Source organism: Erinaceus europaeus, chromosome 3 (genome assembly GCF_950295315.1).
Source record: "Erinaceus europaeus chromosome 3, mEriEur2.1, whole genome shotgun sequence".
NCBI lineage: Eukaryota > Metazoa > Chordata > Mammalia > Eulipotyphla > Erinaceidae > Erinaceus > Erinaceus europaeus.
The window spans coordinates 140,498,477-140,570,565 of record NC_080164.1 but is presented as its reverse complement, the minus strand read 5'-3'; the positions used below and the strand labels follow the sequence as shown (position 1 = coordinate 140,570,565).

Here is a 72,089-nt window from a genome sequence, read left to right as displayed (position 1 = left end):
AAATGGACCTTCTTTAGGACCCAGTGATTTCCTTCCTAGTGATATATCCTAAGGAGTGAAACACACCCGTCCAAAAAAATATTTGTACACCTGTGTTGATAGTAGCACAATTTGTAATAGCCAGAACCTAGATGCAACTCAGGTGTCCAACAACAGATGAGTGGCTGAGAAAGTTGCAGTATATATACACAATGGAATACTACCAAACAATTAAGATTAATGAAGCTACAATCTCTGGCCCATCTTGAATGGAACTAGAAGGGACTATGTTAAGTGAGATCAGCCAGAAAGAGAAAGATGAGTACAAATGATCCAACTCATAAACAGCCATTGAGAAAGAAGGAACAGAAAGGGAAATGCAAAGCAGAATCTGACTGAGTTTGGAGTATTGCACCAAAAAAAAAAAAAAAAAACCTCTGGGGGGGAGGGTAGATTTTCAGTTCCACTGTACAGGAGTGGGGAATGAACACAGACGTTTGGTGGTGGGATTGGTATTAATTTATACTCCTATTAATTATAGTATGTTTTAAATTTCTTTATTGGGGATGAATGTTTTACATTCAACAGTAAATACAATAGTTTGTACATGCATAATATTTCCCAGTTTTCCATATAACAATACAAACCCCACTGGGTCCTCTGTCATGCTCTTTGGACTCTACTCTCTCCCTCCACCCACCCAGAGTCTTTTATTTTGGTGCAATATGCCAATTCCACTTCAGGTTCTACTTGTGTTTGCTCTTCTGATCTTATGCCTGAGAGTGAGATCATCCCATATTCATCCTTCTGTTTCTGACTTATTTCACTTAACATGAATTTTTCAAGATCCATCTAACATTGGTCACCAATTTTAATAGCTGAGTAGTATTCCATTGTGTATATATATACCATAATTTGCTCAGCCACTCATCTGTTGTTGGACACCTGGGTTTATTCCTGGTTTTGGCTATTACAAATTGTGCTGCTAAGAACATATGTGTACACAGATCTTTTTGTATGGGTGTGTTGGATTCCTTAGAATATATCCTCAGGAGAGGAATTGCAGGATCATAGGACAGGTCCATTTCTAGCTTTCTGAGAGTTCTCCAGACTGTTCTCTACAGAGGTTATACCAATTGACATTCCCACTAGCAGTGCAGGAGGGTTCCTTTGACCCCACAACCTCTCCAGAATTTCTTGCAACCTTTTCTAATGTATGACATTCACACAGGAGTGAAGTGCTATCTCACTGTTGTCTTGATTTACATTTCTCTGACAATAAGAGACTTGATCTCTTGGTTTGGGAATTGGTTTATTTTGCTGTGCAGAAGATTTTTTTTTTTCCTCCAGGGTTATTGCTGGGCTCGGTGCCTGCACCATGAATCCACCACTGCTGGAGGCCATTATTTCCCCCTTTTGTTGCCCTTGTTGTAGCCTCATTGTGGTTATTATTATTGCCATTGTTGATGTCGTTCGTTGTTGGATAGGACAGAGAGAAATGGAGAGAGGAGGGGAAGATAGAGAAGGGGAGAGAAAGACAGACACCTGCAGACTTGCTTCACCGCCTGTGAAGCGACTCCCCTGCAGGTGGGGAGCCGGGGGCTCGAACCGGGATCCTTACACTGGCACTTGCGCTTTGTGCCACATGCGCTTAACCCACTGCGCCACCGCCCAACCCACTGTGCAGAAGATTTTTAATTTGATGTAGTCCCATAGGTTTAGGCTAGCCTTAGTCTTCTTTGAAATTGGATTTGTTTCATTGAAGATGTCTTTAAAATTTATGCAGAAAAGAGTTCTGCCAATATTTTCATCTAAGTATCTAGTAATTTCTGGTCTAACATTCAAGTCCTTGATCCCCTTGGAATTTACTTTTGTGTTTGATGAAATACAGTGGTTCAGTTTCATTCTTCTGCATGTTTCAACCCATTTTTTTCAACACCATGTGTTGAAGAGACTCTGCTTTCCCCATTTAATAGTCTGGGCACCTTTGTCAAAGATTAGATGTCCGTAGGTGTGGGGATTACTTCTAAGCTCTCATTTCTATTCTACTGGTCAGTGTGTCTATTTATGTTCCAGTACCAAGCAGTTTTGATGACAATGGACCTATAGTACAATCTGAGATCTGGGAGTGTGTTGCCTCCAGTTCTGTTCTTTCTTCTCAAGATTGTTTTGGCAATTCTAGGTCTTTTCTGGTTCCAGATAAACATTTGTAGCATTTGTTCTATTCTCCTAAAAATGTGGTTGATATCTTAATGGGGATAGCATTAAATTTTTAGATGGCTCTGGGTAGTATATTCATTTTGATGATGATAATTCTTCCAACCCATGAAGATGGAATATCTTTCCATTTCTTTGTGTCTTTGTCAATTTCCTTGAGTAGTGACTCATAATTTCAGTATACAAGTCTTTCACTTCTTTGGTTAGGTTTATTCCTAGATATTTTGTTGTTTTTGTTGCTGGATTTCAACTTCTTCTAACTTAGTGATTGCATTGAGGAATGCCACTGACTTTAGAATGTTAATTTTGTAGCAGGACGCCTTACTGTATTGCCTAATGATTTCCAAAAGCTTCTTGCTGGATTCCTTAGGTTTTCCTATGTATCATGTCATCTGCAAATAGGGAGAGTTTGACTTCTTCTCTTCCAATCTGTATCCCTTTAATTTCTTGCTCCTGCCTGAGGGCTATGGCAAGAACTTCCAACACTATGTTGAATAATAATGGTGATACTGGGCAGCCCTGTCTAGTGCCTGATCTGAGGGGAAATGCTTCCAGGTTTTCACCAGTGAGTATGATGTTGGTGGTAGGTTTGCTATATATAGTCTCCACTATCTTGAGAAAATTTCCATTTATTCCCATTTTTATAGCATTTTTTATCATAAAGGGATGTTGTATTTTGTCAAAGGCTTTCTCTGCAGCTACTGATATGATCATATAGGTTTTGATCTTGCTTTTATTGATGTGGTGGATCACATATATTAAACCAAAGTTACATCCCTGGGGTGAACCCTACTTGGTCATGATGAAAAATCTTTTTAATATACTGCTATATCCATCCGGTTGGCTAGAATTTTGTTCAATATTTTAACAACTGTTTTATTCAGAGATATTGGACTGTAGTTTTCTTTTTAGGGTTGTATCCCAGTCAACTTTTGATATCAAAGTGATGTTGGCTTCATAGAAGCTGGAAGGGAGTATTCCAGTGTCTTCAGTCTTCTGGAAGACTTTTAAAAGTAGAGGTATTAACTCTTCCTTGAAGGTTTTGTAGAAATCATTTGTAAAACCATCTAGTCCAGGATTTTTATTTTTGGGCAGGTTTTTGATAACTGTTTCAATTTCATTAGCTGTGATGGGTCGGTTCATGTTATCTAGTTCCTCTTTACTTAATTTTGGAAGTCCATAGGTATCTAGGAAATCGTCCATTTCTTCCAGGTTCTCTAGCTTGGTGGCATATAGTTGTTCATAGAAGTCTCACATGATATGTTGAATTTCTGCGGTGTCTGTTGTGATATCGTCTCTTTCATTTATGATCTGATTTATTTGAGTCTTCTCCTTTTTCATTTTGTGAGTCTGGCTAAAGATTTGTCAATTTTGCACACTCTTTCATAGAACCAACATTGATTTTGTTGATCTTTTCTATGGTTTTCTTATTCTCAATGTTGTTATATATTTCTGTCCTAACTTTATTTTTTTTTTCAGTCCTTCTTGTTGCTTTAGGGTTCCTTTGTTCTTATTCTTCTAGGTCTCAGATGTGCAATCAGGCTGTTTATTTGTGCTTTTTCATGTTTCCTAATGTGTGCTTGTATGGCTATGAATTTCCTTCTCTGTACAGATCTTAGCTGTGTCCCAAATATTTTGATAGCTTGTGTCTTCATTTTCATTGAAGTCTCGAAACATTTTGATTTCTTCCTTGATTTCCTCTTTGACCCAGCAGTTGTTAAATAGTGTACTGTTTAGTTTCCACATTTTGGTACTCTTACTTATCTTTAGTTTATTGTTAAGTGTTAGGTTAAATCCACTCTGGTCTGAGAAGATGCTTGGGATGATTTCATTGATGTTGAATTCGTTAATACTATTTTTGTGGCCTAACATATGGTCTATCCTTGAGAATGACCCATGTGGACTTTATTAAAACGTATATTCCAGTTTCTTGGGATAAATGACTCTGAAATTGTCCAATAGTTCTAGTTTATCTATCTCATCATCTAGTTCCCTCATATCTTTATTGATTTTCTGCCTAGATGATTGTCAAGTTGAGAGAGTGGGCTGTTGAAGGCCCTTATTATTACTGTGTTGCTGTTAATATATTGCTGTAGCTCTTTCAGTAGATGTTTGATGTATTTAGATGGCTTATCATTGGGTTCATAGATGTTAACAATTGTTAAGTCCTCTTGACTGACTGATCCAGTAAGCATTAAGTGGAGTCCATCCCTATCTTTGTAAATTTATTTATTTTATAGTCTTATCATGTTAGCTATGAACCCTGCCCTTTTTTGTGGGCCATTGGCTTGTATGATAGTTTTCCATCCTTTCACTTTCAGGCTATGTTTTCTTGTTGAATTAGGTGTGTTTCCTGTAGACAGCATATTGTTGGGTTGTGTTTCAAATCCATCTTCCTACTCTGTGCCTTTTAATAGGTGAATTCAGGCCATTGACATTTATTGATAACAGAGATTGAAGATATTTTAATGCCATTCCTGTAAATTTTTAGAGTGTTCTGATGTATGGCATATTTATGGTGGTCTGCCTATTTATAGGAGGCCTTTCAGAATTTCCTTCAGGGAAGGCTTCGTGATAGTTGATTCTTTCAGCTGTTGCTTGTCTAATAAGGTTTTTATGCCTCCATCTAGTCTGAGTGATAGTCTTGCAGGATACATTAGTCTTGGGTGAAAGCCTTTTTCATTGAGCACTCCATAGATATCTTGCCATTCTCTTCTGGCCTGTATTGTTTGTGTGGAGAAGTCTGCTGTTAACCTTATGGGTGATTCTGTTTTTCTCTTGCAGCCTTCATGATCCTTTCTTTATCCGTATAACTTTCCATTCTAAATATGATGTGTCTTGGTGTCTTTAAGTCTGGGTTAATTCTTTTTGGGACCCTCTGGGCTGTTTGAACTTTTATGTCTTTGATGTTGTCTAGACTAGAGAAATTCTTAGCTATTACATCCTAAAGAATGCTTTATTCCCCTCCCTCTCTTTCTCTCTCTGGTAAGCCAATAATGCATATATTATTTCTTTTTAAGTCATCCCATAGGTCTCTGTTGTTGTTTTCAGTATCTCTTAATATTTTTGAGATCTCTTACTTCTTCTTTAGTTGTCTGTAATTCATCCTCGATCTTGCTATTTCTGTCATCAGCCTCATTTATTCTATTCTCTCTCACGTCTACTGTTTTCTAGAGTTCATCTATTTTGTTACCCTGTTCTGATATTGGTTTAGCTTGTTCAGCTAGTTGTGTTCTTAGCTCAGCTATTTCAGCTTTCAGCTCTCTAATAACTTTGAGATAATTAGTGTTTTCTTCCAGAGTCTCATTTGTTGTTTCTGCATTTCTGATGACTTTTTTTCAAACTCTGTACGCATTTCTGTGATTATTTCCTTAACTAGTGTTTGGATGTTGACCTCACTATTTTGTGCTTTGCCCTTTGGGGGGCTTTTTTTGTCCTGGTTCATTTGTCCAATATTTCCTCTTGTTGGTTTAACCATTCTATATAGTATGTTATGAGGTCCCTCTCTTAGTACTTTTCAAATTACTGATCATTCTTGCCTAGATTGACTGGTGTCTAAATAAGCTAATTAAACTGTTCACAGTTATGGAAATAGAGTTGTTTCAATATTATTTTAATCCCTGAGTTGGAAGTTAAAAGGCTTAAGTGGCTTAAAAGCCTCTTTTGTTTTTTCTTCCCTGTAGGCTTTGGGGGATTTTAAACTATAAGTAGGCTTCTTAGCTTACTCACTGACTCCTGACCAAGTATAAAGAAGGGTATTTATAACCCAGATATAATCCAGTGGTTATGCAAAGAGACTCTCACAGCCCCAGCACTGGGCCATGGAGGTATAAATCTTCTCCTGAATTTCCTTTTTAGTTCTCTGTTCCCTGGTGTCAGCACACACACACCCCCACTGTTGTTCCAGATTCTGAGGTCAGTATCAATGGAGACTTACAGTTGCATTTGGTGAGTCTTAGGGGAGTACTCTCCTCCCTTCAGCAGTCTTTTTGTTGGAGAAACAGATTGGAGGTGGTTTCTCAACTGGTAAACTGCTGGACTGTTTACCAGCCACATAATCTCTCCCTAGGCTCCTCTCTATCTAGGAGCCACAAGTGTGTGCACTCACTGGTGGTTTGTTGTCTTCATGAAGTCATTCTAGTCCTGGTTTCTTGAAGTCTCAAGTGGTCTCCTTTGGTATTCCTAGTTGACTCTGGAGAGGAGAGAAACACAGCTGCTGCTGCTCCATTGCCCTGCCTCCGGAAGTCTTATAAATCACTCTTTAGTCAATGTGAGAGGGGAAAATAAATTGAATGTTTCAAGCATTTTAATCCACATACTTCAGTTCTGAGTATATATCCCTCAATCTTAGCACTTAAGGCTCAAATTAATAAAGTGATTGAATTCTAACATTGGGTTTACATTGATAACATATTTTTTAATAATAATTTTTTTGAAATATCAAATTGCCTATAATCTCAGACCAAGGAAACCAGAGGCAACCAGCCTTGTCAGTATCAAAGATGTAATTATTTATAAGTGGCATTAAATGACATAAATCCATGGAAAGATCTTGTATGGTACAGTAAATCCTAATTATGGAATTTTCAAAGTAAACCAAGTTCCCAAATAACTTTGTCATAATAATAATTATATTTATGTTTTATTCATCTCCACATCCAATTAGTGACTAATTCTTCTAATTTTAACTCCTTGATATAGCTCAAATTTCTGTCCCTTCTTAGTCCCACTGTTAGTATTCTACTTAAAATTCTCATCTTTTCTTTTCTACTACAATGACATCATAAACAGTCTCCATGCATTATGCTACCTTTAATCTATCCTGCCTGCTTCATTCAGGATAATCCTTACAAGAATTGTTCTAGTCACCTGCTGAACACCCTTTAATGACTTCCCTTTGGAATGAAATCTAATTCCTTTCATGATTTTATGGTCTGATATTTGAAGATCCCCTTTGGTCTGAAGGCTTTCTACTCCATCTCTTGTCCTTTATTTCTTGATAATGTAAAGAATATCTGTGCCTTCCACTTATGCCATTTATTCCACATTTTCATTTCTTTATATAGATTGTTCCTTTGCTGGGCCATCTATCCATCTTCCGTTCTTCTGATGATTTTTGTTCCTTCTTCAAGATGATTTCTACTCATTCTTTGAAACTCAATTTGGTCTTTATATTCTTTAGGGACTCATTCCAGGGTCTCCAAATTGAACTAAGTTTCCCCCTTTGTGCTTCTCCCACCATTATTGATCTCTGAGTTCTGTGAGGCAAGTGCATTATTCTTTCCCTTCAATTCCTGAAAGACTTCTCACTGTTCTGAAGGTGGCTACTGAAAGTTCTTATAATGAACTATACATTTTTGAGTAATTTTTATAATCTCTTTTCTGGAGTTCTCTGCAGAAGCTGTTCTCTAGTTTGGAATGACTTCTGCAATCTGCCACCCCTCTTGTTCCATCTTCCTTGACACACTCATTTCTTCTCTTTGTTAACTGGAGTTCATCTTCTGCTTTTACTCTAAATACTTTATTTTTCCTGGTAAAGTGTTCATGACCCTAACATTAAATGTACTCTTACTTATATTGCTTGAATATTGCTCTTACTATTTTCCTCATTTTATGAATCATTATATGTTTTTCCTAATAATTTGATTAATCCCTATCTTTCCTCAGGAGTATTTAACCCTTTGCTAGCCACAATAATTTGTTCTTTTTTATTTTTTTCTAATATCACTTTTCACAATAGCTAGTACTTAGAACACAGTTAATAGAGAACAATTTGAATGTTTGAAGGATTATTTTACTTTTATGGCACCAGTGCTGAATTTAGTACTTCCTGTAAAAGAAACTTTAAAATATGATTTCTTGAGCTGTCATTTTTGAGAGAAATTAAACCATTAGGAAATACATAAGGTCTTATATTTTAATTTTCCACTGAATTATTTCTATTAACTAAAAGGCACATTTAGTGTATTCATAGTTTGGAGCCTGTCGTTTAAATCTAATAGGTTTAGATTTCTACAGAGCTTGAAAGTATCTGTCTTCCTTTTCCTAATCAGGGACTCCTCTGTGAAGTCTTGGTTGGAGCTCTTCCACTCCCTGAGTTGTCACATCCCAAGTAAATCATGTTTTCCCAGATGGATGCTCTTTATTGTATACAAATTGATTTTATCATTTTCTCTGAGTATATTAAGTTGCTTGTTTACATGCCTGTCTTTTATGCTGGAACATGAGCTTTTGGGAGAAAACAACTTTGTCATTTTAATCTTCATAATCCTCAACATCTACCATGGTGACTTACACTTGTAGAATTTCAGTTCATATTTGTTCATTGAGTAAATGAATCAATTAATGAGTGCTTCAGAATCACTGAATACTTTCATGATGGAAATTATAATTAATGACTTAGCCTATAATTTCTTCATCTAAGAAAAAAAAGCCAAAACTGTTTTTTCTTAAAATTAGTAAGTCAAATAGTGAATGTATTTGTTGAGTTTCTTTTTGGTTGACATATTTTATGCTTGTACTTTTAATCTATTTCTCATTTATTTATCCTTAGATCTGTGTCACTGTGGTGTCCTCTCTTATGGGAAACTTTTACTGATTTTGAATAAAGCCAGAAGTCTAAAATTGATCATTAGGAAAATTATGTATAATTAGGATGATATAGTTTTAATTACAATACCAAAATAAGAATAATTTTTGATGGATTTCCATACTACAACTTCCTTTAAAATCTTCCAAAACTTACAGAAGGGAAAATATTTTTTTATCTTTATAATTGAAGTCTTGAAATGTTTGTTCTATTTAACACTCATTCAGATTTTAATAATTAAGTATAATATAATGAAAAAAGAGCTATAAAATGGTTTATAGAGTATTCTAAAAATTCTCTATTCATTTTATAGTGTGTGTTAATAAGTGCTTGTGTAAAAACTGGTACTATATAGTTCTTTCCCAGGTTGTAGAACTTGCAACATTTCAGTGGGTCTGTGCTTTCTTTGTATACTGCCAAAGCAGACTTAGTTTAATGTATGAATGAATGCACATTATATACTAATGTATATGTCCTGTGATATTGGGATATTGGAAAAGTCATGATGGATTTTCTCTAAGTTTTTCTATGCAAAAGTGAGTCATGGCTTTTCTGACAACCAAGTATTATGAGGTATAAGATAAAGATCTGGGGGTCCGGGCATTGGTGCAGTGGGTTAAGTGCACATGGCACAAAGTGCAAGGACCAGGCACAAGGATTCTGGTTCGAGCCCCCGACTCCCCACCTGCAGAGGGTTGCTTCACAGCCAGTGAAGCAGGTCTGCAGGTGTCTATCTTTCCCTCCCCCTCTTTGTCTTCCCCATCTCTCTCCATTTCTCTCTGTCCTATCCAACAACAACGACATCAATAATAACCATAATAATGATAAAAAAGAGGGTGGCAAAAAGGGAAAAATAGCCTCCAGGAGCAGTGGATTCATGGTGCAGGCACCAGGTCCCAGCAATAACCCTGTAGGCAAATATAAATAAATAAATAAATAAATAAATAAATAAATAAATAGATCTGATCCTTATCCTCACACCAAATTTTTGAATAACTTCCAAATCCTTGAAATAGATCATACAATGTATTTTTTACACTGGAATCTCTTAGGGAAAGATGACTTTAGAATGCTAAGAAAGCAATTCTGAATACCAATTCTCATGATCAGATAGCTCTCTTACCCTTCCACTAAATGGGTGCAAAGGTTTCAATTTAGATTCCACTTCAGAGACCTCTTTGATTTAGTCAGTCTATTTCACATACCAATAACAAAATGATATGGTTTTGCTGAACCAAATTTCTGCTGGTTAGAAAAAGTTAAGAACCTCTTTCTTTAAAGGAGACTTTCAAAATTGCATGGATTACTTTAATGTTATTGACACAGTTCTCATTTTCAATTTTTAAATGCGTTTAAGGTAGTTAATACAGCCAAATAGATGAGTGGATTCTAACAAAAAAGAAAGTCCATCAACTGGCAGAAATGAGACAACAGGAATAGAAGAGACTGACTTACTGAGCAATATATGACACCTAGCAAGTTCATTAACATGAAACACATTTCTGAACTGAGGTGTTGATTCTCATTTCCTCTGAAATATACTTGTAAAAGGCAGTATTGAAGACGTACTGACACTGTTAGAGCACTGCATGATAAAGCTTTCTGAAAGCCTACTTTCAATAGTTACTCTTATTTCTGTGCAACCAGTTTAGAAGATAATTTGTAATTATGGGAAAAGCTGAAGCAAATAAATCTAAAAATGGCTTAATCATTTCAGTAAAGTTAGGTTTAATTCCAACAAACCATAAAAGCAAAAGGTTCAAAAAGAGTATCCCATAAAAGGGTTGTTCATGGTGTTACTTCCTATGCTCTATTGGCTCACATTTTCATCTGTTGAGGCTTGTCACATTATGTCCTAATGTAATGACATCTTTGATAACATGGACAAGCTTAAGCAGAAATAGAGCAGCAGCAACAAACCAGCTGATTTACACTGGCACTGGAATTAGCTTCACATGTGAATTTTTGCTCCATCTACACTTAATGCTGTTCCAAAAAATAGCCTCGTTTGAACCTTTGCGGTGTACTTAATATGCTTTGGGTTTCAGTGAGTGTGGCCAAATGAACACAGCACACTGCACAATGTCAAAATGTGTTTTCTATTCCTGTGTCAGTGTGATCTAGCACTGAAACATTTGTAATTTCTCAACAATTCCCATAAAACTTAGGGGTTGTTGACCTGAACTAAACTCCCTATGGCTCGCAATGTCATTCTCTCTTGTTTCACTTTCCAGGTTGATAAAAATCAATACTTTCTCTCATAGAATTCTGACTTTCCAAGTAGTGCTCAGGTTCATGTGAAATGTACGGGGCTGATAGAGGAAAAGGAACAATAATTTTATCTTCTAGAGCTATTTCTTGTATTCATTCAAGCAGGGAGGAATATAAGAAATGATATAAGCACATAAACACATAAACACATACGTATATATGTATATGAGCTTTGACTATTTAGATAGAGCTAGTGTATTTGTTTTGAAAATAGTGTATTATGACATCAACATCTAACTTCAAACTGCTGGTGAAATGAATTCTTTGAACTTAATGTTCACTATTGACTATAACCCTTAGGGATTATCAGGTATCATGCATATGTTCTTAATGTAAATTAAGTTTATAATTAATTTATGATTAAAATTTAAAGGAAAAAATCCAAAAGAATTAGATATCTAGATTCACATATAATCTTACTCTGCATTTCCATGAAAAAATAAAGAAACATGCATTTCCATGGGATCATTTCTTTTTTCCTTTTGGAAGGAGCTTGCCATGTAGCTTTCTTAAAATTAATGAAAGTATATTAATTTTGTAGACTGACAGCTATTATATTGCATCGTAATTTTCAGGAGCTTCCTGCTGGATTTTTTAGATTTGTCTATGCATACTATCATAAGCTCTGCATGTAGTAATAGTTTAACTTCTTCTCTTACAATCTGTATCCCTTTAATTCATTTCTCTTGCCTAATTGCAAAAACTTCCAACACTATGTTGAATAATAATGGTGGCATTTCTTTATGTGAACATAAAGAATAAGAAATCCAGAAATAAGTCCCACTCGATTTACCAACAAAAACAATAAAATAACTGATAATAAACCTAACAAAAGAAGTAAATAATTTGTATACTGAAAACTATGAGTCACTATTCAAGGAAATGGGGAGCGGGGGTGGTAAGAAGGAGAAAATACCCCATGTTCATGGATTGGAAAATTAACATAATCAAAATGACTATTCTGTGCAGAGGCATATAAAATGTAATGCAATCCCCATCAGGACCCCACCAAAAATGTTAAGAGAATTGAACAAAAGCTGGAAACATTTATCTGGGACCAGAAGATACCTAGAATCACAAAAACTATCTTAAGTAAAAGAGAACAGAACTGGAGGGATCATGCTCCCAGATCTAAAACTATATTATAAGAGCATTGTAAACAAAAATGCCTGGTACTAAAACAAAAATAAACAGTTACCAGTGGAATAGAATAGAGAGCCCATAAATAGGCCACCATGCCTATGAACATCTAATTTTTGATAAGTGGGTGTAAACGGTTAAATGGATTAAGGAGAGTCTCTTCAATAAATGGTGTTGGGAAAATTCAGTTGAAACCTATAGGAGAAGTAAACTAATCTACTTTATTTCACTACACACAAAATTAAATTCCAAATGGATCAACACCATGAATTCCATGCCACAGACTATCAAATACTTAGAGGAAAATATTGGCAGAACTCTTTTCCATTTAAATATTTTAGGCATATTCAATGATTCAATTTTATTTGTAAAGAAGACAAAAACACAAGCCAATGGAGCTGTATCAAGCTGAAAAGCTTCTGCACAGCAAATGAAACCACCAGCCAAGCAAAAAGACTTAGAGAACGGTAAAATATCTTTACGTCAAGTAAAAGGCTAATAACCAAAACATATAAATAAGTTCATCAAACTCAGCAACAAAAATCCAAATGACCCCATCAAAAAATGGGAAGAGTATATGTATAGAATAGTCACCCAAAAAGAGATCCAAAAGGCCAACAAGTATATGAAAAAATGCTCGAAGTTATTGATCATCAGAGAAATGCAAAGACAACAATGAAATATCACTTCACTCTTCTGAGAATACCATACATCAGAAAGGGTAGTAACAACAAATGTTACAGAGGTTGCTTGGGTAAAAGTAATCCTTCTCCATTGACATGGGAATGTTATTTGGTCCAGCCCTTTTGGATAACTGGATAAGAGTCAGAAGGCTAGAAATGGACCTATTCTATTGTTTTCCTGGGGATATATCCTAAGGAACCAAACACACACATTTTGGCACACCAGGTTGAGCACACATGTATGTTACAATGTGCAAGGATCCAGGTTCAGCCCCCAGTCTCCACCTGCAGGGAGAAAGCTTCACAAGTGGTAAAGTAGTGCTACAGGTGTCTCTCTGTCTCTCTCCTCTATCTCCCTCTTCCTCTCAATTTCTAGCTGTCTCTATCCAATAAGTAAAAGACAATAAAAATAATGGACCTTGAAGGAATCACGTTAAGTGAGATAAGCCAGAAAATGCTGGATGGTAATGGGATGATATGGGATCATCTCACTCATGTTAAATAGTTGAGAATTAACAGAAAAGAGGAACACAAAGAAGAACTTGGACTGAGTTTGGTGTATTGCACCATAGTAAAGGAGTCTAGGGGTGGTGAAGTACTTTCAGTTCCTGGTGTATAATGGTGGAGGAGGACCTAGGTTGGGGTGAGAGTGGTTTGCAGAAAATTGAGAAATTTTTATGTATGTTTGTATTAAAAAGTAGATTTATTATAAACCATTAATTACCCCAATTAAAAATAAATGCAATTAATACAAGTAGCTATACTGAAAGTGGTTCAAATTTTTGTTGCATCAACTAGTATAGATATTTATTTCCATAATATGACCTGCTCTTAGCCAAGATTTGACAATTTTTCTTTCAAGGCCTAAACAGCAAATATTTTAGATTTTGTGGATGGATAAGCAAGCACCTAATTAATAAAATAGATGGATTCTGATTACATACATCACACCTATAAAAACAAAACCTATAGTTAATAATTCAGTAATTCAGGTGATTTTGCTTCAATTTAAAAATATAAATGCACAGGTCATATCATTCTGGGATCTTTCATTTTCTACTTATTCGATAAGGATTTCAACTGCCCTTATTTCTCTTGACCTTTTAAAATATTCTTATGCATTTATGCCAATCTATCTCTTTGAAGATACTTATTTAAATCAAGGGTTGTTTTAATTATAGTGGTAGAAATCTTTTTGCAACAATAGTATGTCAGGATTTACACTTAGCTATCACAGTAAACAAAATGATCCATGTAATAATTGAGAGGCAACCTTGCCAAGTCTGAACAATTCTAATGTCCAGACAGGATAATGGTTAAAATGTAGTAGATGGGAGTTGGGCGGTAGCGCCATGGGTTAAGCGCCGGTGGCGCAAAAGCACAAGGACCGGCATAAGGATCCCGGTTCGAACTCCGGCTCCCCACCTGCAGCGGAGTCGCTTCACAGGCGGTGAAGCAGGTCTGCAGGTGTCTATCTTTCTCTCCTCCTCTCTGTCTTCCCCTCCTCTCTCCATTTCTCTCTGTCCTATCCAACAGTGACAACATCAACGACAACAATAATAACTACAACAATAAAACAACAAGGGCAGCAAAAGGGAATAAATAAATATAAAAAAACCTTTAAAAATGTAGTAGGTACTTATTGGGGGCCTATAACCACTGAAATCATGCAATGAATTCCAATCTAATATCAATCTTTTAATGTCAGTGTCATCACTAAACAAACCTAACTCATACAACACTGGTTTTTGTTTGTTTTTGTTCATTGCTTATTTAGTTAGGATGTTACTCTTTATTTTATATCTAAGGAAAATTAAGTACAGCAAAATTAATGATATTACTCCAGTCCATACACCTACTAAATGAGATTCAGGGTTTTAACCCAGACATTCCCACTGCAAAGATGAGACTCAGCCTATATACTATACATACTATCTACTTCCTTTTTTGGTTAAATAAGAAAAAAACATAAAAAATAAGAATTGTGGGGCAATAAGAAAAGAAGAAGAAAAGGAAGAATTTTATGTATCTCAGAGAAAAGATAAAAATATATTACCACATTTATTTAATATTAAGTAGTCAAAAAATCAGATGCCTATAATAAAACAGTAAATGAAACTTGAGTCCCTAACAATTTCTTTTATTTTTTTCTTTTGGTTCTAATAAATTAATTTTAGAATTGGACTGACAAAACTAAATTCAAATAAAATTAGTTCTTGGATCACAAATAAAATTTTATTAGAATGGAAACTTCTAAACATTCCCTTATGGCACTACCACAGTATCAGTAATTTAGTGTTTTATTTTTTTTTTATTTTCTTTGTTTATTAATAGGATAGAAACAGTCAAAAATCAAGAGAGAAGGGGGAGCTAGAGAGGGAGAGATAAACACCTATAACACTGCTTCACCACTTCCAATGCTTTCCCCCTGCAGGTGGGAATAGGAAGCGTAAACCCGGCTCCTGGAACATTAAAACATGTGCACTCAACCAGGTGTGCCACCACCCAGCCCCTAATGTTGTTTTAACCTTGTCTTTAAAGTCTACTTAGATAGTAAAATTCTTCTGATTTAGTTTCATTGTTAACAAGAATTGAAATTGTGATATTTGTGGTCAGATCTTTGGCTCTGTGTCATAAATGCAAGCTCACCCATCTCCCAACCGCCATGCCCCAAACTTATTACAGCATTAAGACAGCCTTATCAGCTGTCTTATGATGCATTTCTACCTCATGCAATAGGACTAAATATTTAGTATCCCCAAGAGTTCCAGTGCAAGCCTCACTAAGTTTTTAGTTCATGCATTTCTGAAATCCAGAAGTTCTTTGCAGTAAATTAGGGATATTTTTTTTATTTAAGAAAGGATTAATCAACAAAACCATAGGGTAGGAGGGGTACAACTCCACACAATTCCCACCACCCAATCTCCATATCCCACACCCTCCCCTGATAGCTTTCCCATTCTCCATCCCTCTGGGAGCATGGACCCAGGGTCATTGTGGGTTGTAGAAGGTAGAAGGTCTGGCTTCTGTAATTGCTTCCCCACTGAACATGGGCATTGACTGATCGGTCCATACTCCCAGTCTGCCTCTCTCTTTCCCTAGTAGGGTGTGTCTCTGGGGAAGGTGAGCTCCGGGACACATTGGTGGGGTTTTCAATCCAGGGAAGCCTGGCCAGCATCCTGATGGCATCTGGAACCTGGGCTTTCAGGTATATATTTTGCAGTAGTTTATGGATACTTTTGAAGATATTCTCTCTCTCACAGAAACTGGTGTATATCTAGGTTTTGGGACTTTGTTAGAAAGTGAACCACCTGAGATGAATTTAGAGTATGCTATTGATGTCGTCATTGTTCTATAGGACAGAGAGAAATGGAGAGAGGAGGGAAGACAGAGAGGTGGAGAGAAAGACACCTGCAAATCTGCTTCACTGCCTGTGAAGCGACTCCCCTGCAGGTGGGGAGCTGGGGGTTTGAACCGAGATCCTTACGCTGGTCCTTGCACTTTGCACCATGTGCGCTAGCGAGAATTTTTTTACAGACATTTTACTGGCATTATTTTACAGACATTTTACTGGCATTATATGTCTAAGGAAATACTTTACCATGTGGGACCAAAATGTGGTATGTATTTTATTTATACAATTGTTTCAGTATTAATTTACTATTTTATTCATACATTAGATATTTTATTTCTAACTGGCCAAATACCTTGAGATTATCAAAACTATAAGATTACATTACTTTTGTAGTAGACAAAATAATATAAGTAAACATCTCAAAGCAGACTGTTTGTAATTCACTTATTAGGAAATGACTGAACATCTATAATGTAAATTATCTATTTCTTTAATGTTGTTTGTCTTTGTATACCGTCTTTTAGGTGTTATTTATACAGTAGGGATAGAATATCAGCTTGTTATGATATAAATTGTCATTATTTCCCAGTTTTTCTTCTCACTTTCTTCCTTCCTTTCTTCCTTTCTTTCTTTCTTTCTTTCTTTCTTTCTTTCTTTCTTTCTTTCTTTCTTTCTTTCTTTCTTTCTTTCTTTCTTGTTTCCCTGTAGTCACCAGTGCATCAGTGCTCTGGGTCTGCCTTTCCAGGCAGAAAGAGGCACAGAGAGGAAAATACCATATAGAAGCTTCCTTCAGTGTCAGGGGGTAGATGGGAACTCAAACCTGATCCCATTCACAGAAAAACAGATGCCAGGTTAACTATCTCACCAGTCTTCATTTATTTATTTATTTATTTTACCTATTTGTGCTGTCATACAAAATCTTACTAAAATTTTTGTTAAATTTAATATTTCAACAAATAAAATTAATATCTTCTATTGTTTATGTTTTTGGAGATTGTATCAAATCCTTAAAATATCCTCTGCTCCCAAACTGTTAAGTTACATGTATTTTCTTCTAGCACCTGTATAATTTCATTTATTTAAATTTATTTCTCTAATGCAATCAGAATTTTATAAAGTATACCTTATCTTACTGTATTGGTTTTTTGCCTATAAGGATCTCCAGTTATGCCAACAGCACTTAGTAAAATGAGCAATTTCCTCTAGACATTTGAGATGCCTCTATTATTGTATTCTGAATTTCTTGTGCAATTAGGCTACATCTGCGTTTTCCATCCTGATCCACACATCTGTCTCTATTGATGCATTGGTATCAGTAAATTTTTTTTCTTTCTAGTAGTAATTACATAGGTTTTTATGTTTCAGTGTTTAATAGGCTATCCCCATATCAACACAGTGATTTTCTTCAATGCTTTTCTTGGCTATTCATGGTTGTTTGTTTTCCAAATGAATTTTTATAGTTTAGTTCCAAAAATATAAAGCATCAACAATACATCTGATAAATTAGAATTGCATTTAGTTTCTAAATTAGCATAGGGAAAATTAACCTTTTTATGATGTTTGGCCTTCCTATCTAGAAATATTGACTTTCCTAAATTTATTTAAGTCTATGTGTCTTCCAAGGGTATTTTAGAAGTTTGTTTTAGACAGTTCTTAAATATCCTATATCTAAATGCTTTATTTTTATGTTTGCTATTTTACTCTGTGTGCTTAACCCGGTGCACCACCACCGCTGGCCAGTTTGTTATTTTAAATAGCATCTCAACCTTCTTCAGTGACTTCTAATCGGCTTTTGCTTGTATATTTGAGTGCTTCTGAGTTTTAAAAATTAAAATAATAACTATATACCTACTTGCACAAATAAATACAGTTTTTTTTAATGTGAATCTCTCCTTCTGCAAATGGAGATCGAGGCTTGAACCCACATCCTTGCACATGCCAATATGTGTACTCAACCATGTGTGACACCACCTGACCCCCTTTTGTTTTTTAGATTTCTTAACATGAATGGATATTATTTTGTATAAAAAATGATTATCTTTTTATTATTACTGATTTAATACTGATATACAAAATTACAAGAGAACAGGTACAATTAAAATGAGTTTTCTATAATATCTTAATGCTCTGAATTTATTAGGGATATTTTCTTTAGGTGAATATCCAGTTTTTTTAATTTAATATTTATTTATTTTCTTTTTGTTGCCCTTGTCATTTTTATTGTTGTTGTAGTTAATATTGTTTTTGATGTTGTCATTGTTGGATAGGACAGAGAGAAATGCAGAGAGGAGGGGAAGACAGAGGGAGAGAAAGAACCTTTCACCTGTGAAGCGACTACCCTGTAGATGGGGAGCCTGGGGCTCGAATCGGGATCTTTACGCTGGTCCTTGCACTTTGAGACACCTGCGCTTAACCCGCTGTGCTAGTTAATAACTAATAACTCCCTAGAGTTATTATTTTTTTCCTACCTTGCTGTTCTATAATCAGTTCTATAATCTCTTATATTAAGTTTGGATGACACAGAACTCATTCATCTATCATTTTACATATCTGCATTCACTCCTATTTAAAATATTTTATTTATTTATTTTTAATAAATGAGAGATACAGAAAAACCACAGTACTATGCAACTCTGGTTTATGGTGGTGCTAGGGGTTGAATCTGGGACTTCAGAGCCTCAGCATGACAATCATTTGCATAATCATTTTACCAAAATTATAATTTGCAATACTACAGATGCATATATTTTGCTATTTATTTTAACACGTCATGATTTGGAATTTTATTTCTTAAATCATTTTATATGTTTTATTTTAATGAGAGTCATACAGAGAGTAAGTTGAAGAGAGTGAAATGGAGAGAGGTAGAGGGAAAGTGAAAGAGAGTGACAGAAGGAGAGAAAGAGGTCCAGGGAAGGCCCAGAGTACTGCTCAATTCTGACACAAGGTATTACAAGGAACTGAACCTGGGAGTTTGGAGCATTAGGTATGAAAGAGTTTTTTTATATAACAATTATGTTATCTCCCTTGCCCAGGCTTTTATTTATTTTAATACTGGAACAGAAATATCTGAAAAAGTGCTTGGTACAAAATAGATTTTCAATAGTTAATAACTGAACAGTCAAGTGACTCATATTCATGGTTTCTTTAACTAAACTGATGACTAATTCTTGCTATAGAACATTCCACAATGCTAATGTTTCATGAAAAAACATTTAGGAAAACTGGGTTAAATACTTGTCTGTGGTGTTTGATTTAAATTTGATGATAATCTCTTCAATTTTTATTTTGCTTTGATAATAAATGACTAATTGATAGTATTGAATTAAGTCATCTATCTTCTTGTGTTCTAATTTTATCTAGAATGTTTCTTTACCTTTCCCCAAACTAAACCAAACCTTCTGTTCTGTGTAGAGTAAATATCCCTCAAATATCGATCTCTTTTTTCCTCACGTTCAGTGTATTTATTAGAGATGACTAATTGATTTTAACATATAAGTCAACTCATAGACATCTGAGGCAAAGAAATATTAATGTGTTAAGATGATTTAGATAGTTTAGTCAAGGCTTAGGCAGAATGTTTTTGATGAGTAATGATTGCCTAGGGCAAGAAAGGGTGAGTGACAGCCTGAGTGACATACATTTTTCATCTTTGACTTAGAAGATAAATTTCTTGGGAGAAAATAATTTATTCTCATCTTTAATCTACTCAATGCCTGACATAGAACATTGTCAGTAGATTGCATATATAGCAGAGTCCTTGTACATTTGTTGTTTGCATAATTATTCTATAAATGTTAAAGAAATACATATTTGTATCCTGAATATGAATCTCATCCCTCTGCTTCCTAGGCAGCTTTTTCCCTATAAGAGTAAAATTATTAATCCCTAATATATTACTAGATAACTCTTTCTATGTCACCCAACATCACCTTGTTTATGTATCATAAAACAGAATTCGACAAGGTACCATATGAGAGGAAAACGTCTAGCTTACCTGCACACCTTTCTTGTGCAAAATAAAAATAATTTCTCTTTTTGTTGGCTTAAGATTCCTCAAAGTAATTTATAAAGCTCTGCTAAAATACAAATAATCAATTGAGTTTTTATTAGACATAATTAAAGGCATTTCTCATATTCCTAACTGATAAAATTATAGGGCTATTTCTGATATGAAAATAGTTGAAGAATTCAAGTAGTTGAGGGATTTATCCCTAGTTTTTAAAAAGTTCTTTAATAGGTTATCTCCTTCTAAAAAAAAAATACATAGTATACAAAAGAATACAGATACTTGTTGCTTTTCCTTATATATTGCTATATCAGTTGTTTTTCTTGAAAATTACTTGAAATAGCAAGTGAAAAGCATGCACTTTCAAACATCAAAGCAATGAAATCAAACTTTTTGTATATGCATTACAATTCTCTTTCTCAGCCTATTATTTTGATGATAAATGTTTTAATTTAACATAGAAAACTATGTTCATTGGTCTTGTTTTATAATATCTACGGATTTAATAGTCTTCACTTCAGAAAAAAAATCTTTCAATAGGCAACAAATGATTGCACAATCATGTAGTAATTATAGTTTATCAGTTATCTTTTTAAAATTTATTGGGATTAATGTTTTACATTCAACAGTAGTTTATACATGCATAGCATTTCTCAGTTTTCCACATAACAATAAACCCCCCACTAGGTCCTCTGTCTTTCTTTTTGGACCTATACTGCCCCCCACCCCACTCACCCCAGAGTCTTTTACTTTGGTGCAATACACCAACTCCAGTTCAGGTTCTATTTGTGTTTTCTCTTTTGATCTTGTTTTTCAACTTCTGCCTGAGACTAAGGTCATCCCATATTCATCCTTCTGTTTCTAACTTATTCCATTGTGTGTGTGTATGTGTATCTATATCTATATCTATATCTATATCTATATCTATATCTATATCTATATCTATATCTGTATATCACAACTTGCTCAGCCACGCATCTATTGTTAGACATCTGGGTTGCTTCCAGGTTTTGGCTATTGCAAATTGTGATGCTATGAACATAGGTATACACAAATCTTTTTGGATGGGTGTGTTGGGTTCCTTAGGATATATCCCCAGGAAAAGAATTGCAGGATCATAGGGTAGGTCCATTTCTAGCCTTCTGAGAGTTCTCCAGACTGCTCTCCACAGGGGTTGGACCAATATACTTTCCCACCAGCAGTTGGAGCAATATACTTTCCCACCAGAGTGATGAAATCATGCTTGCATAAGGCTCTGATAATGCCAAAAATAAATGTTTCATAAAACATTCCATTATGTTTTAAGCACCAATATTTGGCACCCAACATCAGGGATTCCTTAGTTGTTGACTTGACCAAGGCAATCTATAAAAAAAAAAAAAACCCTTGCCTATAGAAATAATGAAAATCTCATATAACAAATCACCAAAGATTTTTTCCAGTTAACTTTGAAATTTTTGTGTTGGGTACACAGTCTCTATTTTAGGTGTGACTGGTGGATTTATCAAAGTTTTCAGTAAACCAAGGAACCCAGGGTAAATATGACCCAATACTACCCAGTTTTTCCAACTCCCTACCAGTCCTCTCCTTAGTTCTTGAAGTCTCTGATCCTTGTTACTTCTCAGCAGCAGACTGCATCTATAAAATCAGTAGAATTCCTATTGAATTCCCAATGACATAATTTGAGGAAATTGAACAGTTTTATTCAAGAATTTATGCAGAACTGTAAAAAAGTAAAAATAGCAAAAGCATTACTAAGGAAAAAGAAGAAAAAAAGATGGGGTACATAGAGATGGTTTGAAAAAGTGGGGTGCATAGGGATGGTTTGGTCTTTTTCGAGATATGGAGTAGAAAGGGAAGAAAGAGGGCAAGAGTGAGATGGAGAAGGGAAAACATCTGAAAGATGTGATTGGAAGCAGGAAGTGGGTCCTTGCAGGTTTTTGTGATTATGGATAGAAGTTTAGATAAATATCATCAAAATGAACATTCTCCCCAGAGCCATATACAAATTTAATGCAATACCCATCAAAGTTCCACCAAGCTTCTTTAAGAGAATAGAACAAACACTACAATCATTTTTCTGGAACCTGAAAACACCTAGAATTGCCAAAACCATCCTAAGGAAAAGAAACAGAAATGGAGGCGTCACACTCCCAGACCTTAAACTATATTATAAAGCCATCATCATCAAAACAGCATGGTACTGGAACAAAAATAGGCACACAGACCAGTGGAACAGAATTGAAAGCCCAGAAGTAAATCCCAACACCTATGGGAATCTAATCTTTGATAAGGGGGCCCAAAGGATTAAATGGAAGAAGGAGGCTCTCTTCAATAAATGGTGCTGGGAAAACTGGGTTGAAACATGCAGAAGAATGAAATTGAACCACTTTATCTCACCAGAAACAAAAATCAACTCCAAATGGATCAAAGACCTAGATGTCAGACCAGAAACAATCAAATACTTAGAGGAAAACATTGGTAAAACACTTTCCCATCTACACCTCAAGGACATCTTTGATGAATCAAACCCAATTGCAAGGAAGACCAAAGCAGAAACAAACCAATGGGACTACATCAAATTGAAAAGCTTCTGCACATCCAAAGAAACTATTAAACAAACAGAGAGACCCCTCACAGAATGGGAGAAGATCTTCACATGCCAGACATCAGACAAGAAACTAATCACCAAAATATATAAAGAGCTCAGCAAACTTAGCCGCAAAAAAGCAAATGACCCCATCCAAAAATGGGCAGAGGAAATGAACAAAACATTCACCACAGAGGAGATCCAAAAGGCTAACAAACATATGAAAAACTGCTCTAGGTCACTGATTGTCAGAGAAATGCAAATTAAGACAACACTAAGATACCACCTCACTCCTGTAAGAATGGCATACATCAAAAAGGACAGCAGCAACAAATGCTGGAGAGGATGTGGGGACAGAGGAACCCTTTTACATTGCTGGTGGGAATGTAAATTGGTACAGCCTCTGTGGAGAGCAGTCTGGAAAACTCTCACAAGGCTAGACATGGACCTTCCATATGATCCAGCAATTCCTCTCCTGGGGTTATACCTCAAGGACTCCATAACACCCAACCAAAAAGAGGTGTGTACTCCTATGTTCATAGCAGCACAATTCATAATAGCTAAAACCTGGAAGCAACCCAGGTGCCCAACAACAGATGAATGGCTGAGAAAGCTGTGGTATATATACACAATGGAATACTATGCAGCTATCAAGAACAATGAACCCACCTTCTCTGACCCATCTTGGACAGAGCTAGAAGGAAATATGTTAAGTGAACTAAGTCAGAAAGTTAAAGATGAGTATGGGATGATCCCACTCATCAACAGAAGCTGACTTAGAAGATCTGAAAGGGAAACTAAAAGCAGGACCTGATCAAATTGTAAGTAGGGCACCAAAGTAAAAACCCAGTGGTGAGGGGTAGACATGTAGCTTCCTGGGCCAGTAGGGGGTGGGAATGGGCGGGAGGGATGGGTCACGGTCCTTTGGTGATGGGAATGGTGTTTATGTACACTCCTAGCTAAATGTAGACATATAAATCAGTAGTTAATTAATATGAGAGGGGGAAATCAATTGTATGTCTCAAAGGTTCTCAAAAGACAAACTGAATCTTTTTAATAGATAGGCTACGTATTTGATATGCGGACTCTCTCAAAAGCCTAGACCAAGTAGATTAGAAGCTTCCAATAGCACAGCTATATACAAGATACTGGGTACTGTACAGCAAACCACAACAAAGGGACTTTTCAAAGTTAACCCAATTAACAAATAATGTGATGATAATATTAACTATTGATTGTCTTTTTGAACCCTAAGACAGCAGGAACCTCACATCTTCACTATAGAGCCCCTACTTCCCCCAGTCCTGGCACCCTTGGATCGGGCTCACTTTCCCGTATGCATCTCCCAATCCATACCAAATAATATTGCATCTGCCGATCACAACCTAACCAAAGCAACGATTGCCATCTCAACATGCTTCACCTCAGAGTGTATCCAGAGACTTCACGTGTGGAATGACAACCCTTCAGCTTCATTACTCGGGTGAGACCTTTCCTTTTATAGTACACTCTAATTTCATCTCAGGTAGTTCACTTTCTAACAAAGTCCCATAACCTAGACATACACCAGTTTCTGTGAGAGAGAGCGTATGTGCACACGTATCCATAAACTACTGCAAAATATATACCTGAAAGCAGGATTACACTAGAGTTTGCAGTGAGTACCTCCCTAACACTTCCTCTCCACCATTCCAAACTTGGGATACATGATTGCTCAACAAATTGTTTGGCTTTGTATGTTAACTCTCTTTTCAATCACCAGGTTCCAGATGCCACCAGGATGCTGGCTAGGCTTCCCTGGATTGAAGACCCCACCAATGTGTCCTGGAGCTCAGTTTCCCCAGAGACACACCTTACTAGGGAAAGAGAGAGGCAGACTGGGAGTATGGACCGACCAGTCAACGCCCATGTTCAGCGGGGAAGCAATTACAGAAGCCAGACCCTCTACCTTCTGCAACCCTCAACGACCCTGGGTTCATGCTCCCAGAGGGCTAGAGAATGGGAAGGCTATCATGGGAGAGGGTGGGTTATGGGGATTGGGTGGTGGGAATTGTGTGGAGTTGTACCCCTCCTACCTTATGCTTTTGTTCACTAATCCTTTCTTAAATAAAAAATTTAAAAATATATTAAAAAAAAAAAAAGAAGTTTAGGTTACTGGAAACCTTCCTGGCATGGCTGATGGCTGTGGTTGAGTGGTTGAAGTGGACTGAAGTGGATGTGTTGAGTGGATGTGAAGTTAGAGGCCTGTGATTGAATCCCTTGAGTCAGATGTCTTTACTCTCAGGTAACTCTGAAAGTCAGTAAGTTGGGGGAGTGCAGAGGAGGGAGAGCTTCACAATAACTGTTTATTGATTATAAAGTTATTAATTATAAAATCATGATAATTTTAATGAACATTAAAATAGAATCATAAAGATAAATTGGGAAAATTGATTTTGTTATGGTGAATGCATTGCAGACAATAACTACTGTGATGAAATTCTGTAGATTGACTATCTTAGAAAGGAAATAGCCAATATTACTCATTTTTAATTTCTTTTAAAATATTTATTTATTTATTTATTTATTGGATAGAGACAGGAAAACTGGGATGGGTGGGGGAGACATAGAGGAAAAGAGGGAAGGAGATACTTGCTTGACTACTCATGAAGCATTCTCACTGAAGGTAACGACTGGGGATTTGAAACTGGGTCCTTGCATGTGGTAATATGTATGATCAATCAAGTACACTACCACTTGCTCACTTGCTCCCATATTACTGATTCTAATACCTCTTCATGTTTGGGAAGTTAGCAGACAGACTGGTCTTGAAGGTGATATACAAACTTACTATTTTCACCACCAAACTTACAAAAGGATTGTCATACTGTCTCTTGTCCTTTTGGACCAAAGTCAGATATTCTTAAGTATCACCTATTAATCCAATCTACTTCAAATATTTTTTTCATCATTCTAGTCATACATAAATGCTACATCAAAATATTATATTTTGTCTAGTTTACTACTTAATCATGTGAATTAAGTAAATGCACAGTTATGATCATTCACAAAATGAATGCAGTGTCTTGTTGGTATCCATAATCATTTCAAGCTACTCATCCCTTTTGTTCAACAATGTGTTATCTCAAAATAAATTTGCTCACATTTCATTCATTATTATTACTTGTTATTCCCAATGTTCATATAGGTATGAGCCACCTTCATCCTAGATATAGTTGTAGCTAAGTGTTGGAAAAAAAAATGTATATATCACCAGTTTCTAGATTTTCAGTTTGTTCCTTTATTTAGACATTTTTCCCAGTCTTGAATACTGATATTCTGCAAGGGGCAGTTCCTCACTAGTCAGCTGGGATAAAGGCACTAGAATATCTTTGACTTCTGATGTCTTTCTGCCTGGTTTCTACCTTCAGGTATGTAACTCTAACATGTCCTCTGGGTAAAACATTCCACTTTGGTTCTTTTCCACTTAAGATTCTCAGAGCAACCATGTTTTGCAGATTCAGTGTGGCCATTTGGGATCTGTCACAATGTAGGCCAATTTGGTTCTCAAAAATTTAACAAAGACATTAGAAAAGACTGATAGAAGGCAATTTTGAATTCTTCTTGCAAGATAATTCTCATATGTAAATGTAGTGGTTTTCATGAAGTATTCCTGTGTCTTCAATCTTCTGGAAGACTTTTAAAAGTAGAGGTAGTAACTCTCCCTTGAAAATTTTATAGAATTCATTTGTAAAACCATCTGATCCAGGACTTTTATTCTTGGGAAGATTTTTGATGACTGTTTTAATTTTGTTGGATGTGATGGGCTTGTGCATATTATCTAGTTCCTCTTTATTTAATTTTGGAAGTTCATAGGTATTTGTCCATTTCATAGGAAATTATCCATTTCTTCCAGGTTCTCTAGCTTGGTGGCATATAGTTGTTCATAGAAGCCTCACATGATATATTGAATTTCTGTGGTGTCTATTGTGATATCTCTTTCATTTGCTATCAGATTTATTTGGGTCTTCTCTCTTTTTTGTTTTGTGGGTCTTGCTAAAGGTTTGTCAATTTTGTTCACTCTTTCAAAGAACCTACATTTACTTTCATTGATATTTTCTATGGTTTCTTATTCTCATTGTTATTTATTTATGCCCTAACTTTAGTTTTTTCAGGTCTTCTGGATGCTTTAGCATTCCTTTTGTCTTTGATGTTGTCTAGACTAGAGAAGGTCTCAGCTATTATGTCCTGAAAAATGCTTTCTTCCCCTCCCTCTCTTTCTTCCTCTGGTAAGCCAATATTGCATATATTATTTCTTTTGAAGTCATCCCATAGGTCCCTGTTGTTGTTTTCAGTATTTCTTAACCGTTTTTTGAGATATCTTACTTCTTTTTGAGTTGTCTGTAATTTGTCCTCGATCTTGCTAATTCTGTCTTCAGCCTCATTTATTCTATTCTCTCTCACGTCTACTGTTTTCTGGAGTTCATCTGTTTTGTTACCCTGTTGTGATACTGGTTTAGCTTGTTCAGCTAGTTGTGTTCTTAGCTCAGCTATTTCAGCTTTCAGCTCTCTAATAACCTTGAGATAATTAGTATTTTCTTATTTGTTGTTCCTGTATTTCTGATGACAATTCTTTCAAACTCTGTACTCATTCCTGTGATTATTTCCTTAACTAGTGTTTGGATGTTGACCTCACTATTTTGTGCCTCACCCTTCTTCTTCTTCTAGCGTTTGCCCTTCTTCCATAGCCAGTGATGTAAAGTTTCGAGACCTCCTTTGAATCTGGAGAGGTGGCAGTCGTTGCCTATGTGGGTCATAGTCTGTCTGTAACTGCAGGGGCAGTTCGGGTCATCTCTGGCTCCCCAGCGATGGAACATAGCGGCGCACCGGCCATGGCCTGCTCGATAGCGATTGAGGAGAGCCCAATCAAAACGTGCTAGGTCAAAGCTGGGTTGACGCTTGCAGGGGTCTGTCATCACAGGTGTTTGTTCTTTACCTCAGCTGACTGTAAAGTCTGTTTCCAAGAGTCTGGAACAGAGAAATTCAGTTTAGGCGTAGGAGACCAGATTGGATGATGAGACATCAAGCGTTGGACAGGGTGGGCGAAGATATCCGTGTATATTGGAAGTCCAGTCAAGCATAGACGTGGGAAATGAACTTAGATGATGCCGCATCCCGACGAATATCTGGCGGGGAGATGTTGCTAAGAACTGGCAGCCATGGAACCGGGGTGGAACGGATGGTTCCAGAAATGATCCTCATGGAGGAATATAATTTGGAATTGACTAAGTGGACATGGGGGCTACGGAACCATACTGGGGCACAGGATTCTGCAGTGGAATAGCATAATGCCAGAGATGATGATCGTAGTGTGGAAGCGCTCGCGCCCCATGAGGAGCTGGCCAGTCTTGCAATGATGTTATTCCTTGCACCCACCTTTGCTGCAGTTTTTATGAGATGTTCATGAAATGACAGAGTGCGATCGAGAGTAACGCCAAGATAGACTGGCTGGGCTTCATGCCGGATTCTCGTATTGCCAAGCTGCACATTAAGCTCACGTGAGGCCGAGGCATGGTGTAGATGGAAAATAGATGATACCGTTTTTGCAGTGCTAGGGATTAGTCGCCATTTTTTACAGTAATCAGATATCAGAGACATGTCTTTCATGTTTCCTTGAGGATGTCGAACTTGGATGCTTGAGTTGCACAGCAGATGTCATCGGTGTAGATGAACTTCCTTGAAGAAGTTTCTGGGAGGTCATTGATGTAAATATTAAATATATTTAACATATATTTAATATTTATATCAATGACCAGAACAGAGCCCTGGGGGAGGCAACTTGAGACAAGTCTCCATCTGCTAGACTTGTCACCCAGATGCACCCGGAATCTTCTGTTTTGGAGAAGAAACGATATAGTGTTGGCCACCCATGTAGGCAGGCATCTTGAGATCTTGACTAGGAGACCACAGTGCCAGACCGTGTCATAGGCTGCTGTGAGATCAACAAAGACAGCACCCATCTTTAAATTCTTCTGGAATCCATTTTCAATGTAAGTTGAGAGGGCCAGGACTTGTTCGCAGGTAGATCTTCCTGGGCAGAAACCAGCTTGGGCGGGTGATAGGAATTTCTCTGTAAGAGGAGAAATTCATGACAGAAGCAGCCTCTCAAGGAGTTTGTAACACATGGAGAGGAGAGAAATTGGTCTATAGCTGGCAGCTAGTGTTGGGTCTTTCTTTGGTTTCAAAACTGCTATTATCTTTGCACGACGCCAAATTTTGGGCATAGATTCGGATTCCAAGATGTGGGACAGGAATGTAGTGAGCCACTTCTTTGCCTCGGGGCCCAAGTTAAGAATAAGTTCTGGGGTGATGTTATCATAGCCAGCAGCCATTCCTGGTTTAACCCTCTTCAAAGCGTCTTCCAGTTCAGACACTGTAAAGGGAGAGAGTTTTGGAGATGGACAAGATAAACGGAAGTGGGATGACCACTCATGGGAAATTTCTCTTTTCCAGACTGGGTCGATCTTAGCACGTCCAACTTGAGTTAGGTGACTGGCCACTGAGTTTGGGGCACTTTTAGCTAGACTCTTTCCTGGTTCATTTCTCCAGAATCTCTTCGTGTTGGTTTAACCATTCTATATAATAAGTTATGAGGTCCCTCTCTCAGTACCTTTCAGATGAGATGGGTCGTATTCAGGGTGGTATGGCCATAGATTCTCAGTACCTTTCAAATTACTGGTCACTCTTGCCTGGAGTGACTTGTGTCTAAGTAAGGTACTTAAAGAGTTCATAGTTGTGGAAATTAACATTTTTTTCAATATTATTTCAGTCCCTGAGTTGGAGCACAAAGGCTGTTAAAAGCCTCTTTTGTTCTTTTTCTTCTCTATAGGCTTTGGAAGCCTGAGGGCTTTTAAACTATAAGTAGGCCTCTTAGCTTAATCCCTCACCCCTGACCAAGAGATAAATATGATAGGGTAAAGATAACACAGTGGTTGTGCAAAGAGTCAATCACATCCCAAGTATCCAAAGCTCCAGGCTCAATTCAGCTTTGCCAAGCCAAGCAGCAGGGTCTTGTGTGTTTCTAGACAAGTACTGTTTATAGTCTGTAGGTTCTGATGCAATTATTCACCATGTTCTCATCAGGAGAACAATGTGGAGAGGCTCCCACTATAGAGCCCCACTGCTTGGCCACCTAGATGTAGCTCTTCTCCTGAGTTTCCTGGTCAGTTCTCTGTTCCTAGATGTCAGCACAGGGCCTCCCCTCTGTTGCTTCAGCCTCTGAGGGCAATAGCAATGGAGACTCACAGTTGCATTTGGTGAGTCTTAGGGGAATCATCTCCTCCCTTCACCAATCTTTTTGCTGGCAAAGCAGACAAGACGTGGTGCCTCAACTGGTAAGCTGCCAGATTGTTACCAGCTGCTCAGTCTCTCCTTAGCTCCTCTCTGTCCATGAGCCATATGTCTTTCTACTCACTGGTAGTTTGGTGGGTTCCTGAAGTCATTCTAATTCTGCCTTGTTGAGGTCCCAGGTGGTCTCCTTTGGCATTCTTAGTTGACCTGGGAGAGGAGAGGAGAGAAACCCAGCTAATGCTTCTCTGTAGCCCTGGCTCCAGTTATCTTTTATATTAAAGTACATCACTCTAATCCATCAATCCACCAGCTGGCTGAGCCACTAAAAATGTGATCTAAAAGCTGTCATCTCCAGATAAAAAGACTCTGTGAGTATGGAGTTTTTGTAGTTAGTATGAAGAATATAGGTCTGAGTATGTTTTGAGAACCATAAAAATTTGACAGCGGTATATTAAAATTTATGTTTTGTTATTTTTCATATAACTTCTTCCAGTCTCAGGTTTTTTTAATCTGTAAAATGGGTAAAAAGCTAGCTTATTGTATTATTATTTCTTGGAAGAATGCCTGGCATATAAGGAAGAGAATCTACGGTGAAATATAGACCAATCACATTCTAATTAGTGTACATAAGTTTCTTTTAGTTTAATGTTATCTTTTTTAATGAAATCATCAGTCTACTCTCTGTGTTATCTTTTAGTATTGTGATATGCAGAAATAAGTAGAGGTATATATACATGAAACATAACAGGAATGTTAACTAGACTCTCACTATATCCTAATGATTGTTAAATATCCACATATGCCAGCAAAATGCTGTTCTACATATAAGAATCATACTGTTATCTACTTGCTCAAAAGTATTCACTAATTATTATTTGTATATACTAAAGGATAGATTAGATGGAGGGTAGATAACATAGTGGTTATATAAAGAGACTCTCATATCTGAGGCTCCAAAGTTCTAGGTTCAGTCCCCCTCATCCAACATAAATAGGAGCTGAGAAGTGCTTTGGTAAGGTAAAATATATATATATAGTCTAACTACAGTCAAATGTCCATTTCTCTCTCCTTTCAACATAATATTTTATAACCGTATTTCCTGATTAATTCATGATGCCTCAAATGCAATTCTCCATGGAGTTTTTCCTAACACAACAAACAGCTAAATTCTAATTTCATACTTCTCCTCTATTAAAGTAATTGGTATCTTGTATTGAATCACCTGTATGAGTGCATGAATTGTGACTCTCCAGTTCCATTGCTGGAGTGATTACAAATGCAACACCAGTGCCTAGTGGGTAGAAGTACTAGAACTAACATTGTTTCCTTAAAGCATTGGGTTTCATATGCATGCAATAGTCATAATTTCCTAAAGGCATCGGCCTTGTCCTTCATGGCTATATGCTTAGCATATCTTTTGACAATAGTAGGCAGATAATAAATATAAAAAATATAATGAACACTTTGTCTTACTTCCCCATAAAACACTAAGTAAAAACAACGTTAGAAATATTTTATTAGAAAAAATTCTGGTTTAAAGTTGTTTATTAAATTATCTAATGTTCAATATATTTGAAATGTAGAAAGATATTAAGATTGTTCTTCCAAGCATTGTTCATTAGTTTTCAGTAGTAGTCAATCATAAGCTCCCAGAGAACAAGAACAAGAACATAACATTTATGTTTTTATACCAAAGACATGTGATAGGCATCCCAAAATATCTGTTAAATAAATTATTTTTGGTTACCTAGTACATGGACAAAATTGCTAAGTGTTTGTCAAAGAAAGAAAATTGTTATCTGAAAATCAATAAAACATAATACAAAGGCCAAAAAAGAAAGGAAAGAAATACAATTCTGCTCCTTATATCTACTGCTATCTTGATAAGATATAAAACATACTTTAATTTTCCTAATCTGCAAAATGAAGTGTTTTTTTTCTGAAAATTTGTAAAAAAAAAAAAAAAATTGTAACTGGAGGGATAAAAATGAAAAAAAAAAAAAGCTGCTTAGAATTAATAGAACTTTTGTTTGTTTGTTTGCCTCCAGCGTTATTGCTGGGGCTTGGTGCCTGCACTATGAATCCACTGCTCCTAGAGGCCATTTTTCCCATTTTGTTGCCCTTGTTGTTACCCTTGTTGTCGTTTTTACTGTTGTTGTCATTGCTGTAGTCATTGCTGGATAGGACAGAGAGAAATGGGGAGAGAAGGGGAGACAGAGAGGAGGAGAGAAAAAGATAGATACTTGCAGACCTGTTTCACCCCTTGTGAAGGGACCACCCCTGCAGGTGGGGAGCAAGGGGTTCAAACCCGGTTCCTTATGCCGGTCCTTGCGCTTTGTGCCATGTGTGCTTAACCTGCTACGCAACTTCACGACCACCATATTAATAGAACTTTGCCATGCTTTTTTACCTGAATATTCTAGTGGTCAGTAATAATAATCATCTGAGGTACTAGACTCAAATGCCCTATGTATAATAGTCCCAATTTTCAGAAAGGACAGAATGTCACCCAACCAAAAGTTGATCTTTGTCTACCTAAAGTAGACACTTTTTTCCTCTTTATTAGAGGGATTAATAGTTTACAGTCAACAGTAAAATACAGTAGTTTATACATTTTTATAATCATGTTTCAAAACCATTACTTATGCATATCAACAAACACTATTGCATAATTATAAAGAGTAGGAGTCAATATAATGTCAGCCCTTCCTGTTATTGAATTGTAACCACTCAATATGGAACTGCCTAAAGCAATTGCTGGATGCAATAGATCCAGTTGTATCTCTTTCTGAGTCCACAGAACCAGCGTGCTGTAGCCTGTGGGTTCTACACAAGGCCCTTCCCTCAATTAGGATTTAATCACTTTGGAAAGCAGCTGAGAATTTCAATTTTTTTTTTCCCAAGCTTGCACCAATCTTGTCTATTGTAGCAATTTGATTTTTTTTCTTTCTCTACAATAACACTAAATCTTCTTAGTGGAGACAAATAATGTTGGAGGGATAAGATGGAAGAAACTAATTTTAAAGAATATCTAAATGAACTTCCTAAAGATTTGTCATATACCACTCCATTATACTTGTAGCTTATGCCATAGGCACAGAAAGGAGGTACTTTTAGGCCTTAATTCTTGTGTTTATTGTAACAGTTTCTTGTGTTTATTTTAACAGTTTGTGCCAAAATGACCATTTAAGTCTGCAACCAAAAAAGGTCTGGTAATACTCTGGTTTCTCTTCAGATCGCATAAATCTTTCGACTTTTACTAAAGATTTCCGTGGAGAGGAACAAATCCGAGTCATAACTCAATTTTTTGAGGCCCTTTAATACAAGGGTTATATTAAAAAAAAAAAAAAGGTCTGGTAAAGGATTAGGGTTTAGAAACATGGGGCTCTGGTTTCAAATTTCAACTCTACTGTTTACAAGCCATGTAACATATAGTCATTTATCAGTGTTGAACTTTACTTTCCTTAAACCTAGAAGGGACAAATAGTATATGTTTCTAATGAAGACTGTGGAAATTAAATGCAGTCAATTATGATAAGTGCCTAGCAAGAGACACATAAAATGGTGGTTATCATGTGAATCTCTTCTTTGATACTATCATGACACACAATTATTTTTACTTCATCATAAAAATTATCTCAACAAATCAAATAATATGGATTTTCTGAATATGAAATCCTCATGGGAAGATCTAAAAGTAGCTGTTATTTTTATAAATTTTTTCTTCTTAAATTTTATTATCCCTATTTATTTATTGGATAGAAGCAGCCAGAAATTGAAGGAATGGGGGGATAGAGAGGGGAGAAACAGAGAGACACCTGCAGCCCTGCTTCACCACTCACAAAGCTTTACCCTTGCAGCTGGGGACTGGGAGCTTGAACCTGGTTCCTTGTGCATTGTAACATGTGCTCTCAACCACGTGTGCCACCACCTAGCCCCTCATTTTCATTTTTAAAATTATAGATTGACTATATCTTATTAAAAGATGCCAAAGTGGAGGGAAGCATTATTTTTATCTTTACTTTTATTTCATCTTCACATTTTAGAAAATTAAATTTTCACTGATTATTAACATATTTATTGACATATGATTGTTTAGCTACTATAGATGAATCAGAAGACTTTCGACATGTATATTTTTAGTTTTTAAAGACTGAGAAAAATGTGAGAAATAGTTTTAAAAATAAGTCATCAGGGACTCGGTGGCATGTCTGATTGAAAGCATATGTTATATGCTCAAGGATCTGGGTTCAAGTCTCCAGCTACAGGGGGCAAGATTTGGATGTGGTGAAGAAGAGCTGAAGTATCTTCTCTTTCCCTATTTCCCATATTCCTACTCAAATCCTCTCTCTGTCTATCCAATAAATCAATAAATAAATATTAAAAAATAAGCAAACACAAGATATTTTAATGTGAAAAATGATTCCGTTTTTTTAGTATGCTTGTTTTATACTAGACTAGAAATTTCCTTGTAATGCTCTGAAATTATATGTTCCCAAATTTTTCTTTACACATAGATATATGCTGACCTCTTATGATAAGATATGTGGTAAGACCACATATCTTATCTCACTCCTGTGACTAATGCCTAAACTAGTGTTTGGATGTGGTCCTCAGTCTTATGTGCTTCTACCTTTGGTGGGCTTTTATCTGGGCTTTTCTACTTGTTCATTTCTCCAATGTTTCTTCTTGGTTTAACCATTGTATATGGTGTGTTATAAGTTCCCTTTCTCAGTACTGTTTAATTCACTGATCATACTTGCCTGGATTGACTTGTGTCTAAGTAAGGTACTTAAAAGAGTTCACAGTTTTGGAAACTGACCTTTGTTTCAATGTTATCTCAACCCCTGAGTTTAAGCACAGTGGCTGTTAAACCCTCTTATGTTCTTTTTCTTCCCTATAGGCTGTGAGAGCCTAAGGGATTTTAAACTGTAAGTAGGTTTTTTTATCTTAATCACTCACTCCTGACCAAAAGATCAAATAGGGTCAGGGACAGCTATCACAGTGGTTATGCAAAGAGATTCCTATGCCTGAAGGATCCAAATCCCCAAGCCCAATTTGGCTGCTCTGACAGCAGCCAGAGCTGAGCCAGGCAGCACTCCTAGGCCCTGTGAGTTTCAAAAAAAGAAAAAAGAAAAACAAACAAACAAACCAAAAACCTGTTTTTACTTTTTGTGTTCTGAGGCAATTTTCACTGTGTCTCTCAATCCATCAGGAGAACAATGTGGAAATGCTCCCACTATACAGCCCCACTTCCAGACCACTGGATGTGTAGATCTTCTCTTGTGTTACCTGATCAGTTATCTACACCCTGATGTCAGCACAGGGCCTTCCCCACTGCTACTTCAGCCTTCAAGCAAATGTAGCAATGGAGACTCACAGTTGCATTTGGTGAGTCTTAGGTGAGTCCTCTCCTCCCTTCATCAGTCTTTTTGTTGGTAAAACAGACTGGAGGTGGTTCCTCAATTGGTGAACTGCTGGACTGTTACCAACCTCTCCTGAGTAGATACCAGCTGTTGGCCCCAGGAATCTCTCCTAGAGTTCTTCTCTGTCCACAAGCCACACATATTGGCACTCACCCGTGACTTGGTGGGTTCCCAAGGTAGTCCTAGTCTGTGTTGTTGTGTTCTCAGGTGATCTTCTTTGCTATCCCTACCATATTTTATCTTGAAAATCAACAAGACCTCAAATAGAAGCCATAGCACATGCTAACCATTCTTTAAGGAAAAAAGAAACAAGCTGTAGGGAATGAGAAGCTCACTGTTGTCAAGGTAAACTGGAACATAGTCCTGTCAGTATAGTCTTTAACACATAAATAAACCCTCTTATCTCCCCTTAAGTAGTGTCTAAAAGACATACCAGGACCCCAATGTCCCATTCCCTCCTTTCTCACAGTATTTGCTTTGGTTCAATACACCACATCCAATTCTAATTTCACTATCTGTTCTCCCTTATTTTCTTTTTTTCTTAAGTTGTAACTATAAGTGAAATTATTCCATTTCTTTCTGACTTATCTCACTCAACATGTTACTGTCCAGTTCTGATCACAGTATTGCAAAGGAGATGGCCTTCTCATTTTTGATAACTACACAGCACTCCATTGTGTACATGTACCCCAACTTTCTTAGCATTTCACCTACCATTGGACCCACCACAGCAAATGGAAAAAGGAGTGCCTGTTCAACAAATGGTGTTGGGAAAATTAGGTTGAAACATGGAAAAGAATAAAACGAGCCACCGAATTTCATCATATATAAAATTTAACTCCAAATTAATTTAGAAGTTAGCATAGAAATTATCAAATAGTCATAGGAAAACAGGCAGAGCTCTCCTCCATATAAGTTTTTTCAACATCACAGATTCAAATCCAGTGGCAAGGAAAAGCACACATTTTACTTATACCAATGGGACTAGATCAAAATGAAAAGATTCTGCATGGCAAAGGGAATCACCACCGAACAAAGCCACCCCCCCCAAAGAGTGGGAGAAAAATCTTTATGTATCATACATCTGACAGATTATTGTGAATAATTTTAAAATATCTATTTGTAATTAAAAATATATTTAGGACCTTTTCTGGAATTTTTTTTTAAATTTTTTATTTAAGAAAGGATTAGTGAACAAAAACATAAGGTAGGAGGGGTACAACTCCACACAATTTCCACCACCCAATCCCCATAACCCACCCCCTCCTATGGTAGCTTTCCCATTCTCTAGCCCTCTGGGAGCATGGACCCAGGGTCATTGAGGGTTGCAGAAGGTAGAAGGTCTGGCTTCTGTAATTGCATCCCCGCTGAACATGGGCGTTGACTGGTCGGTCCATACTCCCAGTCTGCCTCTCTCTTTCCCTTGTAAGGTGTGTCTCTGGGGAAACTGAACTCCAGGACACATTGGTGGGATCTTCAATCCAGGGAAGCCTGGCTAGCATCCTGGTGGCATCTGGAACCTGGTGATTGAAAAGAGAGTTAACATATGAAGCCAAACAAATTGTTGAGCAATCATGGATCCCAAGCTTGGAATAGTGGAGAGAAGTGTTAGGGAGGTACTCACTGCAAACTCTAGTGTACTTCTGCTTTCAGGTATATATTTTGCAGTAGTTTATGGATACGTGTGCACATAAGCTCTCTCTCACAGAAACTGGTGTATATCTAGATTATGGGACTTTGTTAGAAAGTGAACTACCTGAGATGAAATTAGCGTGTACTATAAAAGGAAAGGTCTCACCCGAGTAATGAAGTTGAAGGGTTGTCATTCCACACGTGAAGTCTCTGGATACAGTTTGAGGTGAAGCAATCGTTGAGGTGGCAATTGTTGCGTTGATTAGGTTGTGATTGGCGGATGCAATATTATTTGGTTTGGATTGGGAGATGCATACGGGAAAGTGGGCCCTATCCAAGGGTTCCAGGACTGGGGGAAGTAAGGGCTCTATAGTGAAGATGTGAGGTTCCTGCTGTCTTAGGGTTCAAAAAGACAATCGATAGTTAATATTATCATCACATTATTTGTTAATTGGGCTGTCCACTGTCACCGTTACTCTTCAACATAGTATTGGAAGTTCTTGCCATACCAATCAGGCAAAAGAAAGAAATCAAAGGATACAGATTGGAAGGGAAGAAGTCAAGCTCTCACTATTTGCAGATGATATGATAGTATACATAGAAAGACCTAAAGAATCCAGTAGAAAATTACTGGAAGTTATTAGGCAATATAGCAAGGTATCAGGCTACAAAATCAATGTACAAAAATCAGTGGCATTTCTTTATGCAAACACTAAATCTGAAGAAGAAGACATCCAGAAATCACTCCCATTTACTGTTTCAGCAAAGTCAATCAAATACCTAGGAATAAAGTTGACCAAAGAAGTGAAAGACTTGTATACTGAAAACTATGAGTCGCTACTCAAGGAGATAGAAACTGATACCAAGAAATGGAAAGATATCCCATGCTCATAGACTGGATTTTTTAAAAGTAAAATCTGTCTCAGTTCTGATTAATGGTGGTACCAGGAGTTAAACCTAGAACCTCTTGTTACAAGTTCTGTTCTCTGTATCATCTTCCTTAACACTTCTTGGACTTTGTCCTCAGTGTAATACCATAGATAAATATTGTTCAGCGGGGAAGCAAGTACAGAAGCCAGACCTTTTACCTTCTGCAACCCACAATGACCCTGGGTCCATGCTCCCAGAGGGATAGAGAATGGGAAAGCTTTCAGGGGAGGGGGTGGGATATGGAGATTGGGTGGTGAGAATTGTGTGGAATTGTACCCCTCCTACACTATGGTTTTGTTAATTAATCCTTTCTTAAATAAAAAATAAAAAAATAAAAATATTGCCAAAGGATATTGTCTTTGTTCCTCTTAATCTCTACTTAAATACTCATAGCCTGCTTTCTTTGTTTTAAAGTTTTAAAAAATATTTTATTTTTTTATTGTTGGATAGAAACAGAGAGAAAATTGAGAGGGTGGGGAAAGGTAAAGAGGGAGAGAGACACCTGCAGCACTGCTTCACTACTTGTGTATCTTCCATTCCCTGCAGGTGGGGACCATGGGCATGAACCTGGGTCCTTGAGCATTGTAATGTGTGTGCTTAACCAGGTGTGCCACCAATTGGCTCCACTCATATCCAACTTTCCATAACACTGTTTTCTTTTTTTTAAACAAAAGGAATGTAACATTTAGATGATTAAACTATTATCTCTCATTTTAGTGGGTCTCAGTGTATTTTATTTTATAGTGTCTGTATTTTCTTTTCATAAAATAAAACTTTGAGGCTGGGTGGTGGCTCACCTGGTTGAGCACACTTTACAATGCTCAAGGATCAGATTCAAGCCCTTAGTCCCCACCTGCAGGTGGAAAGCTTTCTCTCTGTTTCTAGCTATCTTTATCAAGTAAAAATTAATTTAAAAAAACCTAGATACTATAAAAAATAAATGAAACTTTTATTGTTACTAAGTAAAATTTTTATCAAATAAAAAGAATTCACTTTTTTTAAAAGCCAGAGTTGAGCAGTGTTCTGGTCTCTATTTTTTAAAATTTGTTTATTTATTTGATTCGGTAGAATAGAGAGAAATTGGGAGGGGGAGAAATAGAGAGAGAGAGAGAGAAAGAGAGAGGAACTTGCAGCACTGCTCACCAGTCATGAAGCTTAACCCCTGCAGGTTGTGCATAGTTTAAATGCACTTAACCAGGTGTACCACTATATGGCCCCAGAATTACCTTTTCCATGTCACAATTTTCACAGTAGTGAAAACTTGCCTGTAATTTTGATCCCCATTTCCTCTATAATTTCCTCCAATTCCTAAATAAAAACAAAAAATGTATTTTACTTATATAGTATATGGAGAATACAATGTATATACTGCTTAATTTGAAAACATTTATAATATATAATAATATAATGTTCTACAAGGAGAAATTTTTTTTCTTTATCATCCACTCCAATGATCCAAATGATAGTTCCCATATATACTAGGCATGAGTACAGTTTGGTATGTTAATTTATACATATCACAATTAAATACATGTGCTATGAGTAAATGCAAAAGCGGCATTATCAAAACCATAAAAATATGTAATAATTTTATTTGGTTTTGCAGATCATTCAAGTTTCATTATGTTAAGCTACTATAAACATTATGTCCTATTGCCTCCCCAAGAGAACATTTCAATGGTTAATTTTTTCTCTCTTTTAAATAGAAGAAACATGGATTTCTGGAAATTGTTGTCTTACAGATTGGAAGCATTTTAGTAAAATGTCATGAGACAATATATAGTAAGTATATGATTTTTTCTTCAGCCAGTAAAATGAGACTCAAAATGCCAGCATGTTTGAGTGACAGTTGCTTAAATATGAAATGAAATGTTCTCTCCACTTCAGTTTTACTTGGTTGCTCTATGTTAGAAAATGATTGAAGAATTCAATAATCTGATTAAGAAGACTGTCAAAAGAAAAGTCTCTAGAGAAAGACCAAACTATTATTTAGTTTAATATAAAGGTAATAAAATCACAGCCATTAGGAACAATGGAAGAAAGAGTGGACTGAGACGGGGGCAAATCTATGTGAAACTGTTTTCCTGACTACTTATGTCTAAATACTAAGACTGTATAATAGATATACACTTAGAAAAGTGATGATGAGACATTCTGTGAAAATGACACCACAAGTCTCATCCATTATGGCTGGTCATCCATCAAAGCTTTATTTGTAGTGTTTGGATTGATGGAATGAAAAGAAGGAAATCATTCCCTATTTTAGTTGAAGGGTGAAGGGACAGATTCACTTAAAATATTGCAATCCACTTTTATGACAAAAAAAAATAGCCCTTAATCAAATGAATGCTTTCAAATAAATAGCAAAGTTGTAAGAGATCCTTTGGTTCACCTTATAACAAGTAATACTGCCATAAAGCAGGTGCCAATAAACACCACCATTAATGGAAAGGTTTAGTCCTTGTTTGATTCTGATGAACTTGTTGGGCCTGAGGCACTGATAGGAGTTTCGGGAGTGATATGAATTTTCTAGATGTGGATCAATTATAGATCATCCATAGCCATGGGAGGCAGAGTCACTTTATCAAAAAGGCTTTTTAACAAGGGTCATGCCATAAGCTAATATGGAGCATATAAGAGAACTAGAATAAGCATGAAAATAAAGAATAATAATAGCTAGAGAAAATATGGAGCTGGTGGAGTATGTAAAAGGCAAGGGCAATACCCATGTGAAGAAAAGTTCTATTTAAGTTAATAGAATAAAATGGAGAGCAGGAATAAGCAGTGTTACATATCTATTTTTTTCTTTTGGGACCTTCACCACACTAGTATACCCTTTCAGATAAAAAGAGACAGGGGGAAAGAAAGAAAGACAACATTGTACCAAATCTTCCACCAGTATTTTGGGGACTAGTCTCAAAATGTGGATCAAGTACATGGCAAAGCAGACACCCTCCAACATCAACTATCTGGCCAGTCAGCATATACATTCTTATTATTATACATTCTTAATACATATTGACTGTTATACAGTAAATTGATACTGTAATTGAAGTTGAGGTGTAAATACTGGTTAATTGAATCATACAGATTGGGTTATGTTGCTGGATACAGATGGGAATTAAATTTAAATAACACATAAAAATTTAGATTATTATTAAAATTAGAGTATTTTGCAGAAGGTGCTTGGTTGTGACACACCTGGTTTAGTGCACACATTGAAGTATGTACACACCTGGATTTAAGCCCATGGTCCCTACCTGCAGGGGGGAACATCCTAAGTGGGGGAATAGTACTGCAGGTGATTCCCTTTCTCTCTCTTTACCTCTCCTTACTCTTTCAAAAGTTGTCTCTATCCAAAATCAATAACACTAGAATATTTGGTTGAGTTACCGTAAAACATGATGTGAAATTCTTAGGAAAGTAATTGAAAATCAGTTTAGAAGAATGTGGAATCATAATTGACTTCTGTTGACTAACTGAACTTTCTCAACTTAGAAATAACATGTACACATTTCATAGTATGAGTACATACACATTCACCAGTAAACTAAAATATTAGTCTTTTACTTTTGATAATGAGCCTGAAGCAGGATTCAAAGAATATGCAAAGAACTCTATGGTTAGAAGACTTATACCAAAGCCAGATATCATATCTTTATACTTACTTGTTTTTCTGTTTCCTTATATCTTGTAAGGGAAAATAGCTGGACATATATTTAAAACATAAATCAGCAAGCTTCTGACACCTGACAAAAGGGCAGAGTAACAAGCTCCTTTATTTGTAAGGAGTGATGCTGAAAAAAAAAATCATGTGGTAGACACTAACTGTTGAGTGTGATGTAACACAGCTTGAAAGGATATGCCATACAGCACAGTCAGAATTCAGCTTTCCATGCCCTTTTATAATGTCAGGAGACATAATACATTGTTAAAAAACTGCCAACTTATTCCCCAGAGGAGATGCCATCTCTGTGATGGGTAAGGTCATTTTCCTTCTTCAACCCTTTAGTTCTCTGGAAATATGAATGAAAGATATTATGAGTGTGAACTGTTAACACCAATAACTAGTTATTCATGACATTCAAATATTATTTGCAAGAAAGATTTATTTTCTAAATTGATGTATTAAGATTTCAAATTACTAAAAATAATGAATGTTATCTTATGCTCTGTATAATTGGAGATTACCTCTCAGTTTTTTGTTATTGTTCATTCAGTGTACTTAGTACCATCCCTTGTAGCTTGTTTTCAAGTGCAAAGAATCAGTTTAAGTACATTGCACGTCAGGATTCTTCTTGACTGTGATGGCTGCTACCTACGTCTTCTCATTTTTCCATGGGATCCAATTTGAAGAGAGTTATAGCAGAGTATACAAGGTCACATATCTTTCTGCCTCTCACTCATCATTTTTTTTCTCTTATCTATGCCATCCTTTAAATTTAAGTCCAGTAAGATGGAAATAAAAGAAATTTCAATTATAGAAATGTTAATTATACATGTGACTTTGATTGAATACAGAATAAGGCAATAAAGATATATATAGTTATAGCCTCAAGGAGAAAAGAAGGATAATGGGAATAGGATAAAATGAAAAGAAGAATAGAGATAGTAAAAGAGAGGACACTACACTAGCATGTGCCATTCTGGGCATGAATGTGAGATACATGCTTACAAATTGGATAGTCTACCTATTGTCCAACATTCTTGTCTACTTTAATTTTTTAAAATTTATTATCTTTATTTATTTGATACAGGCAGCCAGAAATTGAGAGGGAAGGATGAGTTAGAGAGGGAGAGAGAGACAGAGAGAAATCTGTACCACTGCTTCACCACTTGTGAAGCTTTCCCCCTGAAGGTGGGTCCGGGTACTTGAACCTGGGTGCACTTAACTGGGTGTACTACCCCTGGGCCCCTGAAATTTTTAACTCTTTTTTTTTAACAGTAATTTGTTTCTTAAATTTATATATCTATATTCTTTTTTGTGTCTTATTAATGAGATTGTTAGAGCATGTGGCTTATCAATGCCTTTTATTGTAATATAAAATATGGCCCCTCTCAGGAAATCGCTAACCTAAATTTCTGGCCTAATAGGTTGTCTTGAATTTGAACTTAGACTAAATAAAATAACATTGCAGTGGCATGAATTTCAGTTAAGTGTGTGAGGTAATATTTGATCCATTTGTTTTCAGAGGTAACCTAGCATATGTACTCGACATTTTGTGAGAACCTAAGGAAAAGGAGATGAGAGATTGAACAAGGCAGACATAGTTTCTGTCATCTTAGGTTTAAAAACTCATCATAGGTTTAAAATAGACATAAGAAATTGTTTTTGATTTAGTTTTCCTTGCAATTGGGTTTGTATCACCAAAGATGCCCTTGAGGTTTAGATAGGAAAGTTTTCTCCCAATATTTTCCTCTAAATATTTGATAGTTTTTGGTCTAATATTCAGGTCCTTGATCCATTTAGAGCTGACTTTTGTTTCTGGTGAGATAAAGTGGTTCAGTTTCATTGTTCTAAACATTTCAACCCAGTTTTCCCAGATCCAGATCCATTTATTGAAGAGAACCTCCTTCTTCCATTTAATATTTTGGGACCCCTTGTCAAAAATTAGAAGTGCATAGGTGTGGGGGTTAATTTCTGAGCTTTCAATTCTGTTCCAAGGCTGTATGTATCTATTTTTGTTCCAGTACCAGGCTGTTTTGATTATGATGGCCTTATGATATAGTTTGATATATGGGAGTATGATGCCTCCATTTCTGTTTCTTTTCCTCAAGGTTATAATTTTTGTTCTATTCTCTTAAAGAAACCTGGTGGGACTCTAAAGTATATCACATTAAATTAGTATATATCTCTGGGTATATTCATTTTGATCATATTAATTCTCCCAATTTATGAGCATGAGGTATCTTTCCTTTTCTTTGTGTCATTTTCTATTTCCTTGAATAGAAACTCATAGTTTTCACTGCTGAATATGGACCCAGTTCAAATCGATGGGGTTTAAGTTAACAATATTTATATACTTTTCCTATAAATGGGAGCTACTCCCTTCCCTGATACAGCTTCCTAGTCTTATTTACAACTCTGACACCATCTACCTATATAATAACCTTTGTCCCACCTGCATTTTAGCTATCAGGCTCAGGCAAAAATTAATAAAGTTGTGGGCCCCTTGGAATATACTTAGACTTATTAGCTTTTTCCAAAATGGAGACCTCAAATTTCATCTATATTTTTTACTTTAGGTCCCATATTATTAAACACTATTTTGTTTGTATATTAATGCTTTTCAGCCACCAATTTGCAGATGCAAATGACACCAATGTGACTTCCCTGGGCAGACTTCCTCATCAATGTTTCCTGAAACACCGCTTCTCTGCTTCTCCAGAGCCCTGCTCCACTAGTGAAAGATAGAAACAGGCTGGGAGTATGCATCAACCAGTCAATACCCATATCCAGCGGAGAAACAAATCAGAAGCCACCCTTCCACCTTCTGCACCCCATAATGATCCTGGATCCATGCTCCCAGAGGGATAGAGAGTAGTAAAGCTTCCAATGGAGGGGATGGGATATAGAACTCTGGTGATAGGAATTGTGTGGAATTGTATCACTCTTATCCTATGGTCTTGTTGATCATTATTAAATTAATAATAATAATAACAGTAACAACAAATAAACTCAAGCAGAATGAGTGTGGCAAAGGTGAAATGAACATACAAGTGTATATAAAAACTACAGATATCTGAAGGAGTGGCATTTAAGGTAATATCTGTGAATTATTAAAATTTAGCAAATGCAGGCCACAGTGGGGAAGCTCTTATGGGCAAAGCCATCAAAATTTGGTGATCGGAAAGATCATAAGATATTGAGGAACCAGAAAAGCATCATTGGGGCAATTTAGGTGAGAAATATAAAAATGAACAAGAATATTAATATATAAGAGGATGAGCATTCACAGGTATTACTAATAATATGAGTAGCATGACAGATTTAAATATATTTTTGGTGGTGTGGACTTATCTCTGGGGTGTCAACCATTCAGGCCTGACATTTTCAAATAGAGACAAAAAGACAGCGATAGAAAGGGAGAGGGAGAGAGGGAGATCACAACCCTGAAGCTTTCTTCAATATGGAGGGGCCCATATTGATTCTTAAGATTCCCTAAGAAGATAATACACGGGAAAATTTTGATTATATATATATATATATATATATATATGCTAATGAGATTTAGTAGCTGGAACCATTAGCTTCAATTTGTGTTGGAGAAGAGCTGATATTTCCATGTTACAGAGTAAATACGACACTACTGCATTTTTTTTTGTTTTATCATTGTTGTGGTTGTTATTGTTGTCATTGATGTTGTTGTTAGACAGGACAGAGAGCAATGGAGAGAGGATGGAAAGATAGAGAGGGGGAGACAAAGATAGACACCTACAGACTTGCTTCACCAATTGTGAAGCGACCCCTCTGCAGGTGGGGAGTTGGGGGCTCAAACCGAGATCCTTATGTGGTCCTTGCGCTTTGCACCACGTGTGCTTATCCTGCTGCATTACTGCCTGACCCTTTAGATCTGAAATTTTAACCTATGAATAAGATATAAACTATGCTAATCTTTTGTTGTCAATTTTCTAAATACATACAAGATAACAAGATAGCAGCATGGACAAGCCAGGTATGCTATTTTATATAAAGTTTTATCTTTCTATTCCTTTATTTTTTTTTGCCTCCAGGGTTATTGCTGGGGCTCAGTGCCTGCACCACAAATCCACTGCTCCTGGAGGCCGTTTTTCCTTTTTTGTTATCCTTGTTTTTTTTATTGTTGTAATTATTATTGTTGTTGTTGATGATATCATCGTTGTTGGATAGGACAGAGAGAAATGGAGAGAGGAGGGGAAGACAGAGAGCGGGAGAGAAAAATAGACACCTGCAGACCTGCTTCACCACTTGTGAAGCTACCCCCCTGCAGGTGGGGAGCCGGGGGCTCAAACCAGGATGCTTACGCTGACCCTTACATTTTATGCCATGTGCGCTTAACCCACTGTGCTACCGCCTGACTCCCTGATCTTGCATTCTATCACAGCAACCATTTACTAAGTTAATTTAAGTATAAATTGTTCCGAGACAAGTAAAGTCAAAGATTAAATAAGTTAGAGACTATATAGTAAAGGTTTGTAACTGAAAGAACAAAATAGCAGTGCTTAGTGCCAATGTGGGATAAGATGGAAACTTTAGGTGAAGGAAATCAATTCCATGATGGGTGATGGAAAACAGACCTTCTGTGGGGATTAAATAATAACAAATGCAAATGCTGAATTACATTTTAAAATACCCCTTTCTCTCTTTAGAAGAAAGAGTTAAAGACACAAGCACTACTCAATTTTGGCATATGGCGGTGCTGGGAATTGAATTTGGGGCCACTTTAGCTTCAGGAATGCAAGTCCTGTGCTCTAATGCTGAACTAGCTCCCTGCCCAGATTCTTACTTATAATAGTATACACCTGAAACCTATATGTGACAAGTGAATGTTCTGCCCATAAAATTTTAAATGTCAATTAGAATTGTTACTTTTAGTGAGTTACTTAATTCCGTTACTGTATAGTAGTTAAGTCAAATTCCTTATTTTAAAGCTAACTGTTTTTAAAAACGTAAAACAACAAAATGAGGGTCTATAAAGTAGCTCACTTGGACTATTTTGCCATGTGTATAGCCCAAGTTTGACTCAGGTCCCCACCACATTAAAGGAAATGTTAGTATATATTCTCTGGTTATCTATCTATCTACCTACCTACCTACCTACCTACCTCTTTGTCTTGCTTTATTAGATGGGAAAATTGAAAAAAAAAAAAGACAGTTTATCAGTGACCAATTTTTTTCTTCATAATTTACTTTCTAGCAACCTAAATTTAGCATTCAGATTAAGCACTATAGAATTGGTTCTATTTGAAATCCCATTGTGTTAACCATGTCATTGTTAAATACTGTCAATATTTATTCAAGTATAAGGGAAGAATTTTATTTTATTCTCTTATTTGGCATATAAGTGTACTTGAATATTTAATATGATTTCCTTGAACATCAATTCACAATGTTCATATAGAACATCACTAAATAATAGAGGATTGGTATAAGAAAAATTCATCCTGTTGTTCACAGCTTTATTTTCATTAACTTCACATTCTCACAAAATTTATTTTGGTTACTCAACAATTATTTTGTAAAACATTGAATAAGCACATTATGTGGATTTCAATGAAAAGATAACATAATACATAGAAATTTCCTTAAAACAGTACATAGCCTGGTGGGAAACTCCTTTAAGTGGTGGATGTGTAACATCTGGACATAAAATATGCTTATGCATGAAATTGTGGAAGGTGGAACGGCAGCATTTTAGCTTAAAAACATCAGGGGTTCCGGCTAATGGCACACCCAGTTAAGTGCACATATCCCTCTGCAGAAGGACCTGGGTTTGAGCCCCTACTCCCCACCTGAAGGGGAAATACTTCATGAGCAGTGAAGCATGTCTGCAAATGTCTATCTTTCTCTCTCTCTATCTCTCCCTCCCCTCTCAGTTTCTCTCTCTCCTGTCAAATAAAAGTTAAAGGATAGAAAGAAAGAATGAATGAAAGAAAGAAAGGGAGAAAAGAAAGAAAGAAAGAAAGAAAGAAAGAAAGAAAGAAAGAAAGAAAGAAAGAAAGAAAGAAGGAAAGAAAGATGCATAAATGGCCTCCGGGATTTGTTGCAGGCACAGAGCCCGGGGGATTGATAACCCTGGTGGCAAAAATAAATAAATAAATAAATAAATAAATAAATAAATAAATAAAATGTCAGGAGAAACTTTTAGAAGAGGGAACTTGATTTTTGAAGCATGAATCTGTGATAGCCTGCTGAATCGGAGCAGAAATATTCCTGATAACTAAAAAGGACATTTCTAAAGGCACTAAATGGTGAAACAACTTCAAAGAATGAGAGAATGGCAATCAGATCTTCATGGGTCATTCACAGGTTGCTATTTCCTTGCAGAGAATGGCAAGTAGAGCCTACTCTGTCCTGCTGAGGTATTGGTCTTTACAGAGTTCAATGTGAAGCTCTGTCTGCCTGTTCTCTGGTGCTTCACAAATGCTGATGGAGGGTAAATAAAAACAATGAAAATGGAAAAGCTTTCACCTGCCAAGAAAAACAAACAGATGTTTAGATGAGAAGTAACCTGCAATCACTGTTTGACAGTGGAGAGGGCAAAAGTGAGGAGAGCAATATTGAAATTACATTACCCCAAGGAGTAAATTAGGTATAGAATGCTCATGGAGGAAATTTTAATCAATTCTATTTTATTCATACTATTTAACTTTATTTTAATGAAATAGATATACAGAGAGTAAGATGCATAGATAGAGACCAAAACAGTACTCAGCTCTGGCTTGTGGTGGTGCTTAGTGTTGAATTTGAGACCTCATAGCCTCAGGCAGGAAAGTCATTTGCATAGCCAATATGCTACCGTACTCCAGCCCCAATTTTATTTTAAAAGAGTGTTACTTTATAGTAACTTTTAGTTTTTATGATGTGGGTAGTATGTATTGTGCAAGTGGCAGTATTTCTTATTTATATCTGCTGAGACTGCAGTTAAATGTGAAGCTCTACCACAAAAAAAAACGGAAAAGTTCATTTGTTTTACCTAATGAGTCAAACTTATACCTTTAAAATTTGACTTTTATTTTATCTCAGCATTATTTTCTATCTAGCTATCATCTATTCATCTATGTATCTGTCACCTATCATCTATCTATCCATCTATCTAATTTCACCATACCATCCTATTTTCTTTTGTGTGCCATTTTTGTGCATATAAAACATTTAGCAGTACTTCCAATTTGCTACTGTTGTAAGTGTTCTTTTATTTCTCAAGCAGATCTATGAAGTAGATACTTTCTTTGTTCCCATTTTGTAGAATGAAGAAACGGAGGCAGAAAATGTTTGCACAGCTAGGGTGTGGCAAAGATATAATTCAGAGTCAGTTAATTTCTCTCCCTTCTTAATAATGGAAATAGGATATAATGAAAAGTACAAAAAGCTGTATGAGAATCAGCACTGTGGATTTACTGACCTGCATATTCCATTCAAATAAGTTTTAAAATGCCATCTGACTGATGAGCATTAAAATTTTCCTTGTTTTTAGTTTTCATTACATATTCTTTTTTAATAAGAATATTTGTTTTATTTATTATCCCTTTTGTTGCCCTTGTTTTATTGTTGTTGTAATTATTGTTGTTGATTTCGTCGTTGTTAGATAAAACAGAGAGAAATGGAGAGAGGAGGGGAAGACAGCAGGGAAGAAAAAGATAGACACCTGCAGACCTGCTTCACCACTCCTGAAGCAACAACCCTGAAGGTGGGGAGCCGGGGTGCTCGAAATGGGATCTTTGCGCTTTGCTGCTATGTGCGCTCCTGCCCAACTCCCCATATTCTTATTCTTGAATTTATTTGAAGCATGTTTGGTTATGAATATACACATATATAATTATGTTTTATGTGGGAAATGATTTATAAGGCAGTCGTCACAGGGGTACAATTTCTCATCCTTCTGTAATAACTGTCTACATATCAATCCCATATACTTATAGATATATATGCATGTACATATATGTGTATATTTCAATATTCCTAATTGAGTAACTATATTTTTTATTAATTTGTGTATCCAAGTCTATCAGATAATAAATTCATGTACATGTGCAAACTGCAATTTAATTCACTTTGAAAAAATGCTGATGGATAATTTTTAAACCTGTTTTTGTCAGCTTATCCTTAAAATCATCAAACAAGTATGTTCTTGGAGCAGACCTAGGAATTTCTGCCTTTGATTTTACAAATTTCTCATTACTTGATTATTTTATCTCAAATTTAATATTCAGCCTAAGACAGCCCCTCTATAAAGTCTACCTGTAGTCCACAGTGACCTCCCTCCCCCATTCATTAATTTTTTTGTATCTTACATTAGTTATTATTTTATTCCTCAAGAAACCTACACGTGCACAGAGCGTAGATGTCATATAGACACTTTTTGGTATTGTCTTGTAAACTTTCTGTAACTAAAATATTTTCATTTTTAATTTTAATTTATTTGTTGACTGCTTGAATAGAAGATATGTCTTGATTTTGAATAATTTACAATATAATTCTAACACTGGATTATTTATTTTTTGCTAGGGAATTTTCAAGGACTTTAAAGGCATTCTTTTTTTTCTATTTTATGGCTTTTTTTTTTTTTTTTAGTTGTCTTACTAGCAAAATAATTATTTAAAGGACAGTTGTTATCACATGAGTACAGTCTCTCATCACACCATGATGGGTACCTGTGTACTGATTCCACTCTTTTTCTGCAGAGGAGCTCCTGTGCCTACTCAACCTTGTCAACCCCTTTATATCCTTGACCTTGCTTCCACAGACCACATATGGTCCCAGTTTCATCCTCTGTTTAGTCCTTTCCTCCCATAGTTTTAATCAGTGAACATACTACCTCACAAGTAAGGTGATCACCTGTTTTCAGGGACCACCCATTACCATTTGTATACAACTACTTGTCTCTAGATATCTTTCACTTTCCAAAGTCCTCTAAGATATCAACTATACCAACCTTTCATCTGCAGAAAGAAAATTAAAAGTATGGAATATAAAAAAAAAAACAAGATTGGAGTGAGTAAGGAAAAGGAAAAATGAAAGCATTCTCTTTATTATTTATTCATTTTTTATCTTTTTATTGGGGACTTAATGGCTTACAGTACTATTGTTAACACATGGGTGCAATTTCTCATCTCCCTGTGATAATTATCTGCACCACTCTCTAACCCCCAATAAAATTTCCACCATAATGCACTAGGTTCCAATACCCTCTCCACCAGCTACTTCCCCTCCTCTCCCAGGAAGGACACTCCCTGACACAATCTAAGTCCCCCTCCTCTATTACGCTCTAGGGCCACAAAACCTCCTTCTTTTTATCCCTTTCTCTTCTTCTTTGTTGCAATATATTCATAACTGACTTACAAGAATGGATATAGCTCAGAATCTTGTCTTTTTAAAGTTAGGGTTTTGCTCTACTATGTTCATTAGAGTTCTGCCAACTCTTACATTTATTCTGTCAGAATGAAGAAAGTTTATATTGTTATGGAGACAATAAAGCATTAAAAAGAAGTTCTTGAGGGAATTGAAAAGGTATTGAGTGACAAAAAATGACTCTTACTGGAAGGACTATGGGATTCTCATTAGACATGGTTTAATGAAAACTACAAATAGTATATATTTAGGTGTTATAAGGAAATCAATCTAATTTGTACACAAGTATCTTGTATTGATATGAAGATCACTATACTGGAACAGATCTATACACTACTTCCTTCAGAGATACAAAGGGAGAGCTATTTGAGCTATAAAACTAAATATATGAAAGAAAGAGGCTACATACAGGTCACAGAACTGCTTCCACTTAAAAATAAACTTCAGACTTTGCTTCATGGTTCTCTGCTTTTCAAACCTAAAATGAATGGCATATATAAGTATCTGAATGAAATTGAAACAATAAGCTTTCTTTATTTCTATCGAAGTTTCCCAACTTACTTTTTCAAAGATCAAAACCTTACAGGTTATTTTAGAAAGCTCACAATGTGTCAAAATTCCCCAGAATTGACTCAGAGGATGCTCTGGACATAAATTCTAGTCAAAAAGAAAGATTTCAAATATTTTATAAATGCTACTTATATTACCTGCATCAGCAACACAGATGGAGAAAATTACTACAGAAACAGGTTAAGATCTGATGGTACAGAGAGTGAGCAGACTGATTGTCCAATAGTTCATGCAAACTGTATCCTCTATGCTAGGATGAACTTGCTCTGGTAGAAAGAATATCATCAAAAGCTGACAGAATCTTTATATCCACTTTTATGACAAATGAAATTCTTAGAGGGCCAATAAAGAACAGCTAAAATATGAAACACAAGATTGCTGCATGTAACTCTTTAATGATTAGATGATAAAATTATAAAATGAGTAGTGAACATCACTTATGCCATATCTTAAACAGTAATTTATCTAATTAGTGGAATTAGAGAATAAGAAACTTTTTAAAAATACTTATTTTTAAAAAAATTTAAAAAAATATTTATTTATTTTTCCCTTTTGTTGCCCTTTTTCTCATTGTTGTAGTTATTATTGTTGTTGTTACTGATGTCATCGTTGCTGGATAGGAGAGAGAGAAATGGAGAGAGGAAGGGAAGACAGAGAGGGGGAGAGAAAGATAGACAACTGCAGACCTGCTTCACTGTCTGTGAAGTGACTCCTCCAAGTGGGGAGCCCGGGGCCCAAACCAACATCCTTACGCTGGTCTTTGACCTTTGCACCACATGCACTTAACACTCTGCGCTACCGCCCGACTCCCAAGAACCTTTTTTTTTGTTTGTTTTTTTACATTGGTATAAATAGAAGTGATTTCTTCACATGGTGATATTTATTAATTAGTAAATATTTCTATAGTTATTTAATGAATGGAAGAATATTAGTATTTCTTAGATTGTTCTATGTAGAAGAAAATTCCCTTTGATCAAAGAATCTAGAATTTTAAATTTAGTATATTTTCTTTTCAGTTTTCTAAAAATATTTTTATCTTTATTTATTTATTGGATAGATAGAGATAACCAGAAGGGAAGGGGGTGATAGAGATGGAGACAGGAAGACACCTGTCTTTTCTTTTTTTTTATTAAAACTGTTTTTCAATACTTTATTATTTAAATATAAAAAAATGTGCAGGGATGTAATTTCACTAAAATTGACAAATTAAACACATGTACAATACTCCATATGCCGCTTATCATTTACTGTCTAGAATCTTCTTTTCCAAACCTAATATCTTTTGTTAAGCTTATCTCCCATAAACCTACCTATTTTCCTTGCACAGTTAGTCATAACACCCAAGTGCAATTAAATATCTCTGTTTAGTGGACACAGATATTTTTACAATGCCTACAGAGTTTTATTTGTTGCCAGATCATTAATGGGCTATGAATTATGCAGTAAACTTCTGCACTGATAAATAGGGATCTAGCAGTGATATCTGGTTTGAATGGAGATGGAATACAACAATAAAGCTATAAACACATTATTTTGTTTGGAATTCCTGTTAAGATTTAGAAAAATTCTATTTAGATGGTTTTGTATGGCAGAGATGCTGCTATAATGAAAGAGTTTTCAGAACTTTTTAAAAATTGAAGAAGAAAAAGGGTGAGATCATTGAAATTGGAACAAAAACAGTGACTGGGAAGCACGATGCTCATTGCTTTTGTTTGTTGCTTCCTATTAAAGTTTCAGGCTAGCAAAAATTACATTTATAATAACAAGATTATAGTCCCATATACAATCCCAGGCTTTTTTTTCTGAATAGAAAGTATTATTTGTTTAAAACACATTCATTTAGAGCCATTATGAATTTATGCTGAAAGATCAAAAAATATATTCAGCATTTGAAGTTGTCTCTACAGAGTATAAAGTTCTTTCTGAGCCTGAGTGTAAAAGAATGAGAGGTGAATTACATTTCTTCTCAAGCAAAGTGCCTATTAGGAATTTCTTAACCTAAATGTTCATTTTATTTTGAGTAAGTCTGCCATAATGTAAAAACTGATCATTTCAGATTCAGATTTCTACATAATGGGAGAAACGTGTGTCCTGGAACCCTGCTTCCCCAGAGCCCTGCCCCACTAGGGAAAGAGAGAGGCAGGCTGGGAGTATGGATTGACCTGCCAATGCCCATGTTCAGCGGAGAAGCAATTATAGAAACCAAACCTTTCACCTTCTGCACCCCATAATGATCCTGGGTCCAATCTCCCAGAGGGATAAAGAATAGGAAAGTTTTCAAGGGGATGGAAGTGGGATGGGGGGTTGGGGGGTGGGATGGGGAGTTATGGAGAGAATTGTATCCCTCTTATGGTCTTGTCAATATCTCCATTTAATAAATAAAAACATTGAAAAAAGAATCAGGAAAAAAATCTTATTAGGTGGTTTTGTATGGCTGAGATGCTGCTATAATGAAATAGCTTTCAGAAATTTAAAAAAATTTAAGAAATAGAAGAGTGAGATTATTGAATTTGGGACAAAAACTGTGACTGGAAAGAAAGGAGCTTTGAGAAGTTTGAGAAGCTTTGTTTCTTGTTTCCTGCAGTAAGTAAGCTTCACCACAGTGAAGCTTCTCTCTACAGGTGGGTGGGGACCAGGGCTTTAACCCTGACTGTTGTACATGGTGATGTGTGCCCTCAACTGGGTGCTATACAGTGAAGTTTCTCTATTGTTGGTTTTAGCCAAGATTTATCTTTTTCTTTTGTTTTATTTGTGTGCAGTTATAAATTGGGAGTGTTTCCTTGATTTTCCTTTACTCCAAATCATTGTATATAGAAATACAACACATTTATGTAGATTGATTTTATGGTCTGCCTCTTTATTGAGTTTATTGTTTCTAGTAGATTTTTTTTTGCTTCTTATCTTTAAGGTTTGATATGTGACTTTTCATGTCATCTATAAATAATGCCAACTACTTCTCTTCTAGTTTGGAATTTTAAAAATCTTTATCTTGCCTGATTTCTTGGCCTAATACTTTGAAAGATACACTTAAAAAAAACCTCCAATAGCACAGCTATATACAAGATACTACTGTACAGCAAACCATAACAAAAGGACTTTTCAAAGTTAACCCAATTACCAAATAATGTGATGATAACATTAACTATCCATTCTCTTTTTGAACCCTATGACAGCAGGAACCTCACATCTCCACTATAGAGCCCCTACATCCCCCAGTCCTGGAACCCTTGGATAGGGCCCACTTTCCCGTATGCCTCTCCCAATCCATATCAAATAATATTGCATCCGCCGATCACAACCTAACCAACACAATGATTACCACCTCAACATGCTTCACTTTAGACTGTGTCCAGAGACTTCACATGTGGAATGACAACCCTTCAGCTTCATTACTCGGGTGAGACCTTTCCTTTCATAGTATACTCTAATTTCATCTCAGGTGGTTCACTTTCTAACAAAGTCCCAAAACCTAGATATACACCAGTTTCTGTGAGAGAGAGCATATCTTCACACGTATCCATAAACTACACAAAATATATACCTGAAAGCAGAAGTACATTGGAGTTTGCCATGAGTACCTCCCTAACACTTCCTCTCCACTATTCCAAGCTTTGGGTCCATGAGTGCTCAACAATTTGTTTGGCTTCCTATGTTAACTCTCTTTTCAGTCACCAGGTTCCAGATGCCATCAGGATGCTGGCCAGGCTTCCCTGGATTGAAGACCCCACCAATGTGTCCTGGAGCTCAGCTTCCCCAGAGACCCACCCTACTAGGGAAAGAGAGAGGCAAACTGGGAGTATGGACCGACCAGTCAACGCCCATGTTCAGTGGGGAAGCAATTACAGAAGCCAGACCTTCTACCTTCTGCAACCCACAATGATCCTGGGTCCATGCTCCCAGAGGGATGGAGAATGGGAAAGCTATCAGGGGAGGGTGTGGGATATGGAGATTGGGTGGTGGGAATTGTGTGGAGTTGTACCCCTCCTACCCTACGGTTTTGTTAATTAATCCTTTCTTAAATAAAAAAAAAATCATTGAATATATAACTTTTAGTTTTGGCTTTGCCATATATGGCCTTGATTATGTTAAGATATGATTCAGTTCTTAGTGTTATCATAAAATAGTGTTAACGTCTCAAATACTTTTTCAGCATCAATCAATATAATTATACACTTTTTAATCTTTTTGTCAATGTGTGTTCCATTGATTGGTTTGCATAAGCTGATTTCTTAAGATTTTGGAGTGTTTTTGCATCGATGCATGACAGTACATGAGCACTGTCTGGTGAGATCTCTCTCTAGCTACTCATTTACTTTTTTAAGCTTTCTAAGCTTTTAACATCTTGTATCTCTCTCTCTCTAAAATTTCCCTTCAAATTATTTTGGTCCTATATCTACCTTCTTGTTGATATTTTTTCCTGAGAAGTCTTCCATTCTTTTTATGGATTTAAACTATCTACTTGATTTGTTTAAGAAATAATATGCTCTTTTTACCTGAGTTGTTTTTGCATTTAGGTTACCTTCTGCTGTTTACCTACAGGTGATACTGTGTCTGTTCCCCATTTTTTTTATTGCTTCCAGGGTTATCGCTGGAGTGTGGTGCTGGCACTATTGCCCCCCAAAGGTGTACATTATGTTGTTCCTGATGGAGATGACAAGTGATAATGGAGTGAGGGATCTATTCAAGGTCTAGGCTCATAGTGTTTGCGTGGGAATCCCAGGACTCCCCGACTAGGGCCCCAGCTTATGGGGTGGCCTGATAGTACACTAACAGTGAGTCCTTGTGGGTTATTTAGACTCATGGCTTCCTCAGTAGGTTTCAAGACCAGGGTTTACAATCCTCCATTCTTTGCTTCTTCACATCAGTTAATACTTTAACATTAAGAACACAGTGTGAACATTGCCTTGAAAATAAGATGTGTGAAAGAAGTAGATGTAGCATTATTAGAAGAGAAGTAAGTAAGGCATCAGTGATATATATTTGGAAGAAAATAAGTAGCTGAATGAGTGGTAACTGAATGAGTGACCCAAGGCACTTTCTGAATAAGTGGAGAAAGCTGAAAAATAAATTTATTTTCACAGACCTCTTAAAACTTTTAAAATTGGTAGCACTGGATCTGTGGTTTAAGTATAGGCAGCTACAATAAACAAGAAAGATGAGAAAGGGTCTATAATTTGAATCTGACATCATGATGGATTAGGTACAAATACAAATTACTGGGGCAGGAAAGGGGATAAAACAACAGATCAACAGATTTTTTTTCTTAGATTTTATTTATTTATTAATGAGGAAGATATGAGGAGAGATAAAGAACCAGACATCATTCTGGCACATGTGCTGCCAGGGATCGAACTCAGGACCTCATGCCTGAGAGTCCAAAGCTTTATCACTGCGCTACCTCACGGACCAGAAAAACAACAGATTTTCAAAAGCAGCAAAGAACTAGCTTCATAAGGAAAGGGAGATGTTAAAGTAACACCTGGAAGTATGTATCAGGATTTAACAACTGATTCATCAGAGACTTTTTGTTTTTTGTTCTACTATTCATGGAGTGCTTAAATGAGGATCTTAAGTTTATGTGATAAACATTGTTTTCTTTACTCAAATACATAGTGTCTAGTTCACCTTTGGGGTGACCCATAGGACCTTGTCCTCATTCTGTATGAACACTCTCTCCTTTCAGTCATACCTGTATCCCATGCAGACATTCCTCTGAGTCCTCCTCTCATCTCTTCTTGGCAAACTGTCTTGTGACCCCTCTTGTGGTTTTCCTCATTATATTTAGTTATCTGACTCTTCTCTAGTAATTGTTTTGACTTGACTATCTGGATCTTTTATAGCACTTGCTTATTTAATTATCTGACACTATAGAATCTAGCTCTTCTATAGTACTTTCCCTGTCTCTTTAGTTTAGTAATATGCCTCTTCCCATAGTACTTGTTCTGAATTGTCACTGAGAACAAACTCTTTTTTATTAAATTGTAATTTATTAATTCATTACTGGAGAGAGAAAGAGATAAATTAAGAGAATTAAGAGGATGGTTATAAGATAGGGAAGAGACAGAAAGACATCTGCAGCCCTGCTTCACCACTTGTCAAGATTTCTCCCTACAAGTGGGACCAGAGACTTAAACTCCAGTCCTTGTGCACTGCAATGTGTGATCTTATCAGGGGTGCCACTGCCTGGCCTGAGAACATACTCTTTATGTATAGTACCACTTAATACCAGTGAAAAAGTTTTTACGTTATGAAATAGCTGACTGTTTTTTTTTTTTTTTTGGAATGTAAGAGCTCCAAAAACTGAATAGCGCTTCTATTTATAAACAATTTTAATGATATGAACTAAGAGTCTTTGAAAAATATATATCGAGTAATTCTTTCATAATTATTGGAAGAATCTGTCAAATCTGCATGCTCAACAGTAATGAAAGAATCACCCATGGCCAGATTTTTTTAATATTTAAAAAATATTTATTTATCCCAGTTGCAGAGGGGACATTTCATGAGTGGTTAAGCAGGTTTGCAGGTGTCTCTCTTTCTATCCCTATCTCCCTCTCCTTTCTCAATTTCTCTCTGTGCTGTCCAGTAAAATGGGAAAAAATGACACAGGGGGATAGAAAGATTTGGTTATTTATGAGGAGAGGAAAGGAGAAAGAGAACAGGAGCATCACTCTGGCATATACAATACCAAGGACTGAGCTCATGATCTCATGCTTCACTGTCCAATCATTTCTAGTCTACATCACATCCTAGTCCTAGACTTTTCATTATTTAGCTCTCAGTTTAGGCTTTTACTCCTCTAATGGAATAAGTTTTTCAAGAATATAACTCCATTAGTATTTATTTATTGGATAGTGAAGGGGGGTAGAAAAGATGGAGAGGGAGTGTGAGAAAGATACCTGCAGCACTGTTTCACCATTCTTTTTTTATATATAAATTTATATAAATTTTCTTTCTTTTTTAAAATTTTATTTATTCCCTTTTTTTGCCCTTGTTTTTATTGCTGTAGTTATTATTGTTGTTATTGATATCATTGTTGTTGTATAGGACAGAGAGAAATGGAGAGAGGAGGGGAAGACAGAGAGGGGGAAAGAAAGATAGACACCTGCAGACCTGTTTCACTGCCTATGAAGTGACTCCCCCTGCAGGTGGGGAGCTGGGGACTCGAACTGGTAACCTTATGCAATCCTTGCACTTTGTACCATGTACGCTTAACCCGATGCCTGACTCCCTGTTTCACCATTCTTTTTTTTTAAATTTTTTATTTAAGAAAGGATTAATGAACAAAAACATAAGGTAGGAGGGGTACAACTCCACACAATTCCCACCACCCAATCTCCATAACCCACCCCCTCCCATGATAGCTTTCCCATTCTCTAGCCCTCTGGGAGCATGGACCCAGGATCATTGAGGGTTGCAGAAGATAGAAGGTCTGGCTTCTGTAATTGCTTCCCCGCTGAACATGGACGTTGACTGGTCGGTCCATACTCCCAGTCTGCCTCTCTCTTTCCCTGGTAAGGTGGGTCTCTGGGGAAGCTGAGCTCCAGGACACATTGGTGGGGTCTTCAATCCAGGGAAGCGAGGCCAGCATCCTGGTGGCATCTGGAACTTGGTGATTGAAAAGAGAGTTAACATACGAAGCCAAGCAATTTGTTGAGCAATCATGGATCCCAAGCTTGGAATAGTGGAGAGGAAGTGTTAGGGAGGTACTCACTGCAAACTCTAGTGTACTTCTGCTTTCAGGTATATATTTTGCAGTAGTTTATGGATACGTGTGAACATAAGCTCTCTCTCACAGAAACTTGTGTATATCTAGGTTATGGGACTTTGTTAGAAAGTGAACTATCTGAGATGAAATTAGAGTGTACTATAAAAGGAAAGGTCTCACCCGAGTAATGAAGCTGAAAGGTTGTCATTCCACATGTGAAGTCTCTGGACACAGTCTGAGGTGAAGCATGTTGAAGTGGCAATCGTTGCGTTGGTTAGGTTGTGATCGGCGGATGCAATATTATTTGGTTTGGATTGGGTGATGCAAACGGGAAAGTGGGCCCTATCCAAGGGTTCCAGGACTGGGGGGAGTAGGGGCTCTATAGTGGAGATGTGAGGTTCCTGCTGTCTTAGGCTTCAAAAAGACAATCGATAGTTAATGTTATCATCACATTATTTGTTAATTGGGTTAACTTTAAAAAGACCTTTTGTTATGGTTTGGTGTACAGTATCCAGTATCTTGTATATAGCTGTGCTATTGGATGCTTCTAATCTACTTGGTCTAGGCTGTTGAGAGAGTCCGTGTATCAAATACACAGCCTATATATTAAAAGGATTCTGTTTGTGTTTTGAGAAACTTTGAGACACACAATTGATTTTCGCCCTCTCATATTAATTAACTACTGATTTATATGTCTACATTTTGCTAGGAGTGTACATAAACACCATTCCCACCACCAAAGGACTGTGACCCATCCCTCCCGCCCACTCCCACCCCCCACTGGCCCAGGAAGCTACATGTCTACCCCTCACCACTGGGTTTTTACTTTGGTGCCCTACTTAAAATTTGATCAGGTCCTGCTTTTAGTTTCCCTTTCAGATCTTCATAATCAACTTCTGTTGATGAGTGGGATCATCCCATAGTCATCTTTATCTTTCTGACTTAGTTCACTTAACATAATTCCTTCTAGCTCTGTCCAAGATGGGTCAGAGAAGGTGGGTTCATTGTTTTTGATAACTGCATAGTATTCCATTGTGTATATATACCACAGCTTTCTCAGCCACTCAACTGTTGTTGGGCACCTGGGTTGCTTCCAGGTTTTAGCTATTATGAATTGTGCTGCTATGAACATAGGAGTACACACCTCTTTTTGGTTGGGTGTTATGGAGTCCTTGGGGTATAACCCCAGGAGAGGAATTGCTGGATCATATGGAAGGTCCATGTCTAGCCTTCTGAGAGTTTTCCGGACTGCTCTCCACAGAGGCTGTACCAATTTACATTCCCACCAGCAATGTAAAAGGGTTCCTCTGTCCCCACATCCTCTCCAGCATTTGTTGCTGCTGTCCTTTTTGATGTATGCCATTCATAAAGGAGTGAGGTGGTATCTTAGTGTTGTCTTAATTTGCATTTCTCTGACAATCAGTGACCTAGAGCAGTTTTTCATATGTTTGTTAGCCTTTTGGATCTTCTCTGAGGTGAATGTTTTGTTCATATCCTCTGCCCATTTTTGGATGGGGTCATTTGCTTTTTTGGTGCTAAGTTTGCTGAGCTCTTTATATATTTTGGTGATTAGTTTCTTGTCTGACGTCTGGCATGTGAAGATCTTCTCCCATTCTGTGAGGGGTCTCTCTGTTTGTTTAATAGTTTCTTTGGATGTGCAGAAGCTTTTCAATTTGATGTAGTCCCATTGGTTTGTTTCTGCTTTAGTCTTCCTTGCAATTGGGTTTGATTCATCAAAGATGTCCTTGAGGTGTATGTGGGAAAGTGTTTTACCAATGGTTTCCTCTAAGTATTTGATTGTTTCTGGTCTGACATCTAGGTCTTTGATCCATTTGGAGTTGATTTTTGTTTCTGGTGAGACAAAGTGGTTCAATTTCCATCTTCTGCATGTTTCAACCCAGTTTACCCAGCACCATTTATTGAAGAGAGCCTCTTTTTTCCATTTAATAATTTGGGTTCCCTTATCAAAGAATAGATGCCCATAGGTGTTGGGATTTACTTCTGGGCTTTCAATTCTGTTCCACTGGTCTGTGTGCATATTTTTGTTCCAGTACCATGCTGTTTTGATGATGATGGCTTTATAATATAGTTTAAGGTCTGGGAGTGTGATGCCTCCATTTCTGTTTCTTTTCCTTAATATGGTTTTGGCAATTCTAGGTGTTTGCAGGTTCCAGATAAATGATTGTAGTGTTTGTTCTATTCTCTTAAAGAAGCTTGGTGGAACTTTGATGGGTATTGCATTAAATTTGTATATGGCTCTGGGGAGAATATTCATTTTGATGATATTTATTCTTCCAATCCATGAGCATGGGATATCTTTCCATTTCTTGGTATCAGTTTCTATCCCCTTGAGTAGCGACTCATAGTTTTCAGTATACAAGTCTTTCACTTCTTTGGTCAACTTTATTCCTGTGTATTTGATTGATTTTCATGAAACAGTAAATGGGAATGATTTCTGGATGTCTTCTTCTTCAGATTTAGTGTTTGCATAAAGAAATGCCACTGATTTTTGTACATTGATTTTGTACCCTGATACCTTGCTATATTGCCTAATAACTTCCAGTAGTTTTCTGCTGGATTCTTTAGGTCTTTCTATGTATACTCTCATATCATCTGCCAATAGTGAGAGCTTGACTTCTTCCCTTCCAATCTGTATTCCTTTGATTTCTTTCTCTTGCCTGATTGCTATGGCAGAACTTCCAATACTATGTTGAAGAGTAACGGTGACAGTGGACAGCCCTGTCTAGTCCCCGATCTGATGGGGGATGCTTTCAGCTTCTGTCCATTGAGTATGATGTTGACTGTAGGTTTGCTATATATAGACTCCACTATCATGAGGAATTTCCCATCTATTCCCATTTTTGTAGAGTTTTGAGCATGAATGGGTGTTGGATTTTGTCAAAGGCTTTCTCTGCATCTATTGACATAATCATGTGGTTTTGGGCTTTGCTTTTATTGATGTGGTGAATGACATTGATTGACTTACAGATGTTGAACCAGCCTTGCATTCCTGGGATGAATCCTACTTGGTCATGATGAACAATCTTTTTGATGTGTTGCTGTATCCGGTTGGCCAAGATCTTGTTTAATATTTTGGCATCTATGTTCATCAGAGATATTGGTCTGTAGTTTTCCTTTTTTGTTCTGTCCCTATCAGCTTTTGGTATCAGAGTGATGTTGGCTTCATAAAAGGTGGAAAGGAGTATTCCTGTTTCTTCAATCTTATGGAATAGCTTAAGAAGTATGGGTATTAACTGTTTCCTGAAAGTTTTGTAGAATTCGTTTGTGAAGCCATCTGGTCCAAGACTTTTGTTGTTGGGGAGATTCTTAATAACGGTTTCAATTTCTTTGTCTGTTATTGGTGCATTTAGATTTTGTAGTTCTTCTTGGTTGAGTTTCGGAAGTGCATAGGTTTCTAGGAATTGTTCCATTTCTTCCAGATTCTCTAGCTTGGTGGCATATAGTTCTTTATAGAAGTTTCACAGGATTCTCTGGATTTCTGTAGTGTTATTTGTGATATCTCCTGCATCGTTTACAATTCTATTAATTTGAGTCTTTTCTCTTTTTTTTTTTTTGGTGAGTCTGGCTAGGGTTTTTTTCAATTTTGTTTATTCTTTCAAAGAACCAACATTTGGCTTCATTGATCTTTTGTATGGTTCTTTTATTTTCGATGTTGTTTATTTCTGCTCGAACTTTAGTGATTTCTGTCCTTCTGTTTGCTTTAGGGTTCTGTTGTTCCTCTTCCTCTAAGTCCTTGAGGTGTGCAGTAAGGTCGTTCATTTGAGCTTCTTCTTGGTGTTTAATATGTGATTGTATGGCTATAAATTTCCCTCTCAGTACTGCTTTAGCTGTGTCCCAAATATTTTGATAGTTTGTGTCTTCATTTTCATTAGTTTCCAGGAACATTTGAATTTCCTGTTTGAGTGAGTCTCTGAACCAGTGGTTCTTTAGGAGCATGTTGTTTAGTTTCCAAATTCTGTGTCTTTTAATAATTTTCCGTTTGTTGTTAAATGTTAGTTTTACTCCACTGTGGTCTGAGAAGATACTTGGGATTATTTCAATGCTCTTGAATTTATTGATGCTGTCTTTGTGGCCTAACATGTGGTCTATCGTTGAGTATGTGTTATGTGGATTTGAAAAGAAGGTGTATTCCAGTTTTTTGGGGTGGAGGAGTGTAAAAATGTCCAAGAGGTATAGTGTGTCGATCTCTTCATTCAATTTTCTTGTATCTTTATTGGTTCTCTGCTTTGTTGATCTGTCTAAGTGTGAGAGTGGGGTATTGAAGTCTCCCACTATTATTGTATTACTATTGATGTATTTTTGAAATTCTTTCAGTAGATGCTTAATGTATTTAGATGGTCCCTCGTTGGGTGCATAGATGTTAATAATTGCTAAGTCTTCTTGGATGATTGATCCTCTAATCATTATTTAATGTCCTTGCCTATCTTTTATTACTTTATTTAATTTGAAATCTATCGTATCTGAGATGAGAATGGCTGTTCCTGCCGTTTTTTGTGGTCCGTTAGCCTGTATGATAGTTTTCCATCCTTTCACTTTAAGTCTTGTGTTTATCTTGTTGTGACAGATGGGATTCTTGCAAGCAGCATACGGTTGGGTTATGTTTTCTGATCCATCCCCCCACCCTGTGCCTTTTGATGGGTGAGTTTAAGCCATTGACATTTATTGATATTATGGATTTAATGTATTGTAGTGCCATTGTTCTAAAAAAAAATTGTTTGCTCTGATATATTGCAAGTATTATAGTGATGTTCTTGTTTATAAGAGGTCTTTTAGTACCTCTTTCAGGGCCGGCTTGGTGATGGTTGCCTCCTTTAACTGTTGTTTATCTAAGAAGGTTTTGATCCCTCCATCTAGTTTGAATGAAAGTCTAGCAGGATATATTATCCTTGGTTGAAACCCTTTTTCATTCAGGGCTCCATAGATATCTTGCCACTCCCTTCTGGCTTTTAGAGTTTGAGTGGAGAAGTCTGCAGATAATCTTATGGGTTTTCCCTTGTATGTGACTTTTTGTTTCTCTCTTGCAGCCTTTAGGATCCTTTCTTTATCCTTACTTCTTCTCATTGTGACTATGATGTGTCTTGGTGTCTTCAGGTCTGGGTTGATTCTGTTTGGTACTCTCTGGGCCTCTTGAACCTCGATATCCTTTCTTTTATTCAGGTCTGGGAAGTTTTCTTCTATTATTTCCTCTAGAATGTTTGCTTCTCCTTCCTCTCTTTCTTCCTCTGGCAGGCCAATTATACGAATGTTACTTCTTTTGAGATCATCCCATATGTCTCTGTTGTTGTTTTCAGTGTCTCTCAATCTCTTTTTAAGCTCTTTCACCTCTTTCTTAGTTTTCTCTAACTCATCCTCTGTCTAACTAATTCTGTTTTCTGCTTCTGTTAGTCTGCTTTCCCTTGCCTCAGCTTCTTTCTTCATTACAGCTATTTCAGCTTTCAGTTCTCTAATTGCCTCAAGATAATCAGTATTTTCCTTGGGGGTCTCAACTGTTGTTTCCCTAATACTGCCATTCCTTTCCTCCAATGTTGTTTTCATTTCTGTGATTAATAAGTTTATTATTGCTTGCATACTTTTCTTATGTATGGTTACTTCTGGCTGATATGTAGTTTCTTCTGGGCTCTTGTCTTCATTCATTGGAGTAGCAGTTTTATTTTTTTTTGATCTACCCATTTTTTTTATTTATGTGTTTCTTTTTTTTATGCTCTGTTGTTCCTCAGTTGTTGTGTCCTGAGTACAAGTAACACTGTACTAAATACCTTTATGACAATTGCACTCACCAACCTCCGGAATTACAGTACCAACTGAAGTAAGTATTGAAGTAGTTTAATCGTTGCCAGTTAGCCAAAAAATTTCTCCAGTCCGTGAAAAAATAGTAACCAAATCCCAGTGAAGAAAGAGAAAAGAAAGAGAGGATAGCAAGAATAGACAGTTATGCAAATCTACTATCCACCGTATATTCTAGGGGTAACAAGAGGGGAAAGGGAACTAGAGCAGAGATACACACATAGAGAGTCCGCTCTGAGTCAGATTTCTTCCCCAAAGTAATTCACAAATTCAGAAAGGCAAAGAAGAAGGAAGAAGTGTATGACAAGATTTAAAAAAAAGAGAGAGAGAGAGACAAGAGAGAGAAAAGGGAGAAGATAAGAAAAAGAGTTGTAATTAAAGAGCGGTGCAAGGAACTTCCCAAATGTGTATCAGTGAATTCAAAAAAAGCACCCTGTTTGGTGGTGTGAGGTATCCTGCTAGGAGCTGGTCCCCAGGGACTGCTTATGTCGGGGGGTGGGGGTGGGGAAAGGAGGTATGCTTGAAAATTAAAAGGAAGAAAAAAGAATTTTTTCCCCTTTTTTTCCCCTACATAATTCTTAACCCAAATTAAGTTATAGTCACCTCCTTGGTGTCTAAGGACCCCTTATTGGCTGGCCTGCTAAAGGCAGAAAATCCTATTGTCTCCAGGGGATGTGTTCAGAGCTCAGCGGCTAGCAGCTTCTCAGTCCGCCATCTTCCGGGAAACCCCCCTGTCCAGACTTTTTTAAAGGATTTTTCGAAAATGAAAACTAGCTCTAAGTCCTTTGATCCAATGAGAGCTATACTTACGAAGTCTTTGGATCCGCCCTCAGGGTCACGGTGGTCCCTGGAGACTCCCAAGACAAAGCCCCTGAGCTATAGTGCTCCCTCCGGGTCCTCTGCCGGCTGACCAGCAGCGCTCTACAACCGGCGGAGGAGCCGCCTTCCCGGGTGGAGGACAGTGCCTGGCACACCCGCCTTGCCTGGCGCCGCCTGGGAAGTCTGGAGCCCCACTAGTCTGTGCTACCTTTACTCTAATTCTTAACCCAAATTAAATTATAGTCACCTCTCTGGTGACTATCATTATTGACTGGCCTGCTAAAGGCAGAAAATCCTACCGTTTCCAGATGTGATCAGAGCACACGCTGCTAGCAGCTTCTCAGTCCGCCATCTTCACCCCCTCTCCTGTTTCACCATTCTTGAAGCTCTCACCTCCAGGTGAGGCCCAAGCCTTAAACCCAGGTCCTTACACACTGTAATATGTGAACTCAACCAGGTTCATCATCACTTCCCTCCCCACCTATCATTTTTTCTACCTGTTACTTTTATCAGTCAATTATTCTATGTTTGTATATTTATTTATTTGCTTACTTTAATGTTTTTGCATTGTTAGCATCATATACTTCAGATGTGCATTTATATAAGTCAATATTTTTAGATACTGCATAAAATTCACCCTGAATGTCTAATTCTGCACTTTATCTTAAAATTGATCTTTTAATTAATTTATTTAGTTTTTCAGTTGACCCCACAATTTTTTTTACCAATTTAATCAGTTTTGTCTAGAAACTGTCTCAGCTCTGGCTTTTGCTGGTGTCAGGGATCAAACCTAAGATCTTTCATACAAGTCCTATGCACTACAGCTGAATTAGCTCTCTGGCTCTACTTTGTTTCTTTTTTATTGGATTTTAATATTTTCTTTTTAAATTTTATTTATTTATTTGATACAACAGAGAGAAATTGATATAGGAAGGGTAAATAGGTAGGTAGATACCTATGCCATCACATGACCTCCTATTTTGTTTCTTTGTATATTACACTTAAGTGAAACACATGTATTTTACCAAACATAATATCCTTTAGACTCATCCAGGTTGCAAGTGGAAGGATTTCTGTTTTATAGTTGACATGTAGGTATATTTGGAGATATATATGTATATGTATATGTATATGTATATGTATATGTATATGTATATGTATATGTATACTCTCTCTCTCTCACACACACACACACACATATATATAAATTTGTTTGTTTCTTCTGGTGGAACTGGATCCTCTTGCATGTGTGATTTCACTCTGCTTGTTCTCTTTTTCACTCATTTGTATATAGAGACACAGATAGAGGTAAAGACATCACAGCATTAGAACTTACTCTGGTACTATAGACCTTTGCCTATGATGCTGAATTTCAGATCTGTGCCACACTCTAGGCATACACTCTACCCGTACATTATCTCTCCAGCCCCTACCTCACATTTCTTTATGCAGTCATCTCTTTATTGACACATTTATTTTTTAAATATTTATTTCTCTTTTGTTGTCCTTGTTTTATTGTTGTAGTTATTATTAGTGTTGTTATTGATGTCATTCCTTGTTGGATAGGATGGAGAGAAATGGAGAGAGGAGGTGAAGACAGACAGGGGGGAGAGAAAGATAGACATCTGTAGACCTGCTTCACTGCCTGTGAAGTGACTCCCCTGCAGGTGGGAAGCCGAACCCAGATCCTTATGCTGGTCCTTGCGCTTTGTGCCATTCGCTTTTAACCTGCTGTGCTACAGCCCGACTCCAGACACATTTCTTTTTCTTAACTGTGTTCAGATATATTAGTATAAATGATAATCAGATGGAAAGTATAACCAGATGGATCATAAATTAATAAATAGGATACAAAGTTGCAAATATGTTTTCATTTCTTTTTCCATTGTCAACTAGTGGTTGAACCTTTAGGGATTTAATATTTTAAAAAATAAAGCTACTATTGACATAAAATTGATGTGAAAATTTAATGAGGGTATGTGTAGAATCATAATTTATGAATTTTTAAGCGATATATAAATTGAAATTTTAACTATATATATTTTAGCATATGTAGTTCATTCTTTTCCTAGGGGGTTAAATTCTCATAATACTATGTGAACATTTTTATTTGAAGCATATTATTAACTAATATAGTAATATGTTATTTTATACTCAAATGACTTGAGATATGATCCCAAACTCACTGTTCCTTATGTATTTTTTGCACTGGTACAACTTACTTTTACTGCTTTTTGTTGTACTCAACTAGAAAATAATTTTCAAATCAAAGTGGGAGGGATACCAATACATACAGCACTATATTTCTCTCATGATATAAGTAATATTTAGAGATATAAGAGAGGCATCAAGGTAAGGTATAGTGCCAAGTGTGTTTCTTGGTTTAATTAATGTTACTTTGCTTTTGGTGATGTAATTTTCTTCTTTTTTGGCATTTTTTAATTGCTTAAAAAACATTTCCTACATAATACAAAATACAACAGAGAAATGTTACGTCTTTTTCTACTTCTAAATGTCATTCCTATTTTTGTCTTCCTCTGGGTTCTGATGGAATTGGGTTTCAGAGCCCTCTAGTCATCTTCTAACATTTCTCCCCCTCTGGTAGTATGGACCAGAATTCTCTATGGGATTCAGAAAGAAGCAAGGAGTTCTGGCTTAATTATTGCTTCTCTGTTGGACAGGAGAGTTGATCCATAGTTCAAGCCTGTTTCTATCTTTCCGTAGTGAACTTTTTTTTTTGGGGGGAGGGGGAATTAATGTCTTACAGTACATGCAGTTGTTGGTACATATGTACAATTTATCAGTTTCCTGCAAAACATTCTCACTCAGTAAGGCCCACCTCTACCATCATGCACCATTATCTGAAATCCCTCTTTGACTTCCAGGGTTCTTTACATGAAACCCAGTCCAAGTTCTACTTTGTGTTCCAATTTTATCTTCTTTTTTCTCAACTTCGGTCCATTAGTGAGATCTTCACCATATTAATCCTTCTCTTTCTGATTTATCTCACTTTGCATGATTCCTCCAAGCCCTATCCAAAATAAGATAAATAAGATAAATGTATCACTCTTTAACAGCTGACTAGTATTCCATTGTATACATATGCTCACAACTTTCCTAGCCATTCATCTGTTGTTGCTTCCAGTTATAAATTGTGTTTTACTGTTATAAATTGTGCTGTTGGAACAAAGGTATGCACAGATCTATTTGGATGAGTATTTTTAATTCCTTAGAATATATTTCCAGAAAAAAAAATTGTAGTGTCAGAGAGGTAGACAGCATAATGGTTATGTAAAGAGACTATCATGCCTGAGGTTCCGAAGTCTCAGGTTCAATCAATCCCCTCTGCCACTATAAGCCAGAGCTGATACGTTCTCTGGTTTAAAAAACAAAAACAAAACAAAAATTAACTGAATGTAATTTTATATAATGCTTCCCCAGAGCACTGCCCCACCAGGGAAAGAAAGAGACAGGCTAGAAGTATGGATTGACCTGCAATGCCCATGTTTGGTATGGAAGCAATTACAGAAGCCAAACCTTCTACCTTCTGCACCCCATAATGATCCTGAGTACATCATAAATTATGGTGATGTTGTGTATGATACAGAAAATCCTAACAAAGGGATATTTCAAAGTTAACCCAATTGCCAAATAATGTGATTATAGTAATAACTATCTATTGTCTTCTTAAACCCTAAGACAGCAGGATCCTCCCACTTCCTCTTTAGAGCCTATATTTCGCCCAGTTCTGGAAACTATAGGGTGGGGCTCACTTTACTGCATGCTTCTCTCAATTCATACCAAATGATATTCCATTGCCAAACCCAACCTAATCAACTCAAGGAGTACCACCTCAGCATGCTTCACTTCAGACTGTGTCCAGAGACTTCGGGCAGGGAAGGTCAACCCTTCACCCTCATTACTCGGGTGAGATCTTTCCTTTCATAGCATTCTCTAATTCCATTCTAGGAGGTTCACTTCCTTACAAAATCCCAAAACCTAGATATAGACCGTGAGGTAGAGCATATGTTAACATGTATCCATAAATTAGGGCAAAATGTATACCTGAAAGCAAAAATACACAACAGTCTGTAGTGAGTCAGTATAAAGTTCATAATGAAATGGTGTCTACTTAGACTTAGATACCCTCCTCACCTACTTCCTATTACAGTTCTCTCACTCCACAGCTAACCTCATCAAAGCAAGGACTGCGAAAGATGAATAAGGGTAAGAGACTGGCATACTTTGGTGATGACTCTTTAGTCACTATCAGGCCACCCCATCAGCTGGGGCTCTAGACCAGGAGTCCTGAGATTCCCAAACAGACATGATCTGCATAGACCTTGAATAAATCCCTCTCTCCATTGTTACTGGTCATTTCTATCAGGAACAACACAATAGACCCCTTTGTGGGCCCCCATAGGACCTTGCCCTCAACTTGGATCACAGTGGTAGAGAATGTTCCATCCTCTGAAGCGAGGCTATACAGTATACTCTGTGCTACACCTGAGGAAGATGGGTCCTAATATTGGGGCCGCTTGGAACGTTCCTACTTTGGACCACAGAATGTGAGCTCATATGTACAGGGATGCAGAGGTCACATATGCTCCTAAGCTGAATATGGGCCCCAGATCACATCAAATCTATGGGGTTTTCAGTCAACAATATTTATACACCTTTCCCATATTTGGAAGCTACTCTATTCCCTGATCCAGCTTTCTGGTCCTTTTTCCAGCCATGACATCATCTCCCCAGACAATAAGTAGGATCCACCTGCGTATCATATTTCAGGTTCAGGCAAAAAAAAAAAAGAAAAAGAAAAAGAAAAGAAAGAAAGGAAGAAAAAAAACACTAGTATAGCCACAGGCCCTTTGGAATCTAACTAAAATATGCCTACTAGCTATCTACAAAATGGAGCCGCCCACCAACTCTTCATCTACACTATTCCAGCCTTTAGGTCCATGATTGGTCAACAGTTTGTTTGTCTTTGTATGATAACTATCTTTTCAGCCACCAGGTTCCAAGTGCTAGCATGATGCCAAACAGACTTCCCTGGACAGACAACCCCACCAGTGTGTCCTGGAGCTCCGCTTCCCCATATCCCTTCTCCAGTAGAAAAACAGAGAGGCAGGCTGGGAGTATGAATCAATCTTTCATTACACATGTTCAGTGGGGAAGCAATTACAGAAGCCAGACCTTCAACCTTGTTCATCCCACAATGACCTTGGGTCCATACTCCTAGAGGGTTAAAAAATAGGAAAGTTATCAGGGGAGAGGATGGGATATAGACTGGAACCTGTGTGAAGTTGTACCCCTCTTATTCTATGGTTTAGTCAATGTTTCCTTTTTATAAATAAAAAAAAATTAAATTAAAAAAATGATCCTGGGTCCATACTCCCAGAGGGATACAGAATAGGAAAGCTATGAATAGTGTGGATGGGATATGGAGTTCTGATGGTGGTAATTGTACCTCTCTTATCCTATGGTCTTGTTGATGTTTCCATTTTATAAATAATATTTATAATAATAATAATTAAAAAAGAAAATTGCAGGATCACAATGTAGATCCATTACTAGATTTCTGAGTTCTCTAGATTGTCTCCACAGAGACAATTTACATCCCCATCAGCAGTGAAGAAGGATTCCCTTACTCCTTCATCTTCTCCTGCATTTGTTGGTACTATACTTTCTAATGTATGATATTTCCACAGGAGTGAAAGTGGCGTCTCATTGTTCTCTTCATTTGCATTTTTGACACTAATGACTTGGAGCATTTTTCCATATATCTTTTGGCCTTTTGGATCTCTTCTTTGAGTTATATTCTGTCTATACCATCTCCCCATTTTTGGATGGGCCTATAATTTTGTTATTGGTGTTGCTGAGTTTGGTGAGTTCTTTATATATTTTGATTGTTAGCCTTTTGTCTGATGTATGGCATGTAAAGATATTTTCCAATTCTGTAAGGAGTTTCTTTGTTAGGGTTGTG

The 72,089-nt window shown here is 36.7% G+C and overlaps 1 non-coding gene across 1 annotated transcript; it reads left to right on the top strand.

Moving 5' to 3' along the window:
* Positions 1–33,377: 33,377 nt before the first annotated feature.
* Positions 33,378–33,493, top strand: LOC132537802 (U5 spliceosomal RNA). Its single transcript, XR_009549230.1, has one exon. It is a non-coding gene; the product is annotated as a U5 spliceosomal RNA (small nuclear RNA).
* The last annotated feature ends 38,596 nt before the right edge of the window (positions 33,494–72,089 follow it).